The 72,089-nt window shown below is 38.9% G+C and overlaps 1 protein-coding gene across 3 annotated transcripts; it reads left to right on the plus strand.

Moving 5' to 3' along the window:
- The first annotated feature begins 33,779 nt into the window (after positions 1 to 33,779).
- Positions 33,780 to 58,571, plus strand: map3k7 (mitogen-activated protein kinase kinase kinase 7). Of its 3 annotated transcripts, none has more exons than XM_059356047.1 (18): positions 33,780 to 34,000; positions 34,912 to 35,022; positions 35,146 to 35,256; positions 35,490 to 35,555; positions 35,650 to 35,695; positions 38,549 to 38,687; positions 39,629 to 39,757; positions 40,630 to 40,754; positions 41,202 to 41,332; positions 43,714 to 43,795; positions 44,222 to 44,352; positions 44,498 to 44,645; positions 45,423 to 45,503; positions 50,974 to 51,041; positions 54,328 to 54,427; positions 55,415 to 55,476; positions 55,706 to 55,821; positions 56,836 to 58,571. In XM_059356047.1, exons 2-18 carry the CDS (start codon positions 34,939 to 34,941, stop codon positions 57,014 to 57,016), a joined length of 1,800 nt encoding a protein of 599 aa, XP_059212030.1. In that variant the 5' UTR covers positions 33,780 to 34,000; positions 34,912 to 34,938; the 3' UTR covers positions 57,017 to 58,571. The 3 variants fall into 3 exon arrangements, with proteins under 3 accessions (XP_059212030.1, XP_059212032.1, XP_059212031.1); XM_059356048.1 differs by lacking the exon at positions 33,780 to 34,000 and adding an exon at positions 34,025 to 34,306; XM_059356049.1 differs by lacking the exon at positions 45,423 to 45,503.
- The last annotated feature ends 13,518 nt before the right edge of the window (positions 58,572 to 72,089 follow it).

Genomic DNA, 72,089 nt, shown 5'->3' on the forward strand with positions numbered 1-72,089 from the left:
TGGTTGCCGCCTGGTTGTGAGGGGTGAAGCCCTGAATAACTCCCAATCAGACATGTACTTGGTCTGGGCCTGTGCTGTTTTTTGTTTTTTTATAGATCGGACTCAGCTCATTGAACCACAAAGATACAATAAATGTGTCTTCAGAGATAAGAGAGATGCAGTGTGTTTTACGCACAAGGCAGAACAGTGGGTCTCCATTAATTATTTAAATCTCCAGAGTCAGACCAACTGATTAGGTCAGGACCTAATATTTATTAATGTTGTGTTCATCCAAAAGATTCCACACACACACAAACACAACATGTGTGAGTGCATCAGCTGTTAAAATCATAATAGCAGTAGGAACCAGAAATCTATTCATTTATTAACCTTGTTAATTTCTCATGTATTTTCAAAAATTACATGTAGGGAAGCTGAGAGGAGCGTCCTGTCACTGAATCACAAAATGAAGGAGTTTAAGTGGACCTTACGTTCGTCCTTATAAATGCACTTCATTTACCACCAGCTCTCTGAAGACACTAATAATTTCATTCAAACTGTGTGTGGCTATTAGCACTGATGTCTGTAAATTGGACTTTTCTTGCAATGAGGAAAGGAAAGGGGAAGAGGGCAGATTTTGTACCAAATATATGCATACTACCTCATTTAAATATGTGCAAATAGCCGAGACGCACGATTCTTGGCAATGCAGTTAGGGGTGCATTTTACCCTTTGCAGGTGCTTTGAGAATTACACGGTTTGTTTTTGCCTTATTTGCACATGTTTAGCAGTTGCAAAAGCTGCGCAATCCTTTTGAGAATTGGCACCATTGTTTTCACAGTGATGTTTATTGCATTTCAGTGATGTCAAACAGAGGGCTGCCATCAGTTTGTGCCACCGCCGATAAGCCCCACCCATAGTTTCCTACCCCAAGCTGTGATTGCATATTTGATTGTTTTTAATTTTAACATGAGCGATGCATTTCAAATTAAAAAATATGACAACACTGAAATGCCGTGTTGTTCAATTTAATTTTAACGTTCATTCATTCAATTATGATCCTTACCGCTTGTCCGCATTCGGGACAATCAGACAGACGATGATGCTCTCATTCCTACGGGCAATTTAGAGTCACCAGTTAAACCTAAGTGCATGTTTTTGGACTGTGGGAGAAAGCCGGAGTACCTGGTGAGAACCCATGCTGACACGGGGAGAACATGCAAACTCCACACAGAGTGAAGAGAGAGTGCTAATCTACACCACCCTCATTTTAACATACTAACATACATACCTTTACCATATCAATGTTGACAGTGGGTGTAAAATAAAAAGTGTGTTCTGCAGAAGCATTGAAGATCTCTGCTCTTGTCTGGTGATATGCTTGTAGGATGCTGCCTGACATGATTGAACTGAAAAAAACTCAGACATGGAGCAGTGAAGACATGTGATTTGAACACAGTCTGTAGAGGTGCAACAAATCCACACAGTGATACTATTTCAGCTGGTGCTAAATTGAGCATCAGCACTGCACTATCCAAAATGAGCACAGCCTCTGTCACACAGCATGATGTCAATTGAATTTGTTAAATCTGATAGGGAATACATGTAAAAGGCAATGTGGTATTAATGGGAGTGGTGTTGCTCTTACTGAGTTTGATTTGAGGGGATTCATGATTGAAGTCATCTTCCTCATCCGATTCTTTAAAAAGTAGCCTAACATCTGAGCTCATGAGACTGTGTGCACTTCCACTTCCACACACTGCTGCTGACATCTTAATTTGCTTCTGCCGGGCAGGTTTACTCTCTGCAATCCTTTCGGAGAGGATTATACACATGCCTATTTCATTCACCTCCGATTCCAATAGAAATATTTTAGCTTGTGGCAAAAAGAGAAATCTTATTTGATTCAGTTTACTTCCCACATAAGGCTGTGTGCTCATCCAGGAATATAGACAGCACTCACAGGTGAAACCTGCTTGATAATTGCTATTTTTTTTCCACATTGATTTTCTTCTTCCATATTCACACACAGGCCACAGGAAAGAGAAGAAGCTCAACAATTGAAGTTATTCGACAGGGGTCACAGCCATTGACTTCCAACCATGACAGGAACTCTGTCTCATCATTCTTTTTATACAGCTGCATGCCGCTCAGGCTTTCTGCAGACGCATTCAGCCGGCAAGTGTCTGCTGCAGCAGTGCATTCATAAGGTGAAGTACCTGACTGCTCTCCCTGGGGTAGGCCATGATTGAGCAACTTTCCGAGTTCTCTAGAAACAACAGCACTCCGGCGCGGGGAGCATGGAAGGGCCGGACTCCGCTCCTGTCTAATCACAAAGAGACGCTGCTCCTAAAGTGATGAGCGAGCATTCCTGGCTCATTATTTTTTCAGCTAGACACAGGTTGTCACTTTGGCTCTGCAGAGTCAAAAATAAAATTCCAGACTTTTTTCTCCAGACTCTCATAGTTTGAGTTCTCAGTAGACATCTTTATTACCCTGCCAGTGGAGGCTTTGCCGCACACAGTGTTCCTGTTTTTGACAGTAGAAAGACATCTTTGTTCTTCTGTGTGGATTGGAAAAACAGAAAGAGCTGCAACCAACTGGCAAAAAAGTATCAAGATTTGAAATAAAAGATTAATTGTTTACTTTAGGTGATTATACATGTTGGGGTAGCTTCTTGTGTTAGGTAATCTATCACTAATGTAATTTAATTTTACTGAATTACTAATGAAAATAATAATAATGTATTACCTTAATTTACTTAAACTGCAGAGAGAAGTTTATATTACTGTAAGCAGGCTCATCTTAGAGACCCATGGACGTTGTATAAATATTCTTTAAAGTCTTAAAAAAATATTCAAAAATGTGTGTGCCTAAGCCACCTGTAGGCACCTAGTGGTGGGTACCTTCAACAGACTTTTCCTTTTTTTTACTCGAGGGATTCTGACTCCTTTGTCGAATAATTCCGTCTCATCGGCAGTGCTGCACCTTTCTCCTGAACAGCGTTTATAGTTGGGAACCTGTTTGTAGGCTTTTGAATTGAAACATCTGTAGGAAATGTTGGGTTTTATCAACCACAACTTAAATTGAAGAACAGCAAATGAGAAGAAGACTAGAATTACTAACAGACAACAGCAATTCTGTTGACAATAGCAAGTGAAGAGCAGTAGAGTGGTGATGTTGTCCTGATAGAATGTGCTGTGTAAATAGGCGTTATACTGACTTTATCATGCCAACTAATATAGAGTGCATCTAATTTGCTTAGTTAGCCATACATACACTTTTATTTGAGAATTGATGGTATTTTCCATTCATGTGAAAATCATCAGCACAAAGTGTACTAAGCTCTGTTCTTCTAAATAGCTTCTAAATAGGACTCTTTCCTGTTTATCTGCAGGAATTAATGCTTTTTGCAGGTGAGCAAGCTGAGGGAGGATCTGCAGTAGGTCCCCTGACAGAAGAGAAATTTTAATTAGCATTGCTTGCAGTTTGGGTCACCAACATAGACATCCATCTGAGACTGTTCAATATTTAATTAAATGGCTCTTGCTTTACACCTTTGTTCACCTCAGAACACAATTCCCAGCAACACCTTTTATTCAGCTTCCCAATTAATCAGTGCAAAACACTTAATGAGAAACAGCTGTCAAAGCAAATACTCAATAAATCCCAGAAGCATCAGTTTGCCGTCTTAAGTAATATAGGGTATTTAAACTGTTATGTGGAGGTTTAAGAGCAACATATTCTTATCATGTTCTATAGATAATGCAGCAGTGTTGTCAAATGCCAAAATATATTTTGCAGGTGTCTAAAAGGGGTTGGTTGGGGGCTCATCACTACCACCCACAAGCTCATTCATTATCCACCTGCTGACAGAAAGATCAACTGGTTATCTTCATCACTTTTCATGTCCTTCATTCACATATTTTGAGGAATAAAGATAAAGTAACATAAGGAAGTAAGTAACCTAATGTGAGTACTGGATTTGGAGCATTATTGGTTATTTCATTACAGGAACCATACCATATGACCTCATCACTGACCAACATGTGTTAGTAAATCTTATACAAACATCCCTAATGATGGGGTAGGAAGGCTGCTTACCCGGGTATTTCAAGAGGACACATTGCTACATCAAATTAAATCATTTCTAAGACATTTTTCAACCCCAGATGAAAGTGTCAAAAACCTCTGAAGACATAGTTATTTGAAATGTTTTGTGTGTGTGCCTCTTTGTTTAGCAGGATTCAAGTGTGTCCTTTCTCCTGTTTGATCACAGGGATTATTTGGAGGTTTAGTCTTTTAAGTCCCGTTTCATTTTGCCCATCTAACTTGTTAGCATTTAAATGGCTTTTTGTAATTGCCTAGGCGAATCTTGAAATAACATGAGGTGAAAAGCTTTTTTCGCTCCTCCTCTGCACTGCCTCCTTGTTGTTAACCTCCCCATTCAGTCTCAATAAACAAACAGAAAATCCTCAGGATCCCTGTCAGGAATTTGGTTGACTTCAAATGATGCACATTGCTGCAGCTAGTCTGGCTTTGATGCTCGTCTTTGCAACACAGAACACTTTGAGTTTTGCTAGCCCCTATATATGAAGGAAATACTCACCAATTATTTGCACAAGCCCTGGGAATAAGCCGTGAGAGACACTAAAGTACAGCATGCTGATGGTGAGCCCACAGAGCACACAGTGTGTGTGTGTGTGTGTGTGTGTGTGTGTGTGTGTGTGTGTGTGTGTGTGTATTCTTGTACTTCCTACATAGTGAGGACCAGAACACATTTTTAACCAATAGAGTGAGGACATTTTTGTGTAGTGAGGACATTTTGGCTGGTCCTGACTTCTTTAAAGGTTTGTTTAAGAGTTCAGACTTTGTTTTATGGTAAAGGTTACAGTTAGGTTTATGTTGGGGTTGGCGTTGGGCATTTAGTTGTGATGGTGAGGGTTAGGTTAAGGGTTAGGGTAAGGGGCTAGGGAATTCATTATTCTAATGAGGGTCCTCACAAAGATAGAAGTACAAGGATATGTGTTTGTGTGTGTGTGTGTGTGTGTGTGTGTGTTTGTAAGGACAGTATAAGGATGCCTGAGATGTCCTGTGGTGAAAGCCCTTATCTTGGATTTACAAATAAGCACTTTGGGCAGGGCATGACTTCATTTTTAATCTTTAAGCCTCTATTCCAATATGATTAAATCCAAAGCAGGAACCTATGGAAAGAAATGTGGCCAGAACATCCAGCAGCTCTAACACCTGGCTGTCCACAGTGACAGTTAATTCCAGTGAACATATCAAGGCCGCAAGTGTTGTCAGGGCTAAACAATAATACACTTTTTCTAGACATCATTGTTTCGACAAATATATTTAGGCCTACTTAAAATGTGGGTCTTGTCCAAATTTGAAGTATCATTGCCTAAAATTAGCAGAGAAAACAGCATCGACTTTCAGACTGTTACATGCCTGTGGGCACACTTTGCCTTAAGTAGGAACTTTCCTTTCAAAATGGAAGATACTTTTTATAACACTGTCCCACAGTCAAGATAAGTCTGAGGATTAATGTAGAATCAAGCACTTTTAAAATGTGTCTGCAGCCTGGTGATAAGCAGGCAGTATGTAAATAATGTTAATATCAGCAATACAGCATCCACCAATGGAAGGAAACAACTTTGTGAAAAAAAATTATAAATCTAATAGAGAGGTAAAAATATGGTTCAGATAACGAACAGAGACCCAGCCCACCACTACTACTTTATCAGTAAACTTGATGATGGTGATGCAGTCTTTACTAGACTTCCTCACCAAACTCATCTTTACTGCCTGACTGACTTGAGACATAGTTCTGACTGTCTTAGTTGACTTAATATTTGACTAGAGTCTTTACTTGTCCTTGTCTTCATGACTTGAGATATGACTTCAATTTACCTAAAGGACACAAGATAAAGCTTTGAATTTTACTTGACTGATTTGAGACTCAATTAAGACTCAACTTACTTGACTTAAGACTTGACTTGGTCTTGGTGTCAAATTATGAAAATATTTTACTGTAATGCACAAATGTTTGGTGCTCCAGCTGGTTCCACCCATAGACTGTATATAAATAATGGATGTACTGACCATGACGTCACCCATCGGTTTGTGGACTTCCCGTTGGAAGCATAGACTTCAGCGTTACACTCGTCGCCATCTTGCGTCGCCATCTTGTTTCCGATACGGGGAGGAGACCATATATCGACTGTGGAGGAGCGAGAGGGATCTGATGACACTGACTACACACCTCTCTACACCTCAACCTGACTCAGAGAAGCCGCTGCTAATTCATGTTAGCATTAACTGGAGCATTAACTGGGATGTTAGTTTTGGCTATCAAAAAACAAAAACAAAATGTATGTTACTGACCTCAGAAAACTGACCAGCGACTCCTTGGTGTGTTTGTTAGTCCAACCAAACGCTGAACAAGACATTTTTATTGAACAAAACGTTCAAATAAACTGTCATTAAGTTAAAATACAGTGAAAGGGTCAAAGTTATGAGACCAAACCAGTAAACGTCCTTTTTTATATCTATATAACTTCATATATGACTTTATTGACACGTTGCCGTGGATACGCATCGTTCTGCTTCTCTCCTGATGATGGCTCGCCTTGTTAGCCATCTGTCAATCAAAGGTAGCCACGCCCCAAATCATACAATTCTTTATCTTCTATTTTCTTCTAAATGGGGCCATTATTTGAACTATTAACATCAAATTGTCTTGAAGAAGATTTCTTACTAGCGATTGAGACCATAGTGTTGTCCTTAAAAAAAATTCTGAGGTAATAAATCAAGTGAGAAGTTTTCTCATTTTGCATTGAAATTAATGGACAAAAATGTTTTTGCAGCCACACTTAGCACCCCCTGCTGGAATTTTTGGTAGAATCTAGCTTAAGGCACTTCCTGGTTTGCCTCCCTGCTCAGACCCGGAGGTTGCCGCCTGGTTCCACCCCTAATAATTCCCATTTGTTTGTCATTTTCAGTCATTCTATTATTCATGACTTTAGATGGTGAAATGAAGAAGTATAAATTTGTGAAAATGAAGAGAGATGCAAGAGTCTTAGTTCATTATCACTGTTATCATCTCTATACGAGACGTAATAAAACAGTTTGCCTCAGTGGACTTAATCAATCCAGTGCCTATATCTTGTACAACTAATACCATCAGATTAATCCAGCCTGTCCTCATTTGCTGATTCCCCCAGAGATTCATTGTGGCTTCACTATATGTTGGCTGCCTACAGTATTGTCTGTGTCTCCGATGTCTTCTCTTGTTCTCCTGAGCAGTTCACTCACCTCCTAGTGAATTAAATAGTTTCAAATGAAGAGCTGCCAGCAGCTATTCAGTGTGAGTGCCTCCATCTCCTCCTACTCCTCCTCCCTTTTCAACATCTCTCACAAAAAACAAAGGTGACCTTGGAGCCTTGTGTATACCTAATATCAAAAGAAGAACAGCTACAAGAAACAAAATAACTGTCAAGGACTTTCACACATGTTTCAAGTATCTCATGTTTGGCTATCAAAGAAAGAAACTTCAGAGTGCCCTATAGCCAACCTGGTAGAGAGTGCACCCAATGTGTAAAGGCAGAGGCTGCAGGTTCTTTGCCCTGTTTCTCTCCCCGTCTTTCCTGTCCATCTAAAGCCGTCCTGTCCACAAAAGGCAAAAATTCCTAAAAAATATTCTTTAAAAAAAAGAAAGAAAGAAACTTTGATATATCCTAGTATTTGCTCTTTGCTTTAAAATAGGCTTCTTTCATATCTAATATGTCTTTTTGAAGGGTTTCATGGGAAAAAATTTTTTTGCCCTACAAGTAGCTGAACTCTAAAGTTTGGTCCATTCAAAATTAATTGTATTTAATGGCTTAGTGACAGTAAGTCTTTTTTGCTTATTTGCTTCAAGGTCCTGTCACACCAGCATTTAAAATGGCAACATTTTGCAGTCATTCAAATTGAATCACAGTGAATAGTGGATTTGCTTGCAGGGGTGAAATAAATAAGCTACAATTTTTTCATTGAAAAATTTGACCCAAGAATTTACACTGTTATAGTGAACTTTAGTGACAGTGCTGAAGGCTGATGGGACGGAGAGCAGGAGGGTCCAAAATTGAGGACGCTATATTGTAGCTCATTACTTGTGTTGCAGCATTTAGTTCTATTTAACGTTGTCTGTTGGAATATTGACAGCTCCACTAAAAAGCAGTAGTTATGAGACAGGAGAGGATGGTACAAATATGTCTTAATGGACAAAATTTTAAACCCTATTAGTGACAGAGCTCAGCTAATGAGCTAACAACATTGCCAATGTCACGGCAAGCAGAACCCCAGGAAACTTGATGCTGTATATATGTTACATGGTTGAAAAGAAAACACCTTGAATCAAGAAAATCAGTATTCTGAGCGACGGAGGAAATATCGATTGATGTCATGTGAAAGTCAACAATGTTTCTCTGGCTGACATAAGGAACAAAAAAAATACTGTACACACTGAATGATCCAAACACAACCTTTAGCAGTACAACTAAGAGCCTTAATTTAGACAAACTCCTCAGGAGACATTGGTACATCAGATGGACACTGCTGCACACATAGTTGAAAATAAAACTACTAAATATGATGGCTTGGTGTAATGTGCCCATGTGGAGATAGAATCAATGAATGAAGCTTTAATGCTTATAGGTAAAATGTGTATGTTTTTAATAACAATAATAATTATTGTCATTATTATTTTGCACGGAATTATATTATTATATTATTTGACAGGAAATGTAATATTAATTTATTGTATGGTATGGGGGTTATATAGTGTTGTCCTAAAAAAATTTCTGAGGTAATAAATCAAGTGAGAAGCTTTCTCATTTTGCATTGAAATGAATGGACAGAAATGTTTTTGCAGCCACACTTAGTACCCCATGCTGGAATTTTCGATAGAATGCAGGCTGATGGCACTTCCTGGTTTGCCTCCCTGCTCAGACCCGGAGGTTGCCGCCTGGTCCAGGGTGACCCTACCTCTTGCGCAATGTCACCTGGGATTGGCTCCAGCCACTTCAGTGACTCAAGTTTGGATAAGCAGGGAAAGATAAATTTAAAAAAATGAATGAATGTATGATATGGTATGGTATGGTATGGTATGGTTTGGGGGACTTTTGAACAGGTTGAAAAGGTCATTTAGTGTGTCATTGTGACTTTATAACATATCACAAACATGTTTATTCGTCTAATAAAAAAAAAAAAAACTATAAGTCTACTGCCTAGGTCCACTTGTGAGTGATGCAGCTGGTCATACAGCAGGACAGAGCCCTTCAGCTCTCTCCTCTGCAGTGACGTCTGTATTTGCAGTGGAAGGCTCCCAGACAGAGCTGGATGGTACAAGGTAGGGCAATAAGGAGTGACAGCGACAAGGAGAGAAGTACTGTCGCCTTGTTCTCAATCACTGTGAATTCATTTGGGGGAGATGGAGGAAGTCTAATCAGTCTCGCAGGATCACCCGTGGATCCTGTTCTATTCACAACAGCGGCATCTGCTCCAGCTGCATGAAGCATGGCACTCTCTACAGTGTCGCTCCCCGCTCTCACAGCGAAATGACGAACGCTATCTGTGCCCTCTTTTCCTCTCATTCCTGTCAAAACACTCTGTAATTATGTTGAAAGTTCCAATTTCAGGGAAGAGGCCCATCTTTCTTTCTGTCTTTCAAGTCCCAGCTGCTCTGCTAATGCCTTGTAAAACTTAAGAATTACCACCATAAATAATGCTTTAAATAATGTTTAAAGTACGCAACACTAAACCGTCAAAAATAGTTGCAGGCTCAAGTCCATTTTTGGTCTGAGATGCATACTTTGTTGGATTTGCAGGAAATATATATGTCACCTTTGTATTTATATTTATTTTTGTTCCCCTTGTGTTGTCATTGGTTAATATTCATCATGGACAAGGTTAAAAGAAATTGTGTTTAAAGCAAGCATTCTCTCCGTGTTCGAATATATGGTGCAAGTGGAATGTACTTTATAGTAATGCATCATATATTATTAACTAATAGCTGTTAAAAACAGTAGCGGTGAGGAGGTTACAATATGTTTTTCTAAAATGTTGTGAGGAAGAAGTATAGAGTTGCATAAAATATGTAATACATCAAAATTATGCTGAGAACTGCTAGGACGGTCTGACAGACCATATGAGTTTTAATTATTAATGCAAAACTGTAACTCTATCAGCCCATCAGCCCCAAAAGTGGGTTTTGGATGTTTTGTTGGGGAAAAACAAGATTTAGATCTGGGCATTTATACCTCCGATGGCCACTGTGGTCATATAGACCACAGATTCCATATCAAAATGGTTTGTCATATTAGGTAATTTTTCTTATTTTGCAGGTCAATGAGCCCTGGGTAAAAAGGAGGATATAGGCTGATTGGTCAATTGGACGGAAGACAAGCAGCAGCAGTAAATAACACAATGAACAAATAAAAACCATATTAACATTGCAAATTGGCATTGGGCATAAAAAAGGTTGCAGATCATGCTCTATGCTCTGATATTTTGTTTATTTGCCATACGTGCCAATAACCTAATCAAAGAAATTATTATGGTCTGGCAGACTGTCCTGGCAGCATTTGAGTTTTTGCTTTGTTTTCTGTTACTTGAAGCTTGTAAAACAAGCTGACTATACAACTTGTTCAATATATTGTGGCTTATAGCTGATATAGCCGACACAATTAAACTACTGCTACTACTAGTAATGTGTCTACATTGTATGGGTTCACACATTATGTGGGTCTCATGGTTTAAAAATGTGTTAAGATGGCTATCAAAGTTATTAATAATTATCATAAATAACCAAATTACCATATCAATATTTAGTAAAGGTTGAAGGAGGTTGGCATCACTTATTCGTGTTCAACATTACCTAGACAGCATGTATATCACAAAAAGCATTTATTTATAAGAAGAGTAAATACAAAACACGAGAGAGAGAGAGTGGGGAAAGGGTTGCAGATCAAAGGCCAGATGGCCACCTGACTCATCAAAATGGTCCCACGGCTTCAGACAAAGGAAGCTGAACAAAGATGGCGGTGGTGGAGGTCTTTGTTCTGCCCTACTATGTGTTGAATTTTGGAGGTCACAACAAAGGACCATATGCCAACTTTTAATTCCTCTTCAAATGTGTATGTCTGTATTGGAAAAAACAATTGCAGGTATATTGTATGTGATGCCAGTTTAGAAAGAGAATAGTTAGTTGACATGCAAGACCCTGTGTCTCTGTGTCTGAAAACAAAACATTCAACTTTGTGTTGTGGCAAAACCTACTACTAATAACCTACACAGATATCACAACAATAATACTCAATGAAACACACTGTTCACAGTTAAAATGTTGCGTTTAACCTTGTGCTTATGTTTATCTATGCCCATGGAAGGATTATCCTATATCTTTATTCAAGAGATGATGGGTAAATAGGCTAACTAATTAGTTGCAGGTGAAGGTAACAACTGCACGCACCAATGTTATCCTCTAATCATTATCATCATAGCGTATTTTTCATTTTACCGTTTTAATCACGTAGCCTAGCCTATTTACCCATCATCTCTTGTTAACGTTTCAGTAAGAGAATCAGCTGGTTACACAGAGTAATTTATTAATTTAAATTTAAAATCCTAATATGACATGCAGCAAGAGTGTGGCAGCCGGGATACGAGCCGGCATCACATGTTTTGAACTGCAACAGATAGCAATGTTCTTAATCATTCGACTGTCATAGCATTGTTATGATGTTAGGAGTATTTATAGTACATAAAATATATCCCACGAATATAAAATTAGAAAAAAATCTAAACTACGATACCTTTTTTAGGATTACTTAAATTGAATTCTATATAATAGGTGACAATTCAAATAGCTTGCTAATATGATAAATTGGTGTATTTTAAGAGAGAAGCAGTTTTACAAACAGACCATATACCCGCCGCTATGTCGCACTCAAAATGGCGAAGGAACGCAAACCAAGACGGTTTCATTTGATTAGTCCACACTCTAGCTCCCTATTGGCTGGTGAAACACATTATTATAAGCACAGGGAGGGACATCCTTTAGTCTGAGCAGATACCTGAACCTGAGAGGATGTGCTTGTTCTGAGTGCGTGCACATTAGATCTGAGCATGCAGACTTTATATCTGAGTGTGTAGGAATCATGACAGCAGTCTGGTTCCAGGACCAGAGACACCGGGATCGGACGTGTGGCTACAGGCCCTCTACTTTGGAGCCTCCGGAGAGGAAGAGTGGAGAGGGGAGTCCCAGAAGAAAAGAGAGACTGAGGAAGGGAGATCCTGGGGTTTATAAAACCTGTGAGACTCCTCCCCTGTTATGCCAGAGGTCCTTCTGACCAATGTCCTCACACATAGGTGTAATAAATACAAGGGATCCTGGGGGACTGAGTTTGGTGGCTGTGTCCTTTGTCGGTGAACAAAGAGCTTCAGCTACCATTTTAAATGTCTGAAAAACTATAAATGCTGTTGCATTTTACATTCAAATCAGTCCACTGTGCACAAATGAACAAAATCTATCTGTGGTATACCTGTGGTCCTAACAACATCCAGCTGGACATTAGCATTTCAAGTTATGTTTCTGGCCATCTGATGAATGTACGTTATCCACTCTCCTTTAAGCTGTTTTGGTTTCCCTAAGAAAAATATCTGTCTCTTTAGCCGACAGTGAGTAAACAGCTGCCTGCTGCTGCTAGAAACAACAACAATTCAGAGAAGTGAGAATGAACCAAAGCAGTAAAGTTTCAGGCTGTTAATCCAAAACAATGAGCAAAAAGAGGTTAAAACATTCTGTACCGCATAAATTGGTTATTCAATTTTATTCTGCAAAGTCATTATAACATTTAAAAAGAAAAGAGTACAGTGTTTCAGTAAAAGTAATCTAAGTTACTTTTTTTTTAGAACTCATTGTTCATAACACATACAAAACAAAAATCAGTCTAGTTCCAGCATGGACTAGACCCAATTTGCTTATAGTTTTTGTACAGTGGCCATTTGTACACAGTGCTTTGTAGATTTATTTTAAACTTGATTAAATAAAACTTGAAAAATCAAACTCATATCACAAAAAAGTATTGCCTTTCTAAGATTTGCACTCTGAAGTGGTCCTTTTGAGCATGTCATCTAAAAACAACTTCTTTCTAGTCATTTGCTATAAAATGGATATAGAAAGGAACTTTGTCAGTCTGCCACTACCACCCTAGTTGGGTGAGTAGATTTATGCCAGAAAAAAAGGGCAATCATCTGGTGTGTGCCCATGTTATTTTTCACAGAGATAGTGTTTTGATTGCCTGGGGGGAGGAAATGGTATTATTTACTCCAAAATTGCCTAGCTTGATCCGCATTGGGTGAACTAGCAAGCTGAGACTAAATATTTCTTCTCTCTTCTGCGTCTCATATCCTCGACACAAGCTCCCTTTTCTGCAGTGCTGAGGATTGAAACGGCAGTCTTTACAGCTGAACAAGTGGAAGTCTACCAGTTCTCTGCTAGATGGCTGTGTCAAAGGGCTTAGTGGAATACTTGAACACAGCAGGGCCTGAACAACATGTCTCCTCAAATAAGTTCTTCATATCAGGATGAGCTACATTTCTGGTGCAAGGCCTCTCATGACTGACCACCAATAAGAAAAAAGGACAAATCTGTCTACTTTTAAACTCTCTTCCACTTTTTGAGCATGGCCAGCAAAAAAAACAGTGGACTTTCTCTTCTTCTGTTTTCTCTCAAACTTCTGTGGTCATCACTGGCACTAATAAGCGTCTTTGCTCGTGTCTAGTGTGGGCAAAGTGTAAAAAATGAAGCAGTTGGATAGCAGGTGCGAGATGAATCACGCCGGCATGTAAAGGCAGTGAGGGAAGATAAAATTAACGCATCGCACGTTTCCTGGAATACATACTTGGGCATATTCAGCACTCTGGATGAAAAACCAAACGCAGAAAAGGCCTTGAGGCAAGTTGTGGTTTGTGCTGCACAGCTCACCATTGCAGAATGGATTTGGCATGCCATATTGTATTTGGCTTTAAACTGAAGTTCACCTAAAATCTCCTCCACATTGAGTTGGGAAACATCACTATAGTCAATTGGCAAAACACGCTCTATAAAAAGCAGTGGAGACAGAGGTTGAACCTTCTCCATCAGCTAAATCACTGTGGTAATCAATGCCAATAAGCAGGGGGCATCACGGGAACATCCCGCCTCCTTAACACTCTACCCTTACATATCAAATGGCAATTAATTCTTAATATGTGTTAGAAATTGCCTAATTATCACATATGCCCCATACTCTCAGTCGCCATTTGGTTTAAACAGGGGATGAGTAAGCTGTTAATGATGCTCAGTTCAGTGCAGCACCCTGCCGCAGTCTGGTGCGACCCAGACACTGTTCCTAATTACAAGCCTGCATACTGTATACACCATCATCATTACTGCTGGAAGAGTGAGGACTCATCTGCTCCAACTGTAGCCATCATCAACATTGTTTTGCCCTTCTGGTATTTCAAGAAACTACAAAAAACAGAGTGCTGCACCCACTTTTTCAAATTTCACCATTTACAATTTTGGCAATATAACTTGATTTATTTAGCATTATATCATATTAACCCTTTATCAGGCAAATAACTATATTTGGTAACTTCAGGTAATATATCGAGAAAAAAATTGCAAATTTACTAGATTAAAGTGGCAAATCTACAAGAATAAAAGTCGCAGATTTAAGAGATTTAAAGTTGCAAATCTGTGCGAAAAAAGTCGCAGATTTATGAGAAAAAAGTGGGAAAAAATCTTTAACACTTAATAGGGCACTCATTGAAATACCTGCAAATTCCAAATTTCAACCCTAGAGAATATTGGAGGATATTACATACTGCCAGAATGTGTAAAAAAAACATGTGAAAATAATATTTGGAGAAAAAAGTTTACGAGATTAAAAGTGCCAAATCTACAAGAAAAAAATTTGCACATTTATGAGATTTAAAGTGTGAATCTGCGAGAAAAAAGTTGCTTTTTTTCCCCACTTCTTTCTCGTAAATCTTTTTTCGCACAGATTTGCCACTTTAAATCTCTTAAAATTGCGACTTTTTTTCTTGTAGATTTGCCACTTTAATCTAGTAAATTTGCAACTTTTTTCTCGAAATATTACTTGAAGTTACCAAATATAGTTATTTGCCTGATAAAGGGTTAACATGCAGTATGAACAGCGCTGGATTAACCTGTTGAGGAACCCAGGGCAAAAATAATAATTGGGAACCACGTTGTAATAAATGTATAAATTGTTTATAAATTGCAAATAGTTTCACATATTATAAAATAGATTTAGTGCTAAGATTCAGAATCTGTCCAACATCTTTATGAAACATAATCCATCTTTGAAAAAATCAATATCATTGACAGGAACAGATAAGTACTAGAGATAATATTCATGAGAAGTTGATTCCCTTTGATATCATATTAACTCATCGTTTATGAGTAAAAAGAGATGCTCATTCTTGATTGCCATCTAAAATAGCCAAAAGAATACCCTAAAACAGTAGCTGCAGGAGGGTTTACGCAGAGCTGTCACTCACTGATGTTCTCATTAAAATGAAAATGGATTTTGAGTGTGACTTTGCATGCAGGTCGCATCACAGGGCCGTTTCAAGTGAATGTGAGGTCATGTTTGTGTTCCTTTCATGTCCTGATACCAGAGGAGTGGATAGAACACTCTGTCTCCATCACCGCTGCCCTCCTTTCAGCTGCCTTTGTAGCTGCATAATGAAAAGTCTCTTCATACTGTGAAATTTGAAACGTTACAAACAAAGTCGCACCATCTCCTTTCTTGGTATCGTTTCTGCCAACTGAAAGGCAAAACAAAGGGTGGATTACCTTTTTTTTTTTACATCAATTTAAACAGCAGTGCTCTCAGTTATTTTATCTAATCCTCTGTTTGAGTTTCTGTTCCGGCCGCAAGAAAGCGATTCTTTTCGTACAAGCAGGAAGATGCTCTGATTTTATCTCGCCTCCTGGCTCATTTTAGCTCCCGCTAATGTATTTTTTCCTGGTTCAAAAGCAGCTTAGGGTTGTTAGCTTTAGATGGAATGTCAGAAAAGGTTAAAATCCTCATAACAGCATATGTCATTTTGTGGGTGCACCTAAACATAACTGAGAATGCTTACATATTTAGAAACAGTGTCATTGCCAATGTCACGAAAGACAATCAGTTCTGTATGAGTCAGTTGATGTTTCACACATTTATCCACATGGGACCACATAGTCAGATACAATCCGAAGACATGGGAAAACACAAGGAGACCTTGATTTAGTTGAACTCGCAAGTAATATATTCACTGTGAGCAAGCAAGGTAAATGAAGAGAGTCTGACGTTCAGAGTCTTTGCTCAGGTTTGCAGCATGTAAAAGTACCAGTGGGAGATCTCTGCTAGTGGTTATCAGTTATATAATGTTTATTACAATCGTATACAGCGGAAATGTGACTGGCTGTCAGTATGGCATGTTTAGCACATAGATGCTTGTTGTTCATACCTATCTTCATATAATGATGTTATCATGTAAATACACACAATGACACAATATGCTGACTTCCATTCCTGGCCTCTACAACAGACAGCCCATTGAGACTGTGTCATTTTAATAGGGAAACCCAAACCCCTTTATGCTCAGAGAAAACACTGCAAGGTGGCATTCAGGAAATTGTCAAACACTGATATATTATGCTCCATTCCACTGAAAAAATTTGAGGAAATATTTCCTGAGCATGCCCACTCAGCTCTCTGAACACACAAGCGGCCTGAGAGAGAGCAGCACCCTGCAAATGCACATGCAGGACTGAGTAATTAGACTCAGCTAGCTGTGAATTGGGCTTGGGCAAACCTTGTGCAAATTTGCACATATAACCCTTAATAGGGCACTCATTGGAATACTTGCAATTTCCAAATATCAACGCTAGAGAATATTGGAGGATGTTACATACTGCCAGAATGTGTAAAAAAAAACATACAAAAAAATACATATATATTTTGAGATTAAAGTGGCATATCTACGACAAAAAAATGCGCAGATTTATGAGAATTAAAGTGGTGAATCTGGGAGGAAAAGTTGCTTTTTTCCCACTTTTTTCTCTTAAATCTGCTACTTTTTTCGCGCAGATATGCCACTTTAAATCTCTTAAATCTGTGACTCTTTTTCTTGTAGATTTGCCACTTTAATCTAGTAAATTTGCAACTTTTATCTCGAAATATTACCTGAAGTTACCAAATATAGTTCTTTGCCCGAGAAAGGGATACATTTACACATATAAATGTGACTGGTGATTGATTGATTGATTGATTGATTGATTGATTGATTGATTGATTGATTGATTGATTGATTGATTGATTGATTGATTGATTGATTGATTGATATACTATGTGCCTTAGGCCCTTGTATATATTCTACAATGTGTCAGGCTCCATTAGCTATGATTCACAACAATATATTGAGATGCCACAGTGGAGTCGGTGGGTAGCTTGTCCAGCGTCTGTTATCTGGCAGACAAAGGTAAACAATATTGTGTCAGCAGGACATCATCAAATGCTGGGGCCGGATTCACAAAGCATTCTTAAGAAGAAAATACTTATTACTTCCTAAGCGCCACTTTTTTAAGATTTGGTATTCATGAAGAGATTCTTATCTTTTCTTTAGTTTTTCTCTTAACTCTCTTCTTAAATTTCTTCACAACTTTAAGAGAAGCCCTCAGCAGTCTTAAAACAGCTACAGTGAAAAGGTTAGTCTTGATATGTATTTACTTTAACAAATTTGTGTGACATTTATTTGATTTCTTTAATATTTAGTTAAGCCCAGCAATGTGGTAACAAATGTTGTTCATTGAAGTTGGTCAGAGTAGATTTTTTGTGTGAATGTATCACATAAAGCTTTTTTTGGCAGTTGACAAATTGACTAATTGAAATGTCCTTTCAGTCTGTGTGACATGTCAGCCTATTCTTAGATTACACTACAATGTACTCCTAGTAAATCACAGAGGCAGTTGTTGTATTTGATACTATTAATCACTATACACATTATTATGAACACATTATTTAAGTAGGCCAAGTTACTGAAACCATGTCCTTATTATTACTTGCCCACACCCTCTTCTTGTTGTCGGCTGTCACACAAATGGTGAATAGCATTTAAGAACATTCTTAGGAACATCCTATTTTTCTTCTTAAGAATTTTCTTAAGTTTTATCTTAAGGACATTTTTGTGAATCCGGCCCCTGTTTCTCCCACTGACCAGAGCCTGTATTTAAATCTCAGGTGTTTTTTATTTTCTGTATTAAAATTATACGTGAACATATGAGAGTGTTGCTGAGTTTTGATCTGTCTCCAGGAAACAGTTCCCAAGATGTTAAAGAGTCATTCTGTGTGTTGGTATTTTAAGTCAGCACCCAAAAAAATTGGTCAGTGCTCCTTCAGAATGAATGCCTGCACATGAGTATAAACTATAGACTGTACAAAGCATCTCCATTTCCTCCCACTGTAAACCTGACTGTTTTTTGTATAGCGCTCTGCAGCCCCTGTTGTTGCAGAGTAGAATAATATTTTCATTAATGCAACAAAACAGCTTTTTGAGCAATGTATTCAACTTGTGAAAACAAGTAAGAATATCTTTGAACTATGCCATGTTCTCCAGGTCACTTTAAAGTTGCCCACCAGCTTCAGTTATGTGATTGAATCTGATGAAATGAAAAATTTGATTAAAGCTGTGCAGAATTCAGGTGAAGGCAGAAGTTTTCATTTCATTTTTTATACTATAGCGAGACATGCAGGAAATGAAAAAAGGAGAATGAAAATGCTGACTCGAACATTGGAGGAAAAATACAAAGGAAAACTGTAACTGAGTTATATTCTTCCTGTAGTGCATAAAATATACATTGACTTGATTTGAAGGAGTTCTATGTTTAACCCTGGTAATCACGTGACGCTGACTGTGGCACCAAGCTGAGAAGTGGATAAGAAACAATGGTAGCTGTGTCCAATGACCCAAGAGAGAGACACTCCGATGAGCAAATTAAGCCTATTTGAGCACACCAGGGAGGAAAGGTGTTGGCGTTGGGGAAATGACTTTGAAATCAGTCATTTACAATAACAATTTCACCAAGAGAGAAGTCAAATTACATAGTTACTAAGTGTAGTTTGTCAAGTCACATGGAAAGAAGCAGTGTGTAGGATTTAGGGGCTCCCTTGGCAATAGAATATATAATTTATATCAACAGTCTTCTATGCAGTGTCACTGCCAATTAACTGGGGACCTTAAGAATAAAGTCACGACCTCATGAAGTCAGAAGATCAGAAAAAGCTCCAGAATGCAACGGCTCCTTCAATCACAAATTGTTGTTTTTACATTTCTGTTTGTGTCCAAAATAAACAAAGACGATAAAATACGCTTGGCTAATCACACCCTGACTCCAGCTCTGAAATTAGACAGAAATTAGATTGATATAAACTTTCCTTTCTTATGCTGGGCTTACACCAAAAGATTTCCACAGTCCCAGACTAAAAACTAAAAGTCTTGAGTAAATCTAGGAGTTTTACTGGAGTCACGTCGCGCTCGCGTCATCTCCATCATTAAGTTTAAGGCAGTAATCTGCGCTGAGTCTTTTCCTTGTCTTGGGTTTGATGATTGCAAGTTGCAGTGACGTAACACAATCAACAACCAATAGATGAGCACAGGAAAGGTCCCCGGTTCCAGACACGGCAGTAAAACGACTTTAACAGGAAAAAGTAACACCACACATCACAATAATGCTAGTAAGCTCAGTCCTGAATAAAATTATAGTGATGTCATATATTTACGTCCATAAGCGGGATTTTTGGGGGCGCTGTTTCTTAGTAAAGAGAACAGTAGGGAGACCCAGTTAAAATTTATGAATAAATGTATACATAAATAAGTAATAAATAATCAATGATTAATGTATGATTAACTATATGAAAGTTGATAGAGCTGATAAATATAATTATTCATTTAAACAAATAATTAAATAGGACATAAATGTATATCATGAATTCATTTCTAAGTCTTTCCTTTATTCTTCATTATATCTATTTTTACTGTGAAATAGTCAACTTTTCATGTCAGAAAGCTGCAGGCTGTAGAGTAGTGAAAAAGCAGTCAAGATACAAAATAAAAATCAGGCAGGGGGGTTCAGAGGCATTCTACCCCTTCAAGTGTTCTTTTCCTAAAGCCTGCAGCTGGTGAGGGTGGAGATGAATTAGATTTTTTAAATATTTTAACATACTGCTGGGGACCAATAAAACCTTATTCATATAATAATATCAAAATGTATTTATTGATTCATATTTTTGTATTATTGATGAATCTGCACAGTAACTACTAAGCAAAGCTGTCAGATCTATGCAGTGGAGTAAAAAGTTGTTGTTTTTTTAATTCTGAGGTGTATAAAGCAGCTGAAAATAGAAATACAAGTTGTAGTGCAGAAAGAAGTGCATGATAAGAACCTCAAATTCGTACTAGAGCTTTGTACTCCCAATGATTTGAGATACACCTTGTGTTTACTAATGCTAACTTGTATAAATAACAACATTGTGTTGTTCTGTAGGGCAGTGACTACTGTGCCATTACAAGTGCTTCATTTACTCAGGCTGCAGGAAATCAAACTTGGACAATCACTGCGTTTCAGCCAGTCATCTAACATGACCAGCGTAACAATGCATGTTATTTTCACTATGTAAATAAAAGCTAGACACATTCACCAAAGTCAAGGGCACAGGGTCTCTTAAAGATGGTGTCACACAGACTAAATCAAACTTTCGATTGGCCCAAAAAAAAGCCACAGAAATGGAATACACTATTTGAAAATCCAATAAGGTTTATGTCAGCCTGGATCTGCACCATGGACAAACACAGATAATGTGCAATCATAATCATCCATTTTTAAAAACTCTTTGGATTTACATGATTCACATAAACATGGTGATTCATACAAGTCTGCAGGTATGTGTGGACCTGATAGGAACGAGCTTACCCCAATAAGAAGTAGTGAAAACTTAGCCTGGGTATACCCATGCTGCCTTGCCCGCTCGATTTCGCTTCGAACTGCAAGGCGGCATGGTGTCCATGGCCGATTCTTAGCCCTGCTTTTGGTATCCAATCACAGAACGGTGAGGGACGGCAAGACGATGACGCGTACTATTCGACAGATGGAAGCTTGCAGTTTGCTTACGGATCCAACATGGCTGCAGCAGACGCAAAGCTCTCTTTGGATCTAGCTGTAGACAGTGTTCTAGATAGTTTAAAGTGAAAGTTTATTTTAAAAGAAGAACAACGTTTGGCTTTACACTCCTGTATCACCACCAAAAATGATGTTTTAGCCTTGCTTCCAACAGGATTTGGCAGAAGCCTAATCTACCAACTAGCCTCGTTAGTGGCTAAGCTAATGGGGTTTAGCGAGACCCCGGTCATTGTGGTCGTCATCTGGTATAATTGATACAATTGGCTAAGAGCTACGTACAGACGCTTATGACAGACATTCGTATCGCCCAATAAACGGCTCTGGACAATCGTAAACCACGCCTCCTCTACGGAAAAATGAATATGTCTATATATCTCATTTGTGATATATTCTGGTGTTAGCCAGGCTAGTGAAAACTAACAACAAGCAGTGAATGCACATTTTTGAAAATCTGCAGAATAAAATATGGTATGGAGCATTCATTACTCATACAGCTGTGAATATCTGTGAAAAACAACATATTTTAGCTGCCATAGCAGAGAGATGTTTGATTGATGTCCTGTGTACTATCAGAGTGATGTTTCTATGTTGGTCTGTAGCATATCAGCCCTTTCACTAAACTCCACAGAAGCAGGACCTGACAAGCTCTGTTAAAAGCGCTGATCTATTGCTTTTACATAGGAATAGATGTGTGCTGCTGGCCACGGAGAAGCCTACATCCTGTTGGGGCTGGAAAATAAGCAATTTTCTACTTGGCTTAGGGCCTCGTCCATTGAAAGCATGGATATATGTGACCTCTGCCTGACAGTTTTGCTGATGTGCCTGCTGAGGCCGGCATGTATAAATGAATCTCAATTTCCTTTATTAATTTCAAACGTCACTATAAATTTGCCTCTAAGTGGACCTGACCCAACGTTTCAGCTCACTACCACACAAGAGGAGATGACTCCCATCACACTCACACACACTACATTTTGCAGATGACATTGAAGTTACCTTTGACTCCGTACAGTGGAAGAAAAGATGGGTTTAAAACACGTGGTTGAACTGTTCAGATTAGGCTGCTCTGACTGTCACTTGGAGCAGCAGTGGAGAAAAGGTTAAACGGGTGTGTTTATGGCTTGAGGTACAGGATTTCTTCCCTAGGTCTTATTTATATAACCCATTTCATACACAGGGGAAAACACAGTGTGCTTTATGTGAAAATTTAAAAGGAAAGATAGATGTAGGTGAAATACCGTAGAATCATTCTCATCTGCTCTGTAACAACACACACACACACACACACACACACACACACACACACACAGGCTGGGCTAGTTCACTTTATATACAGTTAAGTATTTGTGTTCCAAAGGAATTTTAAAGTTGAAAATACCAAAATAGTATGTACAGTATATAAGTAATGTGCTTAGTTGTTCCCTGCTGTTGTGATAGAACTATGAGAAAGAGTTTGAATAATGCAAAAATTATTAAATAATAAGTTGTAAAAAGTCTTGATATTATCAGAATAACGTCATGGTATTAGGAGAAAAAGGATGCTATCTATCTATAAAAGCAAGAAGCGTCTGTGCGTGTGTGTGTGTGTGTGTGTGTGTTCTTATACTTCCTACATAGTGAGGACCAGTGTGGATGTGTCTGTGGATATGTGTCTAGGGCATATCTCGCTGATCGTTAGTCAGACTGACCTAAGATTTCGTATGTGGCTTGCGCATGGCACAAAGGTGTGCATCCTTGATTTTGAAGATTTTTGAATTCATTTTTCAAAATATCATTATTTATGTAGGATGTGTTGCGGCATTGCACTGTCTCTGTTCTGGCGCCTTTTAGGGGAGCTCCACCTCATTGTGTGATAGGCCTACACCTGGTCAGTAACACAATTAGCTCTGGATTTACACACCAGACTCATCTCATCTGTAAGTCAATGTTCAATGTGTATGTGCTGGATGATGTGCATACCTTATGAAAAGTAAGTGTTTTATGGAGTTTGCAGACGTTGTTGTGGTCTGCATGTAATGTGCAAATTCTGTTATTTGCATCCATCTGTTTGTGCTGCATGTAAACTTATTCCCTCCTATATCTGTGTCTGCATGTCTAACCATGTCGAATGATTAAATTTCTTTTTTTTTAAATAACTATTTTTGTGTCTCTTTATAACTCAATGTACATCCATGTGTTACCCAATATACACTTTGTATATTAACACTACGCAAGAGTGCTACATCATACACACGCAACCTCATTTGGCCATAGTTGAAAAATCTACTTCATCTCCCACTTTACGAATACATACTTCCTACGGGCACTGCACTAGTAGCCTATTTCAAAAGCCAAAAAACAAACACCAAGCCAAAAACTAGTTAGATTAGATTACACAACCTGACCGTTCTTATTGTACAAACTGCAATGTCTTCCTTTCTGGTGTGTGTTACCTTTATGTCTCCCATTACTTGGTGATACGACCTTGTGACTGTATGACTATGAATCAGATACCGTGTGACAAAAATACCAGTAGAACATTAGGATTCACTCAGAGCACAGCACACCGTTATGACACTTTTCATTTCAAGAGTCACCTTTGCACGATACATTAATCTTGTGTTCTCATTTCTGCACTCTTTTGATCAGCTGTTTGAAGGAACACATTTAGTCATGCAACACGTTTATTATGCTAATAGCGTCATTTGATTTCCTTATCCAATGTAGCCATTGTTTTTGATTCCTCTGCTTTTTTTTGTCTCTCAGGAGTTCCCCAACTTGGAAATGCAAAACTTAATAGTACCCCTTAAATTCTAACTTTCTGCAAGCCCTGCCATCTGAGTGTTGTTCAGAAGCTTGGTGTTTGAATCTGACATTGTAAGACTTGGAACACGTTTAGCTAACTGTGATACAACTGGGATGTAAGCTTATATTTCAATGCACAAAAATACAAAATTGGCATGGTGTATGGAGAGTGTCTCAAAACACAGAAACAGTTTCTCGTTCTGAGTGTGATACAGATAGATATATTAATGATGTTCTAATTAAAAACAAGAATTGTGCTAGCTTTAGCATAGCTGAGTAACCTTGTACCCAGTGGGAAATGTAGCTTCTCTAGTGCAACTCCAGCCAAGACTGATTTCTATTGTTCTCTAAATCAACACAATCTAGCTTTGTATCTCACTTTGGCCTGTTTCATCCACAGGCAGCCAGCCAAACCGAGACGGAAGGCCAGATTCTGCATTTTCTATGGAGCTATATGTGTAGAGGCACATTTTCACACTTGTAGGTAGGGCCAAGATATTTGCTTCTCCCCCTCTGCTCAGACAGTAAGTGATCTCAGAATAACCCAACACGTGACAGCCACCGGCACATTGAGCCTGCCAGAGCCGGTACGGCCCGGCAGAGCAGGGGAATAACTTTATCTGAAATATGATGGCATCTGTCTCTCAAGCAGCAGACTCCTCATTACAGGCAGTTTCTTTGACTGGTTGTTCAGACATCAGCTGTCACAGTTCATCAGCCATGCCAAGGTAGGGGCAAAATAAGCAGCTGCCACAAGTCTCCTCTGCTGCAAAGGAGCCACGTGGAGATAAATGCTGGGCCACAGAGCTCTGGAAACACTCCAAACCCCTCAGTCACTCTGATGTCTGTGCACTGTAATCCCACATTTCATTTTAATTCACATCAGCAAATTAGATGGTAATTGTTTAATTTAATAAATTGAGAAAAGTAACGCACATACATTTTTTAGTGTTAATATTTTAATAGACTGCTCTTACACTATGTGGCCTTTGTAAACTTAATTAAAGAGCAGTCTCATAGCAATGTACAGTATGTTCATTGAAATATACAACTGAATTTGATTGGAGTTGGCTTAGTGATTGGATATTTTAAAACCAAAATATGTTGTTCATCTGTTGTACAAGTTTGCTATTTTCAGAATTGGAAATATTAGAAATATGATTTTTTTTTTAAACCCTGCAAAGTTGTTGAGTTATTAACCATCATAATATTGATTTCAAAATATCTTGCCAATGGTCACAGCTGACAATTATCCAGCTTGCTAACACTGCCAACTGTCAAAAATGTTGAGTAATGGACATTGTCCTTGTAATTAAAATAAATGAAATCCAAATATTTAGAGTGCTGCAACAGCCAGTCATCTTACATTGTATGTGCAAAAAATAAATGTTATCCTGCATCCCTGTCACATGTTGTACGGATGCTGGAGTGAAAGCATGTGGTCAGGCAGAGAGATGATGCTAAGGGGTGGCCATAATCCTCCTAAATCCCTAAAAGGTTGTACACCTGACCCAGTGGCACTGAAAAGAAATTAGTTCCTTGCACTGTAACAATTTATTATGGGGGCTTGTGAGTTGTGAAGGAGTGGCACTAAAATGCTGTCCACTTTTCTTGCTGTTTCTTATCACCTTCAAGTGCAGTCCTGCAGATACAAGGAGGAATAATCACAAAAACAAGAATGCCCTTGATCCCTGTCTGACCCCCCTCTGGAACTTGCCACACTCTGCTCCTCGGTGCCTTGATACTGTCCGCCTGCTCAAGGGTACGGACATTACCTTATCCCACTCCTCCAGGTGTTTTGAGGCACAACACTGATGTGCTGCTGCTGCTGCTGGCTGCTTCCTCTGCAAAGGGTTCTGTCTCTATCACAGCTGCAGACTCTTGACTGGGTGAGCTGTCAGAGCACCAAAGGAGAAGATGCCAGGAATAACTGATTGTATTAACTTGTCTGTGATGTGGGAAGCAGCTGTATGTGTAAAGTCTGCATACCACAAAAAAAGCTTGAAAAAAAAAACTTATCTTGCAACGCTCCCTCTTGGGTGCAGTGTGGAGGACACAGCCAGATGAAATAGGTTTGATAAATGAGTATTTATCAGCAACTCTGTGGGAGCAGTCATAACTTCATTTCAAGTCTTGGCTACCAAACATTCTTTAAGATGATGTCACTGGCTATATGAGCCCTGTGATAACCTCTTAAGTTTCCAATAAAAACACCAAGCTTCTAAATGAGTGTAAAACCACTTCGTCTTTGAACCACTGTGTACCAGTGATTTGTTTCCATAATCATATACTCCAAAGCCAAAACAAATCCGCAGACAGGCCTGTCAAGCTGGTGGCTCCGGATGAAATGTAGTGTTTACCGAGATGGATCCCATGGGAGCTCTTTGGAGAACTAATCTACAACTCTTGATACTATCCAACCGTTTTGCAATTTGTTTAAATATGATTGATTCTCTTGGAAAATATGTACTGGTGCACTGAACTAAATGCACACAAAAAAAAAATCAAACAAAGCGTTACAAAGAAGAATTGGCTGATATGGCTGGTTAATTCTCAATGTGGTCGCATTTTATTCAGCTTAAGACATGTATAAAACGGATGGGTAAACTTTAAAGAATTCCTCTTTGTGAGATAGTTGTCTGGGTGGAGAGCACATTGCGTGATATATATGTAATATAATTAATGAGGGAAGTTAACTGTTTTTGGTATACTAAAGTGAATATAACTTCCAATGTTTGGCACTTTGAACCAAATACGACGCCAAACAAAAACACAGCTATAGGACGATTCTGCAAAAGCCCAGAATAAGGTCAATGACAGCCTTTTTCATCAAGTGTTCCTTAAACACTTACTTTCCAGAATATCTGTGCTAGCTAACTACAGTATGGGTAAGGTTAGGGAAAGCTTGTGGTTTGGGCAAATGGTGAATGCAGAGGATGCATACTCTAGTCTCCTGCATGAATGTTGAACACGCTAAACCATATGTATACTGATGTATACAGATACACAGCCAACAAAACAAAGACAGGAAAAAAATCAACAAACCCACGGGACACAACAGTAGCACAGCCTGGCACAGCGGCCAAATAACATACAGTCAGAGGCACATCCACTTCTACAGGGTTACAGAAACAACAACATACACAGACAACACAATGAAATACAATCATTACCCGTGATGACTGTGTATCAGCAATTAAATAATTTCACTATAGTACAAATGAATTAGTTCAGTTTATTGGGAAAGAACCCATAGGAAAAATGAGTTGCTCATGTGTTGTTCAATCTCGTCTCTTGAGATCAGTTTGAGCTTCTCATATTTGTGTGATCGTTTGTTTCTGAATTACTTCTCCTATAAGGGACCCTTAGGAGCAAGAGATAAGCTAAAAAGAGACAAGAATGTCCAAACAAAGGAGAATTCTCCATCAAAATAACCGAGACATAATTGAGATCAGGGGCATACAATTATGAGATCTCCTCAGTTTATCCCACTTCTCAAGTATTGCTCAAATGGTTTTCTCAACTCAACCTCCTTTGTCTTAGTGATGTCTGGTCTCTTTTTAGCTTATCTCATTGCTCCTAAGGGTCCCTTAGGATAAATATTCAGAAACAAATGATCGCAGAATGATAGGAATATGAGAAGCTCAAACTGATCTCAAGAGGCGAGATTGAACAACACATGAGCAACTCATTTTTCCTATGGGAATATTCAGTCTGCGTCCCCACTGCTTTGATGCCAGGTTTGGGCTGATTGACAGTTCAGAAGAGTGATGTCATGGTACAGGTTGCCATGTATGGTGACCAATGTCTGTATGACACCTTTTAATGTTGGAGAAAATGTCACTGAGGCTTTATGTCCAGTAGTCACGTTCATTGAGTCCACTGTCAGAGAAAAGTGGCTCCTGGCAGGTTGATTTGGGGCTCAATTAACATCCACATACTGTCTGACAGGGAAAAGATCACAGCACAGCTTAGTGAAGGACAGCTGGATTTGAACTTTTTCTATTCCTCACATGCTGTGTGACAAACTCAAGCAAAATACTTTGCTTTACCATTATTTCAACTTGAAGTTACCTAAAGCGTCTAGCTTGATAGTCTCCCATCCATGTGCTGACAGCAGTGGGGCAGCGGAGGATCATAGACAGATGAGATGCTGACAATTTTACAAAATGCTGCTGCCATTCAAAGGCAAAATTATCACTAAGTGGTAAACAAGACCCAAACACATTATGTGCTTTATTTCACAATTCACAGACTATAACAACAGTTATTGGCTGGCATTCATTCATTCAGATTTGCCCGAGTGTGTTGATGCTCTGTGATTGAATGGGCTGGAGCTTCAAGTGACTACATATATGGTGGTTAACTCTGACACTTGTAGAACTACAACTCAAAGAAGTAGCTATTTTATTTATATTTATGAAAACAGAGTCCCAGAGATCCAACATTGGTAGCCTACTTGTACAACCATTTTTAAAAGAAAAAAAAATAGTTATGAGAAATTTGTTATAATTGTTCGTCTTAAAGTATATATTTGAAAAATATATAACTTATGTTTACTATTTAACCCTTTGATTTTATTGATAATACATTTGAAATGATCTAATTGGTTTGTTGTTGATAGTCTGGTGTTGCCTAGTTACCAGTAATACATCTATACTCAAGGTAAATAGGTCTTGAACATTATTCTTTTATCAGTGACATTTGTAGATGTGTGATATGTCTTGTAAAACCTCTGATAACGAAAAAAAGGGAGAAAAAAAGATCTCCAAAATCTCTTAGGGGTAAAAAAAAATAATAAATTCATATTTTAGAAATATGTGATATAAAAATTAGCATATTTAGCCTCAAGACTTTTACCTTTTTAATAAAAGTAAATTCAGTAATAGCATATAATAAAAGTGGAAGGCAACTGACTGCAATATTTTAAAATCATTAAATACAAGAAGTTAATATTCCTATTATTATTATAAAGAGGCAGAGGCAAATCCACTGGACAGTTTTCTTATCTAACACACCAACTCCTGCTGTAAAACCCACCCAAACGGTAACATTAGTTGAAAATGAAAAGGTCGGCCACTCCCCTTAGATACACCTGAGTGGTTAAATTATGAGAAATAAGGGAGGGTTCGTCGCATTGGTGTTTGGTTGGATCGCTGGCGGGTTAGGATAGAAGGCTGTGTGTAATGCCAGCACAGGCCCCCGCACCTTCCCTATCAAAGTCACTTATCAAGTCTGATGCAACCCAGTCCTAGTGGAACAATGCAGAAAGGTCACTCTCAGCCAGTACCCCCCACCCCTGCCGAGCAGTCAGCCTGAACAGTTGTACAGCCACCACCAGCTGTGATGGACTGGAGCTGCTTTGTCACATGGTGAAGAGGAAGGAGAGGAGGTTGGGGGGGCAATCTGATTCAAATCAGCGCTTCAAGTGAGAACAGAGAGGCAAATAATGCATTCATCTCTACCTGGGCTTTGAACATGCCTCGGCTATAATAGTCCCATTGCTACAGTCTTTGCAGAGCCTTCTATAGGATTTAAGCCACTCTTTCAGGTGTAGCTCTTTGATTCACACTGTGACTCTATTGGGTATTCAGGCATGTGCACAGTGCAGAAACAGTTTCAGACTAATACTAATTAGCCGATGGGATTATTTTTCAGGTGATGTATTTCATCTGTCAAATAAAGTCAGCGTAAGTGAACGGAGCATTTAGATAAAGTTAAAATGATTTTGCAAAATGACTTTGCAGTGGTCCCCTGTGTCTACAGTGTTTACTTGTCGGTGGGGTGCAGCAGTGGGAGTTGCTCCACTTATATAAAATGATTTGGGTGAATATTTGCAAACAGTGGTCTTTTTCCCCTCCACACTAATTTAACAATGTAAGTCTTATCGGGTACAGGGATATCCATAATGCCAACCTGGAGCGCTTGTGGCACTTAAAAGCCATAAACACAAGACAAATGTTCATCAGCTGCACGAGTGAACCATAATCAATCATACGACTTAGTGGAGGAAACAGATTATTTCCTGTGTAGGAGAGTGCTGATGCTGACATAAGAATATAAATGAATGCATTCTAATTGTGAGGAATTCCTGTATATAGCGGTACACAAACAGATGAAATATACTTCTTATATAAGTGGAGAAAAAGAGGGAACTGTGATTGATCACTATCACTGATCTGAAGGAGAGGCCAGCTGTTGGAAGTACAACAGCAACACCATGTGGCCATGAAAACACATAACACACTGATTCCTGCATGAGACAAAAGATTATATATATAATATTGATGAAGCACCTTTCTGGAGCAGAAACATAAACTGAAATTAAAAGCAATTAAGATGAAGCAAAGGTGACTTTAAAACGGTAAATCTTGAACTGCTTTTTAAAAGTGTCCACTGATCTGAAATCCAAAATGAAAGAGTTCAACTATTACCATAACCTGCTAGTGATTTAGGTGTTCAGTGGTGCATTTACACTTTCAGACAAAGAGGCATAGTTATCAAAAGTGAGAGAAAGACTAACTTCTGACAGAAAGGTATCATTTGGGCTATACAAACCATTTGAAGCATACGTCTCTCAGGTTAAAGTAGTTCACAGTGTCAAAAGCAACAATGAGCTCCAACAGTGCCAGAACATTCTGCTGCAAGACATTGGCTTATAAATTTAATCCTAGTGCACTGCATGTTGGGGTTCCTGAATGCATTGTTCAGCCCTGATAATAGCTGCATTTTGTCCTCTGAAGGATCACATTAAACTCCATCACCAGCTGGTAAATATCACTTTGGTATTGTAGGATATTTGGACATATCCTCATGTTGCTGCATGATGATGCCACACGACTGCAAGGATGATTACTTTACAAGCACTAAAGTCACCTGTCCAGAAGGAGAGCAGTTCATCAGGTCTGGCTTCTCAGAGATTTTAGGCAGCTGAGATAGTAAACAAACATGCAACTTCCTGTTGACCACAAGTCCCAAACCATATGCCGGTGGAGGTAGTCCCAGAAAAACTGCCAGGTGAGAGCACTTTAATCACCTTTGAAATGAGCGATTAGAATAATTATTTCAGGGGAGAGGGATGGCTCCTGCTATTAACAACCCTCTGTTCAATATCACAACAAATTAGTTCATGCTCATTAGTATGAGTTGTGCTTGCCTAGTGGTTTGTAAAGCCTCCATTGGGAACTTGCTTTATTACTCCCTGTGAGTGGAGCATGTAATTAGCATTCATCAAGTGCTGTGTTTATATAACACCCCTCCTTACAAATGTAATTTTGACATTACATAAGTGATAGTTGCCTGATCAAGGAGGGTCTTGCTTGCAAGGCTAAATTGTTACATCAAAGGTCAGCAGAACTTCCTCTGAACTCAAAGTCTGTAGAGAAAGATTGTTAGAGATCCTTCAAACCAATAAGTTGTAGGCCTATTTCATGCCCACTTCATGACATGCTGGCTAACAGAAGGAGCAGTCAATGACAGACTCCACCAAGATGTACCATAAAGTGCTTCAGGAAGTCTTTCCTGCCTGTGGTCACCAAACTTTTCAATTCCTCCGAACTTTTAATCATGTTAACACATTACACCTCACACCTTAATTTATCATAATTTATTGTCACTTAGCCTATTTTCTTGTGCAATAATGTTTTTTTAGTCTGTATATTTTCTTAAGTCTGTATTTATAAATTTATAATATTAATTACTTTCTATGCTTGTTTGTTGCAGTAATTGTAGCAAAACCAAATTTCACTACACCGATCATAAAGTATTTCTGATTCTGATTCTCATGCATTAATGCATAATCAGCGTTTAAAAATAAATATTTATTTTATTATATTGTTTATGTAGTTTAACTACTGAATAGACCCAGAGAATGGCCATGGATTTTTTTTTTTTATGCACTGTTATCTCGTGATAACGATTTATTATCTCCTTATCTCCATATAATAGATCTCGTGTTTATCTCCTTAAATCCCCTGAAACAACAGCCGTCTGCTACAGTGAAAACACACAGACCTCCTGTGTAACAGCCATGTCCAGAGGCATTAGCTGTAATGTACAAACAATAACTTGCTACTTGTTGTTACATTTATTTTACATATGGCATTTCTTGCATCCAGATGCATCATATACACATTATGTAGGTTTGCCTGCAGACAACATGATAGTCACCCATCTGGTGAATATTAAGGAGCCATGTGGAACCAACCAACGTGAATATTAAATAGCCATGTGGAACATGCAGTCTCTTCACAATATGATTCAATCAATCAGATTTCAATCAAATTTTCAAGATATCATATATTTTTTGTGCCTTTGTTATTGTTAGAATTTTTAGAGATTTTAAGTACAATTTGAATTAATTCATGAAGATGATAAATTTGGGGGATGATTTCATAATTCTATTCTTGTGAATGGAAAATGTTGCTAAACAAAGGATAATGTTGCAACATAGTTTATCGTTTTTGTTTTGCAAAAGCATACCGAAAGTGACATCGTCTCTAGTGATAGCAGCTGGAAATAATATGATTTTTTGTTTAATCCAATTGTGAATGTTGACCCAGAATGTTTGTATCACATCACATGAGAAGAAGACATGGTCCGTGGTTTCAATGTCATTTTCACAGAATGTGCATAAATTGTCATTGATATTAAAACGTAGTCCAAGAAATTCTTTAGAGGGATAAATGTTGTTCATAATTTTAAAGTGTGTTTCTTTCATTTTGGGGGGTATAGGAAATTTTAGGTACATCGTTCTTAGTTTATCAGTTGATTGATTATCAAATTTATGTAAGATATTATTTTTGTTTTGTCTGCCAGGAAACAATGTGTCAGTGAGATAGTTTCTCATAAAGTGATTATAACATAATTTTTCCAGGATTAAAATCCCCTGTATTGACAATGGGACCAGTTGTGGTATTATACGTTGGTGGGCCAATATATTTTTTGTTAGAAATATAAATCCCTGAGGGAGTGTTTTTTTGTAATTTAAAAAAGTCTGATTTGGAAGGGTTGAATTTATGTTTAGTGCAAAACTGTTGATAGTCTAAGAGATTACCATTGGCATCCATTAACCTTCTGGAGTCCATGAAAGCGACGGAGCACGACTTCTTAATGACGTCATGAGGTAAAAACCAAGCAGCATGGAGCCCTGCTGTCAGCTTCCCTCTAAAGTTTTGGCTTTTCCACAAGTTTCCATGTCCAATTTAGTGCGACAACTCTTTTTCAGCAAAGGCAAAAATCACCACGACCAAGTGTAACATGATTTTACTTTTTTTTGCAGAGATCTTTCAAGTTTTGCAGTGTGCGTTTCAACATTTTTAATGCAATCTTTTGTGTTTACTTTTTTGTGTTTTTTGTAATTTTTTTGTGTTTTTATCTGTGTTTTTATAATTTTTTCATTTTTTGTGCTTTTTTGTATTTTTTGTGTTCTTTATGTGTTTTTATGTTTGTTTGTCATTTTTTGTGTCTTTTTGTGTGTCTTTTATATTTGTGTTTGTTGTAATTTTGTGTGAGTTGTTGTGTGGTTTTTTTTCTGTTTCAAAATGTTGAGGTAAGTCAAAATGATAAAATAATAATGAGGTGAGGTTGAGCTGAAAAAGATGATACCAGCATGGCATGGTAATCATTATTTATGCATGCTGCATATACAGGCAAAATTAAAAAAAAGAGTCAAAAAATCAACAAAATAGCCCCAAACTCCAAAGGGTTAAGCCTCAGCAGGGGACACAATTGCAGTGCGCACACACTTCCTGGTGGAGCTGCTGCTCCTGCGAAGAATAAAAATACTCTCCTAGCCAGCCAGCTAGACGAGTTGTGAAAAAAGTTATGTCTGGCTGTCAAGAGGATAGAGAAAGACTATTTTTTAAAATGGACGTTATTCCTCGGTTTTCCGTACATTAATTACAAATAATATCCCAATGTCCAGAGTGCCGGCACTGGTGACAAGTCAACTGCTAAAGGGTTGGATTGCTGAAGCTAATAAGTCCCGTAGCTAGTGTTAGCAACCAGGCTAGCCAGCTAACGCAAGCTGGCTAGCTAATACACTGTAGGCCTTGAATAGCTTGTTTAGACTTACGATAGAGGTATTGTAATGTTAATTATGGTGATGCTATCTGCCTGTATTGCTTATCCAAACAGCTAACTTTGAGCACTCTTATTTTCAGTGACAGTTTTACTAACGATTGAGCAGCTTCGGTTCACTGCTGATTAGTTAAGCTCCGCGGTTAGCCAGTCGGTTGAACTAATTTCGCTGACAGAAGGCTAACAGTAAGCTGTTAAATCCGTCTCGACAGATGTGTATCTAACCCTGCTGCCCCTTTATATTATATGTTAGCTTGGTAACGTTATTTGTTATGTCACGTTGGTCATACAGTTGTTGTTAATAGACGTTAACCCTCTGAAATATTTGGCTATTGTGTTCTTTAAAAAATCTTTACCATGCCATGTTGATATCAGTTTTTTCAGCACAACCTCACCTATATGTCCAGATAATACATTTTTAACTTTGACTTACTTGATCAAAATTTTGAACCCAAAAGAAACAAAGGAAAACATAAAATCCGATCTTGAAAATTATATTTCAAAACACAGAATTTTAAATGTTGCAAATATGAATACAGGTTACAAATATTACACATAGCAGGTAAAATGAAGATAATCACTAGTTCTATATTTTTATACTAAATATATTTGAAAATATCTCCGGGTTTACTTGGCTGAATATAATAATTCAAGCCAGAACTTTAGAGGGAAGGCTAAATGTTCCTTCATTTTTATGTCGTCACGTCATGAAGAAGTAATGTGCAGGTGCTTTCATGGACTCCAGAGGGTTAATATTAATGTTCTTTCTGTTTGTAATTTGCTCTTTTCAGTAAGTTACTAGCTGACTGTAGCTAGTAATGTCTCTATCCACCGATATACTTGAAACACCTCCTGGATATCCGTTTGAGGAAATCAACTATGAGGATATTGAAGTTGAGGAGGTGAGTTGTTGTTTTTATTATTTTGGTCTGCTCATGTGCCTGACGCAGTCCACATGAACATTAAAAAGACAAGATGCAGACGTTTACCTTGGAGTAACTCTTTTGTTAACTGTCTGTTTTCAGGTGGTGGGGAGAGGAGCTTTTGGTGTTGTTTGCAAAGCCAAATGGAAAGGCAAAGATGTTGCAATCAAGACCATTGAGAGTGAATCAGAGAGGAAAGCCTTTATTGTTGAGGTATTGTTGTAATTGTCTTTACTAAAATGTTGTCACTCCTGCAACATTTTAAGTTGACACACTGTCAAGATCTAGTTGTTATTATTACAGTTTAATTTGTTTCTCCTTGTATCAGTGCCATCAGTAGTAGCAGCACAGTACATGTCATGAGAGTGTGTTAAATATCTGTGCAATTGAAAGTATTTGATAACATGCATGCAGATTTGTGTGTAATGTGTCCTCTTTGTTTCCAGCTCCGGCAGCTTTCACGTGTGAATCACCCCAACATTGTGAAGTTGTATGGCTCTTGTAATAATCCAGTAAGTTAACTGGAATGTTATCATATGTTATGCTCACTTAATTAAACAACCACCTTGATGATTAAACCCACCAGTAACGATGTGTTTATCTCAGGTCTGCCTTGTGATGGAATATGCTGAAGGCGGATCATTGTACAATGGTGAGTCGACATCTACACCATTAAATGATACTGTTATGTTACACATACCAGTATTTGTTCTGCCTTGCTCGTAGTGAATTGAACACAGCCTTGCACTGACATGAGAAGCAGCCCTGTTCAGTTGACCCTCCCACTGTTTGCATGTTCAGTCATTTATCCAATTCCTAAATAAACACATTTAACATGCACCACAGCCCATATATCCAAACGGATCTGTTAAACCGTCAAGTAAAACAACCAACTGTATACAGTAATACTAGGATGTCTTTTGAATATACAGGCCAGTGTTTTCAGCAAAATTCCGCATTTTAGAATTTGTGTAACTATATAAGTAGTGTGTACGGCGGTCTAAGTCTGACTAAGGACCACAAAACTTGACCTCACTTGCAACAAAATAATCAAATTTACTACTCACAGTTCATCAAAAATAATTGGCACCTTAACCACAGCTAAATGATTAATATTTTTTATTGCAGTTTGGGTTGTATTTTCATAATAGTGTTGCATTTTTAAAGTCAGTTATTGAGATCTTAGAATGTGGCAACATCACTAAAAAAATCCTACGGGATCAAGAAATATTTGCATTCTGTTTGCAGCCAACGGACAGACGTTCCACTTTAACTACTACCTACTGTACATACAGTAGTTGCATGCACACTATTATTCTGTAAAGTGACGGACAGTTTGGGAGTAACTCAGATTACTTTTCTCTTGTGACAGGTTAGGAACTTAGTTTTGCAATTCAAGTAATCTGTTATTTAGTTAAAAATAAGCAATCTTACTGTTGCAATTTACCATACTTCCCTGTTCCTTTTGTGGCCATAAAAACAAAGAAAATCACATATTGAAACATGATGTACTGTTAGCTATGAGAGTTTTATTGTTTTCATATTCAACTGCCCCTAATATGTCTCAGCACAGTTCAGAACGTTATTATGCACAGGTACCGCCAGTTGCACTCTGTTTCTATTTAATTTCATGTGCTTCAGATGAGTCAACTTTTTTCATTGCAGTTGAATTTCAAAAGAATTTACATGTTATACAAGCTGGGATGCAGTGAAAAGTATTCAGTTGAATGTAGGTCACAACGGGTTTTCAAATAATTGCATTCTGTTTTAATTAAATGTGTCCCAACTTCTTTGCAATCAATGTTGTGTAAACTTGCATGCACACTATATGTTATTATATATGTTTACCGATAATCAAACAAAATGGAGCTGTAAAGGGAATATTGCATCTGCCATCCTGTTATCAGCCTGCAGAATGAAGGATTATTGTAGATGAGGCAACAGAAGTAATTTAAGGTAACCTTTCCTGTTCCGTCCCGATGCGTTCACACACACACACACACACACACACACATACACACGTTTCCCATTAATTACCTAGACTGTCCGTATAGTCTAATTTGCCGCTCTAACGTCACATTTCAAGCAACTGAAAGTATATTCATACTTTTGTTAATATAAAGTTATTTTGCGTTGTGTTACCGTTGCTCAGCTTGTCAGTCAGTCAGAACCCTGACCCCCGCCTCTCTGTTCTCCTCCGAGACATGCGCACACATTCACACACTTACACATGCATTGAATTTACCAAGCTGCTCTCCCCACTTCTGCGCTTCAAAACAATTTCAGCAAATTATTTTTAACTTAAGTTACGTTCTTTCCATGAATCACGTTTTTTTTTTAACTTAACTTACGTCTTTTTCATAACATGAGGTAGTCACGCGACCATTGTAACTACTTCACTTCCGGCACTACATTTATGTACTGTTTAAAGTGGAGTTTTTTAACGCCTTACCAGGAAGTTTTTTTTCCCTAAACCTAGGTCAGTGGTTTTATGACATAAATCCACAGAAATTGCAGCCATTTTTACAACTGCGATTTTTAGAACGCACCTCTGTACCGAGAGCCGTGAAAAGCGAGCTGCGATACGTACATACGTGTCGTAATTAGTGGTACCGACAAACAGCCTCTTCTGTCGTTTAGGTTGAGAACTTGACGCTATTTTTCCACACCGGCTGGCTACTCAATGTCCTAGTGTTAGCAGCAACTAAAAAGATCACAGTAGGATAACAATAAAGATTCTATATCACGGTATCTCCCAACTGTGAAAAATGTAGTGTGAGGTGTTTGCTCACTTTTAGCTCATAAATGCACAAGATTGATGCAATTTACTAGTTGTCATTTTACCCCCCAAAAGCTGTAAGCCTATGGGACACTAAACACTGTAACCCAACAAGTTATTTTTCTCAGCATGTAATGTTGTAAGGTAAAGAGCTACTTTTAAGGATAACATCAGCCAACACTGGCGGGGGATTATTATTGACATCATCATTTTAGATAAAAAACTGTTGGTTTCTTTTCAACCTGTCAGATCATCTGACGCCTCGTGTTTCTTGCCACATTGGATTTAGTGAAGTTGCTTCTTTCCCAAAACTCAGCGAGTACTTTAATGAGGACAGTGTGATTATGTGATTATCTTGGCCAAAACTACAAGGACAATGGACAAAGTGTTAATACACTTTGATTATTAATTTAAATGTTTTTTGTACATACATGCAGTTTGAGCGTTTCATAATGTGTATGGGCCTTTTATCTGCTTACTCAAGACATCAGTAGTAGGAAGGGCTTTTATTCACGTAAAGTTCAGCTGGGTTGTGATAGCGTTATTTGAACAATGTAATCTTATTTGAACAATGTAATCTTATTTGAAGTTGCTATAAGAAAAAGGTGGTCAACCCTGTGAGTTAGGCCTGTGTATGTGGGTGTGTGACAGTGCCAAGAAGCACTTGATTCCTTCGTAGGTTTATTGTCTGTGTTGGTGGTTGTGACTGTGCTCTCTTGTTCACAGTGCTGCATGGTGCTGAACCCCTCCCCTATTACACTGCTTCCCATGCCATGAGCTGGTGTTTTCAGTGTTCCCAGGGTGTGGCCTATCTCCATGGCATGAAACCAAAGGCTCTCATTCACAGGGACCTCAAGCCACCCAAGTATGCTCCTCCTCACCTCACACTCTTTGTCTCCTGTTTCACTGTGTCAGCAAAGTACCTGGTGGTTTCTTTTAAATTTGTTTGAAGTAATTCATGTTGTTCAACAAATGTTGTACTCTGAAATTGTTCAGACTGTTTTGATATTGTGTGCCGGAAGTTTTCTACAGTAGGCATAATAGTTGTGTATTTAATTGCAATTAAATACATTAGTGGGACAAAATCATTTGCAACTAGCAAACTGTTGGCAATTTGTTTGACTGATTCAATTACAATTTATTTTGGTGATTGTTTACACTTGTATTTAATGTTGACCACTTGTGGACCAATCGCCCAAGATGCATTTTAAAACCAAGTGCAAATGGGGTCTTTGTGTCTTAACAGATGTGGTAAGGTGTGCAAAGCTGCCAAATTTAGCAGAGTTTGAACTTTTAAAAAAAAATCTTTCCATGTTTATTTTTAACAGATTAATGTGTTAAAACTGCTATGACTTTTGCAAAGTCACTGTATTATTTCTCCCTAGTCCCTGTAATGATATTTTTTAAATTCAATTGTTATTTGAAAAATATTTCTTTCACAATCAAAACTCTACTACTATTTAATTATTAGAAGAAAATGTAACACCAGAAGGGCAGTCATTACTGGAAGCTGTTTTTGGTCATAACTCAAGAATTGATAGACTAATTATGACAAACTTTGACTCAGATGTCTGCTAAGATAAAATGATAATGTTATAACATTTATATCCAAAAAGTCCAGATCAACTTCACTGTGACATCATTATGTCACAATTATCGGCAAGAGCACTTTAGTATCCATTAGTGATCCATTAATTAGGTTTTTGAAGGCAAGCAGCGCGGTGGTAATTCTAGTTTACTAATTATTTCAAGTTCATAGCATTATCAGCATCTAATGGGGTTTATTTCTTGCTTTTTTTGTTTCAGTCTGTTACTAGTTGCAGGCGGCACTGTGCTGAAGATATGTGACTTTGGAACAGCATGCGACATTCAGACACACATGACCAACAACAAAGGAAGTGCAGCATGGATGGCCCCAGAGGTATTTGAAGGCAAGTATGATTGGCATTCCGAGTAGTTGGAGTGCTTTGGATACCTACCCTGTCAGTTGTTATTTAACTAAAAGTGGTCATATGTATCCAGTTACTATGATTTATTTTGACTGTTTACAGAATCACCACAATCCAATGAACCAACACACCCATTTGTCTGTGCTCCTTCTTGCACTCACCTTTGTTTTGTCACCTTTCACCTAAATGGCAGCTTAGCGCTCCTAGCATGGAGGCATTAATTCTTGATTCATTATCAGCAGCCTTACTCTACTGCTTTATTGATGGAAGCCTCCCAAGCATAGTGAGAAGATGAATGGAGTGATGCTGGTGGCTTTATTTCCCTCGGGAGACGACAGTGTAGAATTTGTGTTCTCATTCAGCCAGGAGCCTAATGTATTTCTACATGATGAGACATGTTCTTGGCGAGGGGGTCAGGAGGGAAGATGAATTAAGCCCTAGTCATTATCTTGTTTTCGGAGGCAAGTTACAAGACTCCAGTGCAATTAAACAACTCACTTTTGCCCTCTCTGTGAACTCTTTACAACTAATTTGCGTCAGTGTGAGCAGCACAGCAACTTTAGAATAGGTGTGTGTAGTGCACTTTAATTCTGCAATAATAGGCCCAGTAATTAAGCAACAGAGGAGCTGTTCCTTGGTTTAAAAAAAAAATCGCTCCCTTATTTTCATTCTCCTCCCCCCTGAAAGCAGAGATGAGATAAAAGCCGCTGTGTGTTCCCAGGCACATCCTCACTCTCATCTCAAATGTGCCACAGAGAATTACCTTTATCAGTCAGTCAGCGATCTCAAACGGAGCCTATTTTCCCTCTTTGAAAAGGACCTAAGTGTTGCTGTGGGTTCTTCTGTACTTGCAGGCAGCAATTACAGCGAGAAGTGTGATGTGTTCAGCTGGGGGATCATTCTCTGGGAGGTGATCACTCGCAGGAAGCCCTTTGATGAAATTGGAGGACCAGCTTTTCGCATTATGTGGGCTGTGCACAACGGTGAGTCACCTCATGTGTGTTAGTGTGTGTATGTTGGAGGGGAGCTGCAGGAATTAAAGGCCATGTCCAGCTGTCAGCCACTGTGAGTCCTCAGACGTGCCTGCCCTGCTAGGCCTACTGGGAGACTCTGAAAGTGAAGAGTCTGGCAGAAGAGTGCAGCTAAAAGGCATGTTCACCTGTGCAGCACTCCTTGCAGTTTATTTTAAAACAGAGATGGATGGAGGTGAATACTAATGGGACACTAATAATACCTGGGGACAGGTTTAATATTTTTCACCACTGAATCTTCCTGCCTGAATCATTATGGTTCGAGCAGCAGGGGACATGGGATTTAGCATGAATTTGCAATATTTCTTTGCTTGTCTGATGTGATGCCAAATGTTATTTGTTCATTTGACTGTTTGTGAGCAATTACTTTATTACTTCTTTTTTTGTTAACTTATTCAGGCACAAGGCCCCCTTTAATCAAAAATTTACCCAAGCCCATTGAGAGTCTGATGACTCGCTGCTGGTCTAAAGACCCCTCTCAGAGACCTTCCATGGAGGAGATAGTGAAGATCATGACTCATCTAATGAAGGTAAACTTTTCTCACACACTGCTGGTCCTCTCTGCAAGTCTTTAATTAAACTTGAGTGAATGAATCAATAAACCTGTCCAAATCGTTCAATTATAGAGAGCAGTACAGTTTTGATGCTACATAGATAGCTACATACTATTACATGCTCTGCTGCGACGCCGTCTGTATGCTCGCTGTCTCTTTGTGTCTCCCCGTGTCGATCTATGTTGAGTTAAGGTCTTATCTTGTGGTACATCTAGTCTGCACAGTACTGTCCACCACTATGGTTAAAGGCCACAAAGCGATTTGGATTTGGATCACTTTTATTTTACTGTGGATCGCCACTGAGTGTGCGCATTGCTACCCATGATCCGCGGTAACAATGGACTCACCTACACCAGGGATGCATTGCTACAACTCGGCTACTCTAAACTCTGCGGTATCAAGCCGCCCAATGTCCTCCCAGCAGATATCCGACCGAGGAACAGCGGAAAGAGAGGAGGGTTACGCACCAGGCTAAGGAAAAGACCCTTCAAACCCCCTCGTCCGTCCATCGTCCTGTCCAACATACAGTCTCTCCGGAACAAAGTGGATATACTCCGTGCAAAGTGCCTGGTGGAAAGAACCTTCAAGGAGGCCTGAAGCATCGCCCTGACTGAAACCTGGCTAGACGGACTATCCTGGACATCGAGGTAGATCTCGACAACTTCCCCATCTTTGTGACAGACCGGACAGGGGAGTCGGGCAAGGATAGAGGTGGAGGGGTCTGCATGGACATCAACAACAGATGGTGTAAGAACATCAAAGTCCACAACAAGGTCTGTACCCCAGACCTTGAGATGCTGGCCCTATCCCTCCGCCCCTTTTATCTCCCAAGGGGATTTCCTGCTGTTGTCATAAGCTGTGTTTACATTCCGCCCAGCTCTAACACTAAGGTTGCTGCCGATCTAGTAGCTAACGGCGCTAACAACCGTTGGTGGAACACACTACCAGTTCCTACCAGAGCAGGGGCGTCCCTCTCTACCTTTAAAAAAACTCCTGAAGACCCAGCTCTTCAGAGAGCATCTTCTCCTAGCACCACACGACAACTCTACTCCTCAAAGAATTGTCACTAGCACTTATTGCTGCACTAATGGCTCTTATTGCACTATACCTTGATTGTTCCTCTTTTTTTCTGTAAGTCGCTTTGAATAAAAGCGTCTGCTAAATGACTAAATGTAAACAACATGCAGACTAATTACCCTGAGGCCAAGGTGTTTATTGTTGGCGACTTCAATAGCTGCAGACTGGACAGTGTTCTGCCTTCGTTTTAGCAGTTTGTGGATATTCCAACGAGAAGGGGAAACATTTTGGACTTATGCTACGAAAATATAACAGATGCATACACCTGTCGAACTCATCCTCCACTTGGCTTCACGGATCACAACGTCATCGTCCTGCTTCCGCTGTACACACCAACACTGAACCGCCACAAGCCCCAAAGCTACAGCGTCCACCAGCAGTCGTAGGACCCCTTCGCACGACTGCAGAGCTCTCTGGCCTGCACAGACTTGGACTTTTTTAAGGCAATCTGGAGGAAAGGGTTTCTGTTATCGCGGACTATATCAATTTCTGCATTTCTACAATACCAGTTAGAACCTGCAAGAGGTATCCAAACTCTAATCCTGGATCACACACCACATCAACCATAGCTTTAGGGAAAAACAAAAGACCTTTAAACGGCAAAACTGGGCCTCACTCAGGACCATAAGCCGTCAGATCAAAAATGACAATCACTGTCATACTTGCACTCCTTAATGAAAATAACTCTGCTCTAAGCTATCAGGACTCCATCTCCCACTTCTCACAGTGGTGCATAAACAATTTCCTAGAACTTAATGTCAAGAAAACATACAACTATTCATCAACTCCTCCAGCATCCTCAGCTCAGCACACAACTTCACCCCTAACCCCACAGTGATCAACGGTGAATCCATGGAACACGTGGTTAGAAAAAGTACAAACAAATTTGTGCCTTTTACAGTTTAATATATTTTCTAATTCATCGGACAAAATCCTCACACTTGCATGCATACATATTACCATTGTTACCAAATGACAAAACAGTAGAAAATTTCAACAGATCACTTAAAATCACTGTTAACTAGTTAACTATTGGCATTGAGTGTTGTTTAGCTTTTAGATTCAAGCTAAAATCACTTTTTTTCACTGCCCACTTTTGAGTTTAATTGGCAGTTAAAGTTTCTATTGGTTGTTATGTTGAAATAAACCTTACTTTTTCAAACACAATGGTGGTTTTGGGGTCACTTTAAGGCAATCTTTTATTATTATGCATTTATTATTATGCTATGCTGATTCAATCCAACCATACTCAATCTTCCTTCTTTTTTTTCTTTTGCCAGTACTTCCCAGGATATGATGAACCCCTACAATATCCATACCAGTATTCAGATGAGGGACAGAGTAACTCTGCAACTAGTACAGGTACAAGAGTCTTCTTCATACCTTTTGTGATGCACCAGTGCGACAAATTCATCCTAAAGCAATAACCAGCATGTGATGCATTGTTGTGCCCAAAATCCAGTTAAGTCAAGGGTTATCAACACAGAAGAATGTAGGAAAATACATAGGCCCTCATTTACGAAACAAACGTGTCATTTCTACTCCAGACTCAGCATTTATCAATTTGGAAGTGAACCGAGGTTATGATCAACTAAGACATACTTAGACAAATTTTGTTTAAATTTGGATGAAAGTTTTGAAATACTTTTGAATTATTGAGTTATGTGATTTTCAGTGTTGTGAACCATCGACTACAAGCAGAAAATGCAAGATAAAACCTTAGATAAATCAAGGTTGAAGTATAAAACCTATAAAACTTCTCTCCTGTTCTGTGTCCTGGGGAAACAGGTTCATATGTGGACTACACCGGCACCAGCACAAGCAACAAGAGCGACGCAAACATGGAGCACAGTTATTCTCAAGGGAGCAATGACACTATCAAGATTACGCCTCAGTTTGCTCCTTACTTCAAGCCAAAGGCAAACCAGTTCTTCATTATATTTCTTCATTTTGATCAGAGCCATTGAAATGTATCTGTTCTAAAAGATGAAGATTAATTTACAGTAGAAAACAAATATTGTCAAAACAAGCTTAGGTAGTGAAAGTTTTCGTTTGTTCTCTCAGGCAGACCCACTGAGGACTCTGCCTCTGTCTAGGGGAGGCAGTGTTGAGAGTCTACCTGCACGAACACAGTGCCTGGCATCATCTGACAGCAAAAGAATGAGTGCTGACTTGTCGGAGCTGGAGCCCAAGATGCCATTTGCACCTGCAGGTAATGCCAGACATTACACAGCAAAAAACACATTAAATCGGGAGGAGCTGCTTATCAATGCATATTGGCATGATCTTAGGAGATTTAGAATTTTTGGTCAAATAAGAAAAGTTGCACAGGCATGCAGTGTTGTCAAGGCAAGTCTTGTTGAAATGAGGCCTTTCCAAGTCTACAAAAAAACTCCTCCCCTGACATAGGTTTTTTTCATCTGCTATAATGCCTTTGAGGTGAAGATTGATTCTTTATATTCACTTGAACAATAAGGCCAATCAGACAGAGCTGTCCGTCATCTCCCTTCTTTTTAAAGCTCTTGACAGAGAGCAGCCAGACTCATCAGTGTTGTTGTATTAAAATTAAACCTCAGCAGCTTCTTGCATAGAGTTTGATTTGATACATTTTGAGCATAGACAGTATTTCCATGTTTTTGTTGTTTCTCTTTGTTTCATATTTTAATGCACTTTTAATGAATAGAGTTTCTGTAATTTGAGCATCAACACACTCTGTCCTTAGATTGCCTTGTTAAACTTTTAATCTAAACATCAATAGAGCTGAATGCCTGCTCTTGTTTGTGCTGAGAAAATAAGTGCCCTGGCTGCCAGCCTACGCAGTACTGCTCCACAGCATCTGGAATGGAAGGAGTGCATGCTGCCCTTGCACGAACACTGTATGCTCTGCATGTGTGTGGCCCAAATGTCCAGTCAAGCTGTGGGCCCCCAGTCTGTCTTAGTCTGCATGCTTGTTGTGTTCCTAGCTGTATGTGTGTATATGTTTTTGCAGCACGTCCGCAGTATAAACGAGGCCACCGTAAAACAGCATCATTTGGCACCATTCTGGATGTCCCCAAGATCGTCGTTACAGGTATAACTGGACCACTCGGCTTCCCGGTGAACGGGTGGACTGGCTTTACTTGGCTTGGCTGCTGTGGGTTGCTGTGCTCTGACATGGCCCTCTCCTGTGTGTCACTCTGTATGGTACCAACCCCAGAATGTTCATTCATAATAAATTTGTAGCATTTTTTAGGGCAGTCTCTTCTTTTTTTTAAAAGGGGATATGATTGAGATGGTCCTGGAGTGACACACATCAGAGTTGTCTTATGTCTCTGTCTGTGATTTTTAGTTGTCAGAAGCAGAACATGAGTCAATATTCTCATCTGCTGTCACCTTTTACACCCACAATTACAACACATTTTTAGCTGACTTCATGTAATCCAATCACTTTATTGGATCAGACCAGGTGACACAGATGAGAACAGATTCCAAACTCATGGCCCTGTCCTCTCTGACATCTGTTTGGCTTGGTTGTAGCTGATCATGAGTAGCAGGAGAAAATCAGTGCACCAGTTCCCTGCATTTGAGCTTGTCCTTGCCTTCCATGCTTAGAGGACTTTCAGAAAGCATGGCTAATTTTTTTTCTCCCCCCTTTTGCTGTCTTTACATCCATTAACTTTGAAATCGGCATTTTGATTAATTTCTTTCACATTGAGGGTCAAAGCTATTCTTACAAGCAGAGCTGCGGATGAAAGGAATGGGGACAGTTTTAGGTGTCAGAAAAGACTTCTATTTTGGAATTGTGTAGGACGCATTGAGTGTGGTTAATATAATTCAGTGACTAAGGGAGCCATCCAATGCATTTTGCAAAAGTAGGACACTCAGCATTGCATGCACACACCTGGAAATCCGGTCTTTTCCTTTAGTCTATTGACTAGCGACATCAAGGTATACACAATTCCTAGTAAATCCAGGCATAAGGCTTTGATACCAAATATAAAAAAGCAGGAAAAACATAAATCAATAAATTTGTAATTTATTTTCTTGAAGAACTGGTCTATTAGGCACCAGCTCTGAACCGGCCCTGGAACTGCTTTGGTCAAAAAGGTGCATATGTACAGCTTAAAATTCACCATGGCAGTGTTTTTCTGGTAAAAAGAATCGTCAAAGCATTGACATCTAGATTGGCATTGCCAATTGATTCAAGCCATTGTCAATTCAGTCTTAGGGCTTCAATTATAAGAGCCCAAGACAGCTATAGATTTATTTTAATATATGATAGATATTTAAAATATAGATTTATGTTACTATTTAAAATCACTGTATCCCTAAATAACTTAACAAAGGCCCCCAAAGAACATAACTATATGCAACTCCACTGTGTACTAATACTGTGTACTTTTTCGGCCTACTTCTTTAGAGGAAAACATTCTAGTACTACATTTTACCTGATTTACCTGATCAAAAAATATGTCATCTTCCAGATTTAGATTTTGGTTCTTCTCAAAAAATATAATGAAATTACAGTGCATTATTGTTTTTTAAACTTTCAAGCATTATATCAGAATTGGAAGCTCCACTTTGAACAGACTTTGAGGGTGTTATATTAATACATTTACTATTTATAATTAATAGTTTGACACCAGATAAAATATTTTTAATTCTAGCACTGCCAATACCAATATTGCCAGAAGAAAAAAGTAAAGCAAGATGGTGATTGCCTGGAGCCAAATTAATCACTAAATCCGCCTCCGAAAAACATACCCCAGATGCGGGTACTCATACTCATTATTATCAAACATGTCTCGTGTCCAAATGGCACCAAATCCAACAGAGCATGTCTCTGGCTCCCCAACAACACTCCTGCCAAGTATGAAGTAGACTGTATGAACAGTTCTTTATTCATTAAATCTTTTAACATTTCAAATAGTGAAACCAGAAATCCTTTCCCCCAAAGCTTTCCAAGTAGTTTCACTTGTTAAAACGTGTTCCTCACATTCTAGTCTTAAGCTAAAGTACAATACATTAGAGAAATTCCATAGACTAATACGGTGTACTTAACTGAAGGAAACATCCTGCACTGAATGGTGATTCAACGTGACACCCCTAAAATCACACAACAATTGAAAATCTGACTGTTCTAGAATTGGCATCCAATTTTGTTACTTTTTTTTACAGCATGATAGATTAAGTTAACTGTTTTAGTTCAGTTTCATGACAAACAAATAACTGACAGCGAAGAGTCTTGCTCGGTATATTACAACAGGTGAATAGAAAATAAGTTCTTTATGTTGTCTTTGGAGTGCTTGTTTGTTTGTGTGTGTCCTCTGTGATGTTGTCATTGTGCCATAGGCAGAGTTTGTAGTCAGCCAAGACCAGATAAATCCAATTATTAAAATTTTGAAGAAGAGTGAAACAGTCTTCTTGAGCTATTCCATGTCATGTAGAGTCTGGGAAATGCTCCCAATATTGAAGAAATGTGTGTTCCCAGTGCATGTGACTTTTTTTCTGGAAAATATTTGGAAATTTTCCAAGGATGATTGAGCATGCTAGGGTGGGACAATGTGGCCAAATTCTTATATCCTGATGGGCCATTTCATATCTCAATAACAATATATAGTCTATATTCAATAACCACATGTGCACTTTAAACCCTGATTTCCCATACCCTTACAGTTGCAAGAAAAAATATGTGAATCCTTTGAAAATACCTAGTATTCTGCATTAATTTGTCATAAAATGTGGTCTGATCTGCATCTAAGTCCCAAGTATAAACAAACACAATGTGCTTTACCCAATACCCCACTAACAATTATAATATTTCATGTCTTTATTGAATATATCCATGAACTTGAAGTTCTAACAATGAAATTAGATTTGAGTGAGGTGTAAAGATACTTCGACCTGAAAAAAAAACACTAACACTATTCACAAGAACCAGCTGCTCATGTGAACCATGCCTCGCAAAAAAGACATCTCTTCCAAGACCTGCAATCAAGAATTGTTGATTTGCGCCGGACTGTAAGAGGTTTCCAAGGAACTTCAAAGACTTCAGGTATTTACCAGTCCACAGTTCGACAAAGTGCCCTTAAATGGAGACAATTTAGTACTGTGGCTACTCTTCCTAGAAGTGGGTGCCCAGCCAAGTCCACTCCAAAGGCACAACACAGAAATCTCAGTGAGGTAAAAAAAAAAAAAAAAAAAGAACTCCAGAATAACAGACTCATTGGAACTGGTTAACAATGCTAGTCATGAGTCTACCACACACACAAGATTGAGCAGGCATGGCGTCCATGGCAGGACACTGTGGAGGAAGCCGCTGCTTTCCAAAAAAAACTCACTGCATGCCAAAGAGCACCCTGACACTCCACAACACTACTGTGAAAATGTTAAGTTGACTGATGAAACTAAGGCTGAATTGTTCTTGAAGAACATGCAGCACTACGTATGGTGTAAAAAGGCATTAAATTGCAAAATTGCATTCCAATATGAGAACATCACCCCAACAGTGAAGTATGCTGAAGGAAGCATCATGATTTGGGGCTGCTTTGCTGCCTCAGGGTCTGGACCACTTGCTATCATTGAGGGGAAAATTAATTCCCATGTTTATGTATACTACAGGTTAAGGTCAGGGTGGCTATCTGCCAGCTGAAGATCAGTAGAAGTTGGCTGATGCAGCAGGAAAATGGCCTTAAACATCAAAGTAAATCTACTACTGAATGACTTAAAAAAAGAAAATCCACCTTTTGGAGTCAGAGCCCAGACCTCAATCCAATAGAAATTTTGTGGAATGACATCAAGAGAGCCGTTCACACCAGACACCCAAAGAATTTGGCTGAGCTGAAGCAGTTCTGTAGGGAAGAATGGTCCAAAATTCCTCCTGAACGTTGTGCAGGTCTGATCAGCAGCTATCAGAAGCGTTTGGTTGAGGTTATTCCTGCCAAAGGAGATTCTACTAGTTATTAAATCAGGGGTTCACTTACTTTTTCCACCAGCACCATGAATATTTAATGAATGTGTTCAATAAAAACATGAAACATTGTAATTGTTTGTGGGGTATTATGACAACTAACATAGGCACATTGTGTTTGTCTATACTTGGGACTTAGATTCAGATCAGACCATATTTTATGACAAATTAATGCAGAATACTAGGTAATTCAAAGGATTCACATACTTTTTCTTGCAACTGTATCCTATTAATTCCCTTTAATCCAATGGAAGATTACACCTTGAATACTCTCAGAAATTTGCAGCCCTTGTTATGTGAAATCAGGGAATGCTTATTTTTATTGATTTGTATGTTTGGTCTCCAGTTGACTTTATACTGTAGATGTGTTAGACTAAAACAATACACCATGGAACTCAAATGTACATGGCAATGAAGTTGGAAAAAAGGCCATTATAACCTTCGACAGGCTGATCTATTTTACATAAAGAAGGCTGTAGTACAAAATAAACGCTCCAAATGGATGCTAAAACCATTTTAAAGTGCTCCTCTGACCTCAAGAAATGTCAATGAAAATGGGTTCCATTGATACCCAGGTGTCACCCCTTTACTGACATGCCCACTTTATGATAATCCCATGCAGTACATATGTGTTGCTTTTGCCTATCATATTTTAATATTTCTGCATACTGGGGGCCTAAAAAGTCTTGGGATTGCATAAATTGACTGGAAAACTGAGACTTGTGGATTCAATAGGATCCATTTTTCATGTGTAATGATGTTAGCCCCCATAGTAACAATTTCATTGTAGAAGAGCAATTATTGAAATGAACATCACTCTATAAAATGGCCTGTTGTGAAACAAACTAGAGAGCCAGAGCATTCAGGGGATGTATGGCTTGACTGGTATATTGTCAGAAAGGGTTTCTAGAACAAAAGTGCCTAAAGAAAACCTAAACCAAATCACAGAATGGGTTTTTTCTATGCTGTTTCTCAAGGTGTTGGTGTGTTAATGTGATCTTCTGAGGGATTTTGACATTTTTCATTAGTTCTTGACTGTAAAAAATGCTAAATTTAGCATCATATCAACCAAATAACTGCCTACTGCAGAGAAAAGACATATTCAGCACAGAAATAGCCTTCATATACTCATAATGTTCAAAACACTTTCGCAGCACACTGCTGTTTTCAAACACCTTGTCAGGGATAGGTAAGCAGTGCGTATGTATGTTTAATTGTGCAATCCTCACTCTGGATAACACTGTCACGTTAAGTGAAGCATAATCTACATAGACAGCTGTTAAGCACATGTTAATTTATATTTCAATGCACAGAACAGGTTAAAAGGACATTAGGTCTGGGCAGCAAATGAATGAGTGATTACCAAGGAGTGCAGTACTTACTAGTGTCCATGGGTATTGTCTGAAACCTTGTGTCACCTCCCCAACCTTGCCAACCTAGAGCACATGCTGACAGTCCAGGACGTGGAGGGTTAAAATCAGTTCAGCTGTCCCTGTGTCAACCAAGCAAATTCAGATACCAATCTCCCACCATCCCTAACTGCAAACTCTCCTGCGTCTTATTCTTTCTCCTTTGTCCATCCTGTCCACAGCCACATGTGAACCTCAGAGACGTCGATCTGTGCAGGATCTGCCAGGCATCGGCACAGAGTCCAGCCAGGTAAGAGACACAGGTAGTCACTTGAAGTGAAAGGCAGAGGGTCTGTGGAGTTTCATTCATTGAGACACTGTTGGGACAGGGAGTAAAACTGCTCTATGTAGCTGGTATTAAAACTTTACTACTACTACAATCATGCTTACTCTTACAATGAATTAAAACATGGTGAATGCATGACAGAAGTCCTACACCATTAAAAGAAGATTGAACTAAAGTTGCTTGGATGGTAACTGTTTGTATGATTTTGTGTATAACTCTGTCGCTCATATAACAAAGTACGTGAAAGAATGAAAACACTGGAAATACAGTTAAGGTGGAATATGTATATAAGCTCCTTAATATGGAATACCTGTTGTAGTTGTTCTATTAATGCGTTAAATCCATCACTGATCTATAAATAGAAATCAGATTTATAGTTGTTATTTGAAACCGATGTGTTGACTATAGATACAGCTTTTAGTTTCTATAAACTGGCTGTCTAACAGAAATGAAGAGGACCTGTTGCACTTTTTCTTCCATGAAAGGCCAAACAAACATTTCTGTAGGGGAAAAGTGCACTGCTAAAGTCATATTGCAGCTTATTAGTTAAGCTCAAAATCAGTCAATATATCAGCATTAGTCAGTTAAGATGTTAAATGTGGTCCGTAATCTTAACCACCCCTCTGAATAAAAAAGAATCTATCCTAAGTCAAACATGTATGTGAGCCCACCCACTCAGAGGCTTGGAGACTAAAAGATCATTTCTGATACATTTCCTACGACATTTCAGTTGGGCTTGAATATGGGCAATATGGACGAAGACTCATATCCCAGTATTTTTTAGACCGAATGGCGATATACTTGTATTTAAACAAAATGTTTAGACACTAAAGTGTTAAGTTTTAACGAAACTCAACGCAAACGGCCGTAACAAATAGCAGTCATAAGTAAAGGCTACATAAAAAGGTATTGTATATTGATATGGCGGTATTGTCTCAACTACACATCTCTTTCCGCGGTATAACTCGTAATACAGATATACTGCTCAGCCCTAGGCTTGAATGTTATTTAACGCGGAATGGCCTATTGCTGCATGCAGCTTTCTCAAGATCCTACAATTCTACAATGTCATTTAGCAGACGCTTTTATCCATGGTGATGTACAAATGAGAGTTAATACAACACAAGCAAGGATGAAGTCAAGAAACAAATCAAGAGTAAGTGCCGTGGGTTAAGTTTGAGTCCGTTAGGACGCAAATGCTTTTAGGTCACTGAGTGGTCAGTGCGATACTTATCGTAGTCATCTGTGTAGATCAAGAGTGAAGGTGTTCAGTAAAGAGTTGGGTATTCAATCTCTTAAAGATTGAGAAGGACTCAGCATAACAATGGTATAAGAAGCCATGATTGTGCCAAGTGCGGTGGTGTACATTGAGGAGAGAAGGGGGCCTAGCACTGATCCTTGAGGCACCCCAGTGGAAAGGTTTTGTAGTTTGGACACTTTTCCCTTCCAAGATACTTAAAAAGATCTCCCTGCTAGGTAGGCCTCGAACCATCACAGAGCAGAACCTGAAATACCAAGTTCTGTGAGTGTAGAGGGGAGGATATGGTGGTTAACAGTGTCGAAGGTTGCAGAGAGATCCAGCAGCATTACAGCTGATGATTGGCCAGCTGCTCGAACCAGACATAGTGATTCTCTTACAGACAGGAGTGCAGTCTCAGTAGAGTGACCCTGCTTGAAGCCAGACTGATTTGGATCGTGCAGGTGTTTCTCGGAAAGGTGGTTCAAGATTGCGCGCTCTAGAATTTTTGAAAGGAATGCTAGGAGTGAGACAGGTCTGTAGTTTCCCACCTGGGTCAGGTCCAGTGTTGGTTTTTTGAGCAGAGGAGTCACCTGCGCTCGTTTGAAGGTAGTGGGAAATACGCCAGCGGTAAGTGAGGAGTTGATGATGTGTGTGATTAAAGGGGATTACTGCAGAGGAAATGGTTTGAAGGAGATTGGATGGTGTCAGATCCAGTGGGCAGGTGGTTGGTCGAGAAACCAGCAAAAGTTTCAAGACCTCCTCCTCAGTCAGAGGGCGTAGAGAGGTGGGAGAAGCTTTGTTAGGTGGTGGCAGCAGCTGTCGCTGGTCAGGCTTAGTGAACTGGTTACTGATGGCAGCAATGTTTTGCCGTGAAAAAGGAGGCAAACATGTCAGGAGTTAACAGAGTGGAGGGAAGCAGGCACATGCTAAACAGATCAGTGCAGATGTTCAGTGGTTGGAGGGCTAGTGTTCAAAAGCATGTTGTTTGATCCCCGAGAATGCCCTGAAATAGGGTCTTCTGGACCAGCTCTCCAGTAAGGGGTCAGGTTCCCTATACTATGGATATTATCACAATAAGTATTTTGGGAACTATGTAAGCTGGTGGCGAGGAGATTCGCCTAGCTTCTAACTGCCTAAATCCGAGCACCTATCCTGCTTAATCTAGTATAGCACCTGTTGAATAACCCTGGTCACAGATACCACACTAGCCACGCCCGTTGTATACCACTAACATTGTATGTTAGTGGTGTTACATTTAGGAAAATGTAATCCACTGTAAAGCATATAAGGGACCATATCCAACAAGGTGTGTTTTCCACAATTGTTATGGATCATACTGAGATGGTTTGACACATTTAAGCCTTATCCAGTCAGCATAAATTTACTAAAACAAACCAGTTTTCATGTCGGCTCCATGGGAAGAAATCAATATTGTTTTCTGCATTGATTCATTGATTTTATTTCCCTGCGCACCGTAGTGATTGATGGGTATCTGCCTGTAGTGAAACAGGAAAGCTCACAGACAGATTTGGAGTCCTCGACACCGCAACAAAACGCACCATTTTTAAAAGCCGGCCAAGTAGCGAGTAGTCCTCTCGGCCATAATCATCACCGCCATGTGCATGAACACAGCGACAAGAAACACAGCAAGCTGCTCCTTCCATCTTGGCATCTCCTTCCTTATTGTTTACGTTTGGCGTGTCTCCCGTGTAAACAATCTAAAACCATACGTCACCTCCGAGTCTCGTAAATCCCTCTGGGGCCTTTTTTGTAATGGAGACACGCCGAGTGAGCGGCCATTTGAAAGGGCGTGGCCTGAAACTTTCACAGCGGCCACTTTTTACCCTGATGGAAACGCGCCTAATAGCACTGGTCCAACCTTTTAATTTTCTGCACCGTTTCCTGGTGTGACATTGTTAACTGTCAGTCTCAGTTACAGCATACAGAATAATAAATTCCTGTGATGTGTCGGGCTCCCAGACGATTGACAGTGTCTGTGTCCTCTTGCAGGGGAGCAAGAACAGCAGCCGGTCCTCCAGTCCCAGTGTGAGAATGATGCCACCTGATAAGACGAGTGGCAGAGGTTACTTCTCCCCTGATGACCCCACAGGTACTCATGGTGCAATGTAGCCTCTGAACTGACATTTTCAGCGCTTTGCTCTGTTTACTCAGTGTCATCTAGATGTTGTCTAATAGAAACAATTAACTATAACTTTTGTATCCTGAAACATGTCACTTTGACATGAACCACAGCTAAAATTGTGTATGTGGAGTAGGACACAAATGCAAAAGTCCTACATTTTGAGTACTTGAGAAGACCCACCTTATCATGAAACAAATAAAGGTTTAATTTTACACCTCAGTGGACTGAATGAAATGGGCCACTCTTGTTTGCCAACCACCATTTAAACACAGGTGGATGTAAAGCATTATTGTTTTGAAATCTGTCAGGCTTTTCTGGAGACATTGGCCCTCATTTATCAATTCAAACGTAGAAACCAGAGCGTCTCTCTATAAAAATTTTGCAGTTATTTACATTTAGTAAGAATTCTGTTCCAGGCAGAGGAGTGAATGGCAGCACTTATGGGAAATACAATGGTAAACATTTAATTCCCTTGGCTAGTAGCCTGAATTTCACAGTTGCAGGGTTAATTTAATGTATTTGTAATGTAGTGTAATGTTTTAATGGTAGATCATGTTAATATGCTTTGGTTTGTCACCATTAAAAAAAAATATTTTTATCTGCGCCAGGCATCGCCTTCAGATGCTGATACAATCGTCTCATAACGATATTCCAACTCAGACGTGGACTTCACGCTCACTCAAACCAGACGCCAGATTTAATCATAACCTCCACTCCGTCCAACTTGATAAATGCAGAGCCTTGCATAGAAATGACTTACGCCCACTTTTCTCCTGTACGTTTGTTTCGTAAATGAGGGCCACTGTGTGTTGATCAGACCTGTGGTCAGCCCAAACTGAGGAGGTGGTCAGGAAGAAATTTCTAACAGTTGTTGGACGGCCAACACTGTTTCTGCTCAGTCATAGAGAAGACAAAACCACCCTTGCATGCTCTTTTTTTTTTCTCTTTTCGCAGACACCAACGGCTCAGACAACTCCATTCCCATGGCTTATCTCACCCTGGATCACCAGCTCCAGGTACAGCATCCAATCAGCCTCCAGCAAACAGCACTACCTACAACTTGTTGTTTGATTTAAATATTGTCAGATAGAATCAGCATTGAATCAGCTTTACCTGTGTTTTGGTGAGTTGGAGCTCACTTCTTTCCCTAAAGAAGTGAGCTGAAAGACATTGTCGATAACTTCATTTTGAAGTCATTATCCCTGTTTTGGAGTAAGTTAACAGACCATGCATGTTTAATTCCAGCCTCTCGCTCCCTGTCCGAACTCCAAAGAGTCCATGGCCGTTTTTGAGCAGCACTGCAAGATGGCCCAAGAATACCTGAAAGTGCAAACAGAGATAGCCCTGCTGATCCAGAGAAAGTATGTTTATCTGCACACATCTACTGACATCTTTTGTGCTTCGAATAATCTTGGCACCAGACCAAAGTTGTTCTGTCTTCTTCTGAGTACACTGCAACCAAGATAATTTTTTCTAAATATGCATGTGTTGCCACAAGACCAGCACAATAAACAGGCAACACCAGGTGACTTCACATGATAAAGACATTTTAATGTGAAGATGTAAGACAGCCATCTTAAGAAGACGCACATGTTAGAACAACTGGGTTTCACTAAACATATCTTGAATCAGCATTTAATATTTGTCGTGTCATGTCTGTGTGTTTTAGAAAATAAATGCTTCTTATCTCAAGTGCAGGTAGAAAATATAAATATGTTTTCAATGGATGGATTTTATGAATGGATGTTTTGAATTCTACATAAAATCAGAAAAAAAAATTTAGATCTTGTCCTATAATGATTTTTAGATATTTTACTTAGTATAAAAAGTAATCTATCAGGTTGTTATTTGTACATCCATGGTGCAGTTTCACCAAAATGTAATCTCTATGTAATGATAATCAACTATAAATGTTTAAAAAAACAGGGCTCAAATGTAGCACATAGCTATTCACTCGCTGTGACCCAATGCCATGCTATGTACTAATTGTACAAAGTATATAATACATACTAGTGTTTCTATAGTATAACAGGAAATGACCTGGTTTGTGCTGATACATGTCAATCAAATGAAACTTCAGAAAGTCACTTCGAATTAAATTAAATTCACAATGGACAGTTCTTAAGTTCAATCGGGCGTTTGAAGAGACTTTGAAAGGAAGATTGTCACTGATAAGATGAAAATATTTATATGCAACAATATCCAGCACATTGGCATTGTTTCAATTGTTTCTTTACTTTGTTAGTTGTATTTGTTCAAACTTCACTTCTTGAAAAAGTGACTAGAATCTAATGTAGCGACATGTCTCAAGTCAGTAACAGAGCACCAGCACTCTTTGCTTCCAGTTAATATTGCTCCATATCCCTTCTGTGCAGGAAGGAGCTCATCGCTGAACTGGACCAAGATGAGAAGGACCAGCAGAACACGTCCCGTCTGGTGCAGGAGCACAAAAAGCTGTTGGAGGAGAACAAGAGTCTGTCCACATACTACCAGAAGTGCAAAAAACAGCTGGAGCTGATTCGGGTTCAGCAACAGAAGAGACAGGGCACGTCGTGATGAGACAGAGACATATAAACTGTTACCATCCCCTCCCTGCCCTCCCCCCCATCCTCCTCCTCCTCCTCCTCCTCCTCCCTGCACTATAACACTACCCACTCTCATGCTCTGCACACACACACTGTTCCCAGTCCAGCTTTGTGAAGAGACCTGCATTCTACTGTGTCCTGCATGTTGCATTGAAGACCCTTCTGTCCAGACTTCTGTCAAGCAGGAAGATAACGTCCTCTGTTCATACTTTTGCACATCCTCACAGTGTATGCTGTGACCACAGACCAAACAATCACTGCAGCCCATCCTGATCACCCTGCACCCTGCTGCTGTGCTCCAGGATGGACCAGCTGCGATTTTGTCCTTCCGATACGCTGGCAGGCCGATGAGTGTGGGTCACGTGTTTCTGTGTGTTTGCTCTCAGGGCCTCTGGGCTGCCTGGTCAGTGTGTGTCTACTCTTCAGCAGCTGACAGCCACACCGTCCTCCAGAATGTGAAAACCAAGATAAAGGCTTTTCAGGTGTGAATAATATGCAGAATTTGAGATCACGGAGGATGTTTGAAATCTGTTTGAAAGTGCGTGCGTGGAATCCCCGGTATGCAAACCACACATCCCTTAGATCAATGTATTTATCTCCAACATCTCCCTTTTCTAACGGTGAGCATGAGCCCTTCCACAGACCACCATACCTGTTTACTTTTTCATGGTGTTTGATGCGTCCAGTGAAGAGAGGGATGTGCTTCATGTCAGACATCACAAAAAAAGGAATAGTGCAGGGTTTGTGCAAACTTGGATGTAGAGTTAATAATCTGCTCCTCATGCTTTATAAACAAAGTACACACCTAGACTTCAGTATTGTTTTCGTGTGTAGATGTTTTGTCTTTTCTATTCTGTAGTTCACTTTGTATGATAGCTCTCGTGTCATTTTCGCATTAGGACATATTTTATCTGATCTGGGAATGCCCTTGCGGACAAAATAGAGGAGGCTGTACCTCCCTATACAGTATCTAGTTTGTTTTTAGTTCACATGTTGCCTTAGAAGTTGCCTGCATTATAAGTGCTTGTTTTATGTGAAATTTAGTGGGGATAAAAGCTAAAAAAAGAATATTTTTAATCTAATGAACATTGAATGAAATTCTTTCCGGAGAGGAGTGAGAAGGATCTATGTCAGTAAGCTGAAAATGTAAATGTTTCCTGCCAGCTTTACAACTGTACATCCAAAACATGACATGTACTCTAAAAGAATGTGATTTTTTTTTCTGGTCTCATATCCCTGAAGTACTTTTGCACAATCACTTTGTTTTCTCTGGTCATGGACAAGTTTTATTTCTCATTTAAGCAATTCTGATTTTAAAAGTGCAAGACTTGATGAGTCTAACTTTTAATTGTGTTACTGTAGAGGAGTGAATCTTAACTGGGTTCTCTTCAAGATATTTCTGTTCACAAAGAATTATTTACCACTCTCACACCACACTTAATGAAGTGTTCCCTAAGTTATTGGGAACTGAGGTACAGTATGACAGTGAGGAAGGCATTATGAAATAAACTGAACGGTGAAAAGATGCTCTTTTTATGTGTGGATGTTTGTACCAGATGCATTTACAACAGTGGTTCTGAACCTTTTTGACTCCTTACCCCCCACAGTAATCAGGTTGGTGTTCCCGACCCCCCACTTAACAATGACAGGAGAGATCTGCAAACTGGTATAAACCGCTGTTTCTATGCACCCTGTTGATTTTGTGATTATTGTTAATGCTCTGATGTTACTGGAGAGTGCAATTTTTGAAGAAATTGCAGTGGGATTGCTGGCTGCTGAATAGCTGAGGCTACGCTGCCATGCTGGTGGGAATTTGTCAGGAGTAGTTTGAAAAGTGGGATTGGGTGGAATCAATATCAATGTAATGACATTTGAATAATACCGATAATGTATAAATGTGGATAGTTTTGACTATGGACCTTTTAACTAAAAGGGGTAAGATAAATTTATAGTAGTGGAAATAGTGCTAAATGTTTGGTTGAGTAGAACTGGTGATTAAACACAACAGTAGTACAGGTACATCTCAAAAAATTGGAATATCGTGAAAAAGTTCAATATTTTTTGTCAATCGTTTCAGAAAGTGAAACTCATACATTATATAGATTCATTACACAAAGAGTGAAATATTTCAAGCCTGTATTTAGTTTAGTTAGTTGATGTTAGTTTTGGGTTTTCATTATCTCTAAGTCATAATCGTATAAATTACAAGAAATACAGGCTTGAAATATTTCACTCTGTGAACTTTTTTCTCAGTTTTACCGTTTATGTAGTTACTGCAGTTAGGCTTTGTAGGGCAGAAAAGATGGTAAATTTAAATTCATTTGACTGATAATGGAAGGTGCATGTAGCAAGAAAAAGCAAACTTGAGAGAAAACACAGATCCAGCAGAATACAAAACTGGAAGACATGAAGTTCAGTTCCAGGAGGTTGACCCTCCACTCAATGTCTACCTCAGTTCACTGGAAGAACAAGTGAGGTGTGAAATGAAGGACAGCGAGGCCTGGCTCACCCAAAGTGCATCTGAGGAAAGAGTCTTTCTCCAAATTCAAGAAGACTTGCTGGGCAATTTCAGCTCCAAGAGTGCCTGTACATCCTGGCAGGAATAGCCCCACCAGAGATACGACGACAAGCAGCAAGCAAGAAAGAGCGGCAACAACAGTCCACTGACCAAAGACGTCCTCTCTTCAGCCATGTATCAGCCAAAAGCCGCCTTAAGTCCAGAAAAAGTTTCCTGAAAAGCGTCCCACCCCTCGTAACACCGAGCACAAGCAGTGAAAGAGTCACTCGGTGGGAAGTAAGACTTGACAACCTTCCACCAGAAACAACAATGGATCTAAAGGCGAGCGAGGCACTGCCCCCCGGAGCAGACACCAACTACACAATGTGGAAATGCTTAAACAGACTAAGATCTGGTGTTGGACGTGCAAAAGCCACTCTCACCATATGGGGACATCTAAATGATGGGGACGCTGTGTGTGACTGTGGCACTGAACCACAGACCATGCAGCACCTCCTGATATGCCCCCTGCTGGAACAGCCCTGCACAGCATCGGACTTAGCAGAGTTTAATGAGAAGGGACAGAAATGTGTTCAGATGTGGCTGTACCACATCTAGCCAAGCCTTGTAAACTGACTGTCTTGTGGACACGATAAGAAGAAGAAGCTCCAAGAAGAGAAGGAAGGCAATTGGAGCCATGAGAAAGAGCTGATACAAAGGGAGATATGTGGCCTGAAAGCCCATCTGGATGAGGCTCAGGCTGAAGTTATCCACTCTTTAGCCAAGGCGACAAAGTATTTGAAATCCCAGCTGGGAAAGATCGGCACCATGCTGTGGAAAGCTCAGAAAGATCTCGAGCAGCAGATGTCCATTACCAACGAACTAAAATGTTTCCATATTAGTGCAGTTTTAGTGTTCTTTGAGGCTAACTGCCATCACCACAAAAAACACAAACCTAGTAGGAAAAAAACACCACGTGTTGTGTGCGCATCTTCCCAACTCCCACTACTGATCTCCTGCATGTCATATGTCCACATCCACATCATATCGCTTCATTACCAGAACTTGTCATAATATGAAATGCTGGTTCAGAAAATCAAACTGGTTAAAACTTGTATACTTGACTGGCAAAACCATAAATCGGCCAAACTATTCTGCCCTACAAAGCCTAACTGCAGTAACTAAATTTTTGGTCGAAATTGAGTTATAACTAAAAATGAACTCCTTGATGTCTGTTTTATCTTGTGACAAAGTTTTAGATTTCAATTTTGCTTTAATTCAGAGAAATAATTACATAAAAATTGCAGTAACTACAAAATCCAACTCAAACCAAAGCAGACTGTGTGTTGAATAGTGAAGAAAATAATAATATAAATTATAAGTTTATATGATATGGAAATTATTATCTAGATAGTGATTAAGTCAAAGTTAAGAGCATTGAGATAAAATTGTATTAAGACAAAAATATAACATTACTTTATAATTTTAAGTCTACAATACACAAATCTTTGAATAGAGTTGTTAAACACTTTTAAATACACGTAACACGTACGTACGCACGTACGTACACGTAACAAAATCAATTTGAAAATGTTTATTCACTGAAAACAAAATATAAAAGCTGAAAGAAGATGACAACATTGTAGTTACTGCACTCTGGTTTTTCATTACTATTAGAACCTTTTACAGCAAAACCTGAGTGCATTAACTACATTTTTGGGCTCAAAATTTAAATAAATCATCATCAACACATGTCAAAACAACATCATCAATACAGTAGAAATAAGTGTCATATCACTTCCCTACCTATAACCCATTTGGCTGGCCAGTTAAAAAACGTTAAAAACTTTAAAGCCGTTTTTCTCAGTTTTACCCTTTGCGTAGTTACTGCAGTTAGACTTTGTAGGGCAGTGTACACTGAAGAAAACTTAGCTATAATTACTATATTCAATTTCTGCAAATAGATCCTCCTTAATCCCCCACACTGGACACTTTAAAGGTAAAACATATGCTCTGTGCTGATTATAGAAGACCTGCATCCAGAGAGTAAACTTTTTAGTTCCTGCCTCAGTGTCTCCATTTATCCAGCAGGTGGTGCTAAAGATCCAGTCTTTGTCATTAACAGGAGCTGTGGAGCTGTTTTCACAGACAAAGAACCTTACATCTTCAGTATATCAATGGCCGGGATCAAAGTGAATCCTTATTATGTCATGCTACAAGGCCCAGCCCGACCTACTTTATTGATTGTGTGAACAGCTGCTCTTAAATTGAGCTGATTTTTCCAATATAGAAATAGATTCAGTTACATAGCCGTGTCTGGCCTTTGATAGAGAGGACTCTGAATATGACCTGTTTGTCTGTTGGCAGTAAAAGAGCTCAGTCTTCTGGTTTACATTTCAGGTTGAAATTGTCTTAGCATTCTGCTGACAAAGGCTTCTGTTTACTTATTGTCTGTGTTTGAAGTCGATAGCTATATGGGGAACAATGAGTCATTTCATTGTGGAGAAATGATGTCATCTTCCTTCTCCAGCCAGGTATTATGTATGTGCTCCTGCTTGCCCTCACTGAACTGGTGGAAATAAGGAAGACAGCGTATTGTTGCCAGCTTTGTCCTGGGCTCTTTTGTTCTCAGAACCACTTCTTGTGTTTGGCCCACTGCGGGCTGGTAGGAAATCAAGGGCGATGGTCTGTTTGTTTGTGTGTGTGACTGAGGACAGAAGGCTACTGTCCATTTGAGGTGGTTTGATTGTGTATGTAACATTTTCTTTTTTACTTTTTTCTTACTTTTTTTCTTTTTGGGGGACTTGCTTCTTTAAATCCCTGTGTACAGTGTAGTGTTGCGTAATCCTTTAAATTTCCTATACTGCCAAAATAATATCTGCATTTTGGGAATGAAGCCAAAGTATTTTAATGTTGTGTTAACAACAGGGTATGTGCATTTCAATATGTGGGCTTAAACTGTGGAATAATTTGGACACTGAACTTAAACAGAATACTAATATTCTTCAATTCAAGAAGATATACAAACGCAATATTTTCCGAAAGTATAACAATGAGCAAGGACAGTGAGTTAATTTTGTTTTTGTGATTTAGGATGATGATCACAAATATGTATGGTTAATTTGGGTATGTAGATTAGGCATGTATGCATGTACTGTATGTTTTGTATGTATGTATTTATGTATGTATATGAATATGAAGAAATAAGAAATTATGTATATGTAAAGATATTTAAATACAAAAGATATATATAACGATAGTCTATAAATTATAATAATATCAGTAACAGTATTAATAATATAATAAGCAGAGGAGAAGGGGTAGGAATCTATAAGTGTAGTGTAGTTTGAACATGTATGATTTAATTTAACGTGTTAAGAGAAATGAACAACTGAGCTGTTGCATGTACAGGTTTGACCTGTTCTCATTTTCTTTTCTTTTTCTTTTTCCTCTTTTTTCTCTCATCGTATATTTCTTTTCATTTCACTTTTATTTTATCTTATTTTTAGTATTTTTGTTGACTTTTACATATTCAACATAAAATTCTCGAATCAAACACAACAAGATATATCAGAAATGTCTCTATGAAATTGTCTAAAATTAGCAAAATATATAATTAAATCTGCAGCTCTATGACCAGAGAAGATATTTAGATGAGGTTTTGGTACTTGGCAGTTTCGGATACCCTGGACTCCAGAGACATTTTGGTCCGTCCTGAAAAGCTATTGTGGTTAAAGCAGTTTCAAATGTTTCCACTGCAGTTTTTATACATAAAGGAATGTCTCCTTGCCATTCAAGCTGTGATATACTGTCGTTGAGTCTTTGCCTTGTTTAGTGGGTGGTGGCCCTTTGTCGCCCTCCACCAGCCACACAATGTGTGAAGGGGAAATTCAATCACTGCGTAGTACCTGGTGTCATCCAGCAGGCTGCACAAAGAGCTTTGACCTCTCTCACCCCATGCTACTACCTGATAACAAGAGGGTTCATTCAGACTACTGATATGGCAAGTCAATTTAAAAAAAAAACCCATATATATATAGAAAGATACATTTGTTGAAGCATTTGCTCCCAATTTTGCAACGGAAAAGGAGCAGCTGCTCACACTCTCTCTCTCCTCACCCTCATTAGTGCTCCTCTAAATAGACCTGCGGTGAAATTATGAATGGAGAATGATGGAGTTCAGAGCTGTTCCAAATAACAAATTAATTCATGATCCCAATTAGCATACTTACACTGTTACTGTAGCTAAAATGCAATGTGTAATTACATAATGCATGAAGTGGAGTAAACAAAGAATTTGATGCTAGAGCGTGGGGCTCTTTGCTCCTCTAACATATTTGACTCTGCAGAGGAAAGCTCATCGAGTTCTTAAATAATCGCCTGCAGCCACTTTGAAGACCAACCAGGGATTCATGCAGATTAATGGAATCTTAACTGGCACACGGCGCAATTTATAGACCAACATGCAAGATATTATGACCCAAATTCTGTCCATTATTAAAAACTGCAACATCTCTCTCTGCCACTGCTAGCCTATTTATGTCACCCAGTTTCCATGGCTACCGAGCCATAGATAAAATCTAAAGCACACACAGGTTTTCAAGTGAAACATCAACTTTCTCTACCAAAGAGGGAAGAGGGAATGGCATTACAGCCTTTCAGTCATTAATGCACTTGAAGAAAGTCAAATTCAAAGATTTGAAAAGGGACTTAAGCATAAGTACCCTATCGTGATGAAAGCTTTTGTGAGAATGTCTTTGCTTATGTTTGCAAGTTTAGTCATCAATAGTAGCCAATTCATTGCAGTGAGAGCATTTGAGTCTCGACCTCACTGTATAAAATGAGTGAGGGGACCTCTAGGATAATCACAGCTTCATGAAACTTTACAACCAAAAACTAGAGACCCAGAGCATTCATACATTTAGAGGATGTGCAGCTTTTCTAGGTATATTGACAATAAGGGCAGCAGTTTGAAAAACAGAAGTGCTCGTCATCCAATCGCTGAAAATACAGAAATCTCCAAAATGACCAAAGTTTTTAAACCCAAATCACAGCATGGATTCTTCTATGTTGTTCCAAAGGTCTTGGCATGTTGCTGTAATATTCTGGAGGTTTTTTCTGAGCATTTGTATCCATTCTTGGTATGAATAAAATTGCATTATTCAGCACCAAATGTGTGTGTAACAAATGGTATCAACCCAAAAATTGCTGCAATAACTTATGGGACATAGTTGAACATCAAAAATGGGCTTTAGAAAGCGTACCCTAATGTTATGACCCCTTATACACCTGAATAGGTTTCAATAAATAATCATTTATTTATTTATTAAGGCATTTTTTCTTAGATATTTTTGACAAGAACAACTTGAAACACAGTGCTGAGCTGCATCTCAAATTAATCTTCAGGTTCACAGCTTTCAGATGATGTCCTATATGTGGCATTTACTGTTGACCTGCTATCTCCCCCTCAACACCCATTGCCCACAACCACCAACTCTCTTAAAAAATGGTAATTGGTGAATTTGGAAGTTTTTGTATTGAAGCACTTAAGTGGCTGTACACAGCATTCAGAATCAGAGCATATCGATTATACACAGCTCTCAACATGGCTGTGGCTGAGCAGGCAGATAGCAGCTAACGGTCCTAACGCCACCACCAACAGTCTTTAAAACAGCTACAGTGTATAGAGCTAACAGTGTGGGTTGGGAAGGTGTTTTCAGCAATAATCACCAGAGCAGTGCGGTGCAGCACCAAGTGGGACACACAAAGGGACTCACATGCGCTAACATGCACATGCAGCTGGACCTGCTGCCACAACAATTGTTTGTTGGCAACAAAGAACAGAGAAGGTTAGATTTAAACACACTCGGAGGGATTGTGACTTCATTCTTTGGTCAGGAAGCCATTACTCCATAACTTTACATAGTTAATAGTTGTTTACCACTAAATTAATACAATTATCAGTGTTCTGAATGCCATATATAGCCCCTTTAAAGAAGATGAAGTGGCAGTTGAAACAGAGACACTGACAGTCTAGGGTACACTACTATATCACTGCAGCAAAGTGGGTAAGAAATTAAAAGATTGGAGGTCAGCAAAAACAAGATGATTTAGCTTGTATTAAGTTGTTCTTAAAGGACTGGTGAAAATTGAAGAGTGTCTTTATTAAGTACAAGGACTGAAAGGAGTTAATGCGGAAGTGAATGTGCTGAAAGGTCATGGAGAGTAAGCTGAAGTACATCCATCCATTATCCTTAACCGCTTATCTGAATTGGATGGCTGGGGGCTAGAGCCTAGAGACAGACAACCTTTCACACTCTCAGTCACACCTATTGACAATTTAGAGTCCCCAATTGTTTTTGGACTGTAGGAGCAAGCAAGAGGACCCGGCGAGACCCCACGCTGATACAAGGACAAGATGCTCCACACAGAAGAGCCCAAAGCCGAGGTCGAACCAGCTTAGGAAACAGTACTGCAACATGCACATTAAAGTGAACATGTACATGAACACTGACCTGCACAATTGGCCTACAAACCCATTATAAATTTGAAAAATGTCCAAAAACTGAAATTGCAATATTTCAAAGAAATTTGAAACATATCAAATACTTCCTAAGATTCAGTTTCAGTTTTGCACACCATTTACATTACATTACATTACATGTCATTTAGCAGACGCTTTTGTCCAAAGCGACTTACAATAAGTGCATTCAACCTGATGGTACTAGACATAGACCACAGGAATCATGTCCTCTGCATTTTATCCATCCTTTTTACACACCAGTGAACACACCATGCTTAGGAGCAGTGGGCAGCAGATCGCTGTTGTATCACTTCAAAGTGTTAGGTTCCATGTAAAGTATAAATTACAAGGAAAAAATGTGAGAGCAACGTGTTCTGTACGTAAATTTCAAAAAGCAGTTAAGTGAGCTCACTAATCCTGAAGCAAAAAATGAGTTGTAGTATATGTATTAGCCCACAGTAACACCTGCCTGTGATGTGTTGAATGTTGAACAGCTGACCACAGCAGACAGCCTGCTGCTGCCTCATGCTGGAGAGCACTGCATGAGTAAGAGGTGAGGCATCTGTGTGTCACGGTATGATGAGAATCTCCTTCCCAGATGCCTCCAGGTTCAGGATAGAATGAGTGGGAAGTGATGAGAGCAGCTATAAGAGAAAATAAATGCCTATTCTGCATCAGCAAGCTCCTCTTACCTTGTGTATCAGCATTTTTCTGTCTTAGACATTTTTTCTAAGCAATGTGTGCAGGAGTGTATGTAAACTAGAGCGGGGACACCTCAGAAGCTGTGATCATGCTGTGATATGAATAACATTCTCCACTCAAGAACCTTTACTAATGACATTATTGTGGGGTTCAAAGCTTTAAACCACAGCATCTTTCAGCAGCAGGTGAAACTGACTGTGGGAGGCAGACTGTGGACTTCAAACCAATAACAAGCTGGTTTCTTGGCATGTAAACACAAAGCCTACATCAACCCGCACAGTTTTCCACAAGCAAAGGTCTGGGAAAAGCACAAATAAACAGCCAAATGTCAAAAGGCTTTTATTTACAGTACTGGGGTTTGGCTTGAGGTTTGCAGGTCTGAAGGCGTAATTTGTGCATTCAGTTTGCATAATAACAGGCCTATTCACACTGCAAGCTTTAATAGCTTCATGCTGATCAACTGGGCTGATAATATGTTTTTAAAGTTTTTAATTGATTTGTTAGTTGACAATTCAACACATAACAAAAAAAATCCACCCACGATGCTAATGTACAGGGATATAATTTATTAATTAATTAAGTAATCAAGTTAAGGAGGAAGTCTTGAAATCATGAGGAAACTAAAAGATTTCCATCACAACTCTTAGGTCTTCTTACATATTGTCTTTTTAATAATGTTTTTATAATATGTTATGCTATTTATTGATTGAATGCTTTTTAAAAAAGAAAAGAAAACATGTTTGTTCTGTTTTGGGGCAGAGTGGTGTTGCACCATGACTGTACAGGCTGGTGTGACAGTGCATGTCTCCAGGGCCATCCTTTCAATAATATTTTTGACGATTTTTATTTTTTTTAAATGATTTTCCTCTTCAAACAGTCATAACTTAAAAAAAAAAAAAACAGATAAAAGAGAAGGTGATTGCCCATCCCTGGTGTTAATCTATTTTATCTCTTTCATTATTTGGTAAAATTTGTATGAATGTTTAAAATGTTAAAATGTTTAAAACAAACATGAACTATTTTTTTAACATTTTGTTATGAAAAATTGCAACGACATTAAGGAAGCTTGTACTTAATTAATCATAATTGGTTAATTTATTAATTATTTTTTTACTTGAGTTGCTGGTGTTTTACTGATCATTTTGAGATTGATATTGTAGAGCTGGAACATAGGATTGAGTCTTTACCTGGTTTCAGTAGGACTGAGCGGAGAGCAGTATTCATGTGTTGTTCAATTTTTGAGTTTTCAGTGTTGAATCATTCTAGAGAAAGTGGTGATATTGTGTTCCAGAAGTGTTTAAACCTAGCAGGGAATTCGTTATTTGGTATTTGTATATAGTGGTGCGTCAAATGCTTTTATTAGTTCCTTGTTGAGTTGAGAAAGATCTATATTAATATAGTTTTATATCACAAAATGTATTATTGTGTCTGTAGGTGCTTTGTGATTGGGAATTGGTCTTTGCTTCTTTTAAATTGGTGTGCTAGATATTTGCTTGATTTGCAACTGTATTCAAAGCTGTTTTTTTTAAGTCTTTGTATTAGGAATTGGGCTTTTTTGTTAACGATATTGATTAGTTGGAAATTGGTTATTGGGAATTCATTGTCTATGTGATTTTTTTAAAATAGTCTAAATAATACACATTAAATAACATTAAATAAACATTACACACAATACATACACATTAAAAACAGTAAAAACAGTCAATTAAAACAGGGAAGATACAGCAGGATAAAAAAAAGAGATAAAATAATAAAAAGCACAAGTCAAACATTGTGTAGTTAAAAAGTAAGGGCAGTAGAGTAGAGCAGATAAGTGTTAAAGTTAAGAGTACGCTTCAGTAAACAATAGTGTTTTTAGTCCTGATTTAAAGGAGCTGACCGTTTGGGCAGACCTCAGATCTACAGGTAGTTTGTTCCACAGGTGAGGAGCATAATAACTGAAAGCTGCCTCACCCCGCTTAGTTCTTGTTTTTGGGACACGCAACAAGCCAGTTCCAGATGACCTAAGGGGTCTGGATGCTTCATAGAGAGGGAGCAGATCAAGCATGTAATTTGGTCCGAGACCATTCAGTGCTTTGTAGACCAGCAGTAAGATTTTAAAATCTAAATAATAACCTAATACCACTGTGTAGCCTCTGTAATCAGATTCAGGATGTGCATATAACACAGTGTGTGTGTGTGTGTGTGTGTGTGTGTGTGTGTGTGTGTTTGAGCTAGAGAGTGCTGGTGAGTGAGTTTGGAGTGGGACAGTGCGACAGCCTGTTATTATGGCCCATGTGACTGACAGTGTGTGGGCGAGAAGGTAATTGCTGAAGTATGCCTGCGGTGACGAGGGCCTTCAGGGGAGCGGATGTTCAGCAGACTGAGGCACGCAGAGCGCACAGAGAGGCACAGCGAGCCCAGAACTGATGACTCATCTCTCACACCCAATTCACTCCTGTTTGTTTACTCTGCTCAACTGCAGCCTGAGCCAGAGTGGTGACAGACAGGGAACTGTCACCCAATCATTGGACCGTCTTAAAGGATTTCACCTGTTTAGACTTCAGGACAAGCGGCTTAGTTAGATCCAAGTCCACTTCCCATGTAAACAGCCTCCTGAGCTGGCAGACTGTAAGCTTCTGTTTACTGGACTGAGTAGAGTCAGACACAGGTCTAAATTTACAAGCTGCACTCCTGACGATGGAGGTGGTTGGGATTACACTTCTAGACAGTAGACATTTGTTTATTACATGTATTCACTTTGATCTGTTTTATATTGATTACAATGCAAAAATGAGTATAAAATAATACATCATAGATATTTATTTGATACAATGGTGCAGCTGTTAAAAAAACAAAAAAAAAAACTCTGAATGATGTATTTCACTGAAAACATCATATAGCTTAAATGGAGAGCTGAAACTTGCTGGTAACTTTTGATGCTATGTCTTGTGTAATGCAGAAAAACTATGGGTAAAAGTAGGGCTGGGCATTATATCAAATTAAAAGATATATTGATATATTTTTAACTGTGATATGGGATTAGACCATATCGCATATAACGATAGAGTTCAATGTTTTTTCTTTCTTTATATATAAACGCTGCCCTTACTAGGGTTTGTCATATTTAGTCCTTTTGTAATGTTCGTTATTCTGTTCGCATATAAATATTTATTTTTCTTTTCTTTTTTTAATACGTTTTTATTCATTTGACAGGCAAAAGTACATATAATGAGAAAGAATGACTTTTCCTTTTTCCAAAAACAACAACAACCCCTTATCCCCTCCTCCCCCCTCCCAGTCCTACATAGTCTTGTTACAGATCAGTAAAAAATGAGAAATAATACATATCCTTCCTTTTTACCGTAAACAGATGAACAAATAAATGAGTACACAGAAAATAACAACATACAGAGAAGTAGCATTATCAATGGGTTGAAATGAGGAAGAGAGAGGAAAAAAATATGGAGAGAGGTTAATTGCCAGAGGTGAGCATTTCATTTATCCTGTAGTGTCTTCAATTTAGTTATATAATTAATCATACCGGACCAACAGAAACAAATTTTTCAGGTGTTCCCCTCAAATTATATTTAATTTTCTCCAGGTGGAAGTACAGCATGAGGTCCTTAAGCCACAGGGAAGCTTTGGGGACAAACGGCAGCTTCCATTCCATAAATATATTTCTTTCAGAAAAAGATTGGCCTATTTTATTTCATAGACTATTTTTATTCAAGATATTTTTTATTTAAATGTGCACTTTATGGAGCTTTGATTAACAGGTACTCTTGTTATACAGTATTTATGTTCACTTAAATGGTTTCAATAAAAAACTTCTTGTGACATGTCATTTTTGGCTTTGACTCTGACTGGACATTTGCTCTCACTTTGCAATTAAAATATCGGGATAAATATCATATATCGACATTCAGCCTAAATATATCGGGATAGAAGTTTTTGGCCATATCTGCCCTAGGTAAAAGTGAAAGGCTCAAAACGTCAGTTCACCCCAATTACACTGACTTATCTCTGGTGGTATTTGTCACACTCTGACTCAGAGTGAGGGTAGGTTGCCTTTTGGCATACTGGAAAAATTCCCCCAAAAACCAATTTGTAAGGGAAAACTGCCTTACAAAAATAATGACAAGCCGCAGTCAAAAAAATGAAGGTGCAAAAAATCCCATTTATTATGGTCAACCACAAGAACTATTTACATCAAAAGAAAACATCCAAAGCATCCAAAAATTAAACACATTTTCTACACTGGAGGGTCGGGTCAGCTCAGCACAGCTCAGCAGTCCCCCAGCGACTACCCTAAGTGAGCAAAAAATCTCCCAATATATAGTCTAAGCTCCTCCCTCTGGAACAGACCATTCCAGGCCATTAAATAATAAATTAAAGTACATTGGACATCAAGTACATTGGACATCATCACTCAAATATTTCAGTCTTATATCAACATGGTGATAAATATTCTACAACAATACTTGAACCAATAAGCCTGAAACAAAGAGGAATAAAAGTAACATTGGTTTGTCCCAATTATGTCCCACATGCCACACAGGCAAATAAAAAGGCAGCATTCACTGTCCTCGGGTCCTTTCACCAACCAGGAAGTACTGCAGGCGGTAAGAACAATAATGCATAACAACAAATGTACATAAACTGTAGTGATGGGATGATGATACCTCAAGGAGTGTATTGACACGCTACACAAACTGTGTCAGCACTGTATTGACACTGTGTTGGTCACTCAATAGTGCCCCCTGCAGTAGTTATAAAACCATTGGAGGTAAACAAAATGAAAATGAGATGGAAAAGCTAACATGCTGCAAACCCAACATCAGCCTGTGAAATATTTAATCGCCAGTCCTTTACTTAAAATATGATCTCATCATTGTATAATTTCATTTGCTGAGTTCAATTTGTTTGCTGAGTTAAGTTGTTCATGAGAAGAGTTTAAAATTTGCTTAAAACCTTGTTTGTGTAAATGCTAAACTGAGTTGGTATGTTAAATTATTTCAGACTGGGGAAAACTTCTTGGAATGATCCATGAAGTCAGTGGAACAAGGTGAGGCCAAGCAAAAATCCAACAGCAACAGCAAAACTCCATCCAACAAACCCACAACATGTCGATACAGTTTGTTCCCTTGTAAACACACTTTGGCGCAGCACTTCGAAACGACACACTACCTGCATCGGTCACATGATTTTTTTTTTTTTAAAGCGATACACGCACCAATACGGTGTTTCACTCTTGTGTGCTCGGCACAGTGGTGACGCACCAGTGTTGTTCGTCCCATCACTAATAAACTGTAAGTGTTCATGAGCCACTATCTCTATCTT

Source organism: Centropristis striata, chromosome 18 (assembly GCF_030273125.1).
Source record: "Centropristis striata isolate RG_2023a ecotype Rhode Island chromosome 18, C.striata_1.0, whole genome shotgun sequence".
NCBI lineage: Eukaryota > Metazoa > Chordata > Actinopteri > Perciformes > Serranidae > Centropristis > Centropristis striata.

Bases quoted from the DNA above. Each gene is read 5' to 3' on its own strand.
- map3k7 (XM_059356047.1), top strand. From the start codon at position 34,939: ATGTCTCTATCCACCGATATACTTGAAACACCTCCTGGATATCCGTTT. The intron at 35,257-35,489 runs GTATTGTTGTAA...CTTTGTTTCCAG, and splicing joins GGAAAGCCTTTATTGTTGAG to CTCCGGCAGCTTTCACGTGT. The intron at 51,042-54,327 runs GTAAGAGACACA...GTCCTCTTGCAG, and splicing joins TCGGCACAGAGTCCAGCCAG to GGGAGCAAGAACAGCAGCCG.